The 72089-nt window shown below is 45.2% G+C and overlaps 1 protein-coding gene across 1 annotated transcript; it reads left to right on the top strand.

Annotated features, from left to right (window-relative positions):
- The first annotated feature begins 18897 nt into the window (after positions 1-18897).
- On the top strand, positions 18898-70102 carry LOC115459998 (reversion-inducing cysteine-rich protein with Kazal motifs-like). Its single transcript, XM_030189863.1, has 4 exons — positions 18898-19041; positions 39478-39633; positions 69153-69285; positions 70023-70102. The coding sequence occupies exons 1-4, from the start codon at positions 18994-18996 to the stop codon at positions 70100-70102; spliced, it is 417 nt and encodes a 138-aa protein (XP_030045723.1). The 5' UTR covers positions 18898-18993.
- Positions 70103-72089: the final 1987 nt, after the last annotated feature.

Genomic DNA, 72089 nt, shown 5'->3' with positions numbered 1-72089 from the left:
TTCCAACAGAAGTGGCCTTTCATAACCTCCGACTGTTGGGTGTTACAAACCATTCAGCACAATTACACTTTGCATTGGCAAAGACCTCTCATCCATCAACCAAGAGAATCTCGTTTCATCTCCCTCCAAATGAAATTACTTCAAGAGGAGCTCTTGGCCCACCCCTGGCAGAATGCAATGGAGCCAGTTCCTCTGCCAGACAGGAGTCGAGGGTTCTGTTCCAGATATTTTCTCATAGCAAAAAAAGACAGGGTGAGTACATCTAATTTTCAATTTGCAAGACTTAAACAAGTTTCTACTCAAAGAAAGATTTTGCATGGCATCCCTGGGGTCACTACTTCCCATAATATAACTCAATGATTGGCTTTGCTCTCTAGATCTCAAGGAGGCATACATGCACATACGTAGTCTCCCTACACACAAGAAGTTCCTCCGCTTTCGTTGTGGAACTCTGCACTGTCAATACAAGGTATTACTGTTTAGTTTGGCCTTGGCTCCTTGAGTCTTCACGAAATGTCTGATAGTAGTACCTGCATGTGGGTCATACTTGTCTTCCCCCTACCTGGATGACTGATTCATCAAGGCAGCCTCCCAAGAATTGGTGAACACCTCCATTTAGTCTGCCATAAGGCTCCTAGAACTCCTCGGATTTGTAATCAATTACCTCAAATCACATCTTCAACCAGTTCAGATCTTAGAGTTTATAGGGGCTTTCCTCGATACTACTTATGGATGAGCCTTCCTTCTTCAACCGAGGTCAAACAACATACCACATCTCGCTACTTAGATGTTCAAGTTCACCCAAGTATCTGCTCCATCATATGCTCCATCTGCGTCTGTAGTTCATCAAATATGCCAACAGCGGGGGACCCTAGTGATAGCTGTCTTCGCTTCTCCTCAGAACAAGCTTCCTCACTTTTGTTCCCAAATATACAGTGGTGGAAATAAGTATTTGATCCCTTGCTGATTTTGTAAGTTTGCCCACTGACAAAGACATGAGCAGCCCATAATTGAAGGGTAGGTTATTGGTAACAGTGAGAGATAGCACATCACAAATTAAATCCGGAAAATCACATTGTGGAAAGTATATGAATTTATTTGCATTCTGCAGAGGGAAATAAGTATTTGATCCCCCACCAACCAGTAAGAGATCTGGCCCCTACAGACCAGGTAGATGCTCCAAATCAACTCGTTACCTGCATGACAGACAGCTGTCGGCAATGGTCACCTGTATGAAAGACACCTGTCCACAGACTCAATGAATCAGTCAGACTCTAACCTCTACAAAATGGCCAAGAGCAAGGAGCTGTCTAAGGATGTCAGGGACAAGATCATACACCTGCACAAGGCTGGAATGGGCTACAAAACCATCAGTAAGACGCTGGGCGAGAAGGAGACAACTGTTGGTGCCATAGTAAGAAAATGGAAGAAGTACAAAATGACTGTCAATCGACAAAGATCTGGGGCTCCACGCAAAATCTCACCTCGTGGGGTATCCTTGATCATGAGGAAGGTTAGAAATCAGCCTACAACTACAAGGGGGGAACTTGTCAATGATCTCAAGGCAGCTGGGACCACTGTCACCACGAAAACCATTGGTAACACATTACGACATAACGGATTGCAATCCTGCAGTGCCCGCAAGGTCCCCCTGCTCCGGAAGGCACATGTGACGGCCCGTCTGAAGTTTGCCAGTGAACACCTGGATGATGCCGAGAGTGATTGGGAGAAGGTGCTGTGGTCAGATGAGACAAAAATTGAGCTCTTTGGCATGAACTCAACTCGCCGTGTTTGGAGGAAGAGAAATGCTGCCTATGACCCAAAGAACACCGTCCCCACTGTCAAGCATGGAGGTGGAAATGTTATGTTTTGGGGGTGTTTCTCTGCTAAGGGCACAGGACTACTTCACCGCATCAATGGGAGAATGGATGGGGCCATGTACCGTACAATTCTGAGTGACAACCTCCTTCCCTCCGCCAGGGCCTTAAAAATGGGTCGTGGCTGGGTCTTCCAGCACGACAATGACCCAAAACATACAGCCAAGGCAACAAAGGAGTGGCTCAGGAAGAAGCACATTAGGGTCATGGAGTGGCCTAGCCAGTCACCAGACCTTAATCCCATTGAAAACTTATGGAGGGAGCTGAAGCTGCGAGTTGCCAAGCGACAGCCCAGAACTCTTAATGATTTAGAGATGATCTGCAAAGAGGAGTGGACCAAAATTCCTCCTGACATGTGTGCAAACCTCATCATCAACTACAGAAGACGTCTGACCGCTGTGCTTGCCAACAAGGGTTTTGCCACCAAGTATTAGGTCTTGTTTGCCAGAGGGATTAAATACTTATTTCCCTCTGCAGAATCCAAATAAATTCATATACTTTCCACAATGTGATTTTCCGGATTTAATTTGTGATGTGCTATCTCTCACTGTTACCAATAACCTACCCTTCAATTATGGGCTGCTCATGTCTTTGTCAGTGGGCAAACTTACAAAATCAGCAAGGGATCAAATACTTATTTCCACCACTGTATTCTCCCAGCTGTACAGCCCCAGATGACACTTTACTCCACTGGGGAACGAACCTTCTATATGCTTTTCCCCCACTACCACTCATAGGGAAAACTCTTCTCAAACTGCGTTGAGACCAGGGGACCACGATTCTAATAACTCCCTACTGGCCATGTCAATTCTAGCTTCTCCTTCTCCTGCAGTTATTGTCTGGGGAACCATTAAAGACAGAGCCTTTTCCAACCCTAATAACACAGAACAAGAGGCCACTCCTTCAGACCCTTGCTCTCTGGCTCTGACAGCTTGGTTCTTGACGACATAGATTTACGTTTCTTAAACCTTCCTGGCTCAGTCTCTAGGATACTCCTAGCCTTAAGGAAACCTTCTGCACAAAAATATTGCCATTTAAAATTGAAAAGATTTTCACTCTGGTGTGCTGCCAGAGCACTCAATCCTAGTATGAGCTCTCTGCCTACCTTGATGGAGTACCTCCTCCACTTTTTGGATTCTGGCCTCAAAACTAACTTAGTCAGAGTACATTTGAGTGCTATTAGTGCTTTTCATTCTAAAGTTGACAATAACAGGCTTATTTAGGAAAGAGAAGGGCGCCCATCCTCCGACTCAAATCGGGAGACGGGCATCCTTCTCTCAGGGTCGCCCAAATCGGCATAATCGAAAGCCGATTTTGGGTGCCTTCAACTGCTTTCCGCCCCTTTCGATTATGCCCCTCCATTTATACTTGTTTATGGCACAACGCCAATTATCTTTATCCGCTTCTGAGAGGATTCTGTGCTATAATCTTTCTAAACACCTACATTTTCTTTTAAGACTGAGTAATTCTTCTGTATACCAGCAGGTTGTCAAATTCAATGGCTATTTCTTTAAAGTCGGCAATTTCTTCTAAAATCTGGAAACTAATCTGATTCCAGTCCAATAAAGTTAGCTCTCCACTACCTTCTGATCTATTAAAATAGCGTCAGCTTTAGTCCAAAAATCTTTTTCGTTAATTATTTTTTATTTTATTTTTATTTATTTATTGCATTTGTATCCCACATTATCCCACCTCTTTGCAGGTTCAATGTGGCTTACAATATATCATGGATAGTGGAAATGAGAAGAGGGTAAACATTTAGTATTACAGAGAGATTTTGGGTTAAATGGTAAAGGAATAAATGATAATGCTAAAACAAGGCATTATTAACATTTCTAGATATATGTGGGAGATTCACATGTTTTGGTCTTTGTGGTATATCTTGTCGAAGAGATGGGTCTTTAGTAGTTTACGAAAGCTAGTCAGTTCATAGGTCACTTTTAGGTTACGTGGCAGTGCGTTCGAAAATTGCGTGCTCATGTAGGAAAAAGGTGACGCGTGCATTAATTTGTATTTTAGACCTTTACAGTTGTGGAAATGAAGATTAAGGAATGTGCGAGAGGATTTTTTAGCATTCCTGGATGGTAGGTCTATCAGGTCTGACATGTAGGTTGTTCCCTATGGTAAGCAAGAACAACAGCAGAGAATGGAAAAGCAGCAATGCTGTTCTCTCCTGAAAAGCATCTTCAGCTACAAACATGCTTCCAATGGTAAGCAGGGGTTAAATGCAAATGACAGTTCAGACCCTTTAAATAGTGACAGCATCTGACTTCAGGAGGGGGCGTTATTTTTGTGTAAAGCTGTTAAATCTATTTATTCTTATTCGTGTTTTATTCATGATTGGTTGATTATAGGTGAAAGTGAGGGCCTGTTATCTGTTAGTGCTTTCATTAAGTATATTACCTTCTCAGAATTAGTGAGTGTGTCTTTTTTTTTCTCTTTTTATATGTGATGATATGGGTTGTCATATGTAATTATTTTTTATATGTGGTGTGTTATTAATAATATTGATTTCTATTATGTTTTAGTTATGTAACAAGTTTTATTTACATATTTTTGTTTATATCAATACATTTATGGTGTGTTCTGATTTTTTTCATGTAATGGATTGTGATATATACCTCTGTGTGTGTCATATTTGATTTGTATGTTTTTATATATTACGGTTATACCCGTGAAAGATATTTTGAAACATTGCCATATTGGGTATTAATTCCCCCCCCCCCCCCCCACCTTATTGTTTTAAACAAATTTATGAACATGGGCTGTCGTTAAGAAGTGTTATTTTGCTGTTAACCCCAGTTGTTAGTAACTAGATCTCACTGGATAAAATAGTACAAGATAGTGGTAAAATAATATGTCTTAACAGTAGCTCATGTTTACAACTCCTACAGCGTTTGCCCTTTTCAGTATCCTTTGGTTGCCTACTGTTGAATATGTGCATATTGTATGTAGCATTTACTTGACAGCTAAGCAGGATCTAGATAGAGCATGGTGAGACTCACTTGTGTAACTTAAATAATAGTTTCAAGTTTATTAGATGTGATGTACCGCCTATAAAAGTGACATCTAATCAGTGTACAATATTCTTAAAATATAATAAAATAAGTATAAGAACAGGGGGGAAAAGAGGAAATTAAAAAAAAAGTAGTTGAAAAAGAATTGTATAATATAGGAAAGGTAAGGGACAGATTTAAAATATAAAACATGCTGAGTCAGGTTGTGCACATCTGCTCTAAGTATTAGATTAGAGGTCTGCTATTTACAAAAATCACTGAAGGCATTTTTATTTCATAAGTGTTAATTGTTGGTAGAATTATATATTTTGTCAGTCACTAGATATGGCTAGCACTCTTTTATTGTTATCCACACAGAGCCTCGTGGTTTGTCGTGGAATACAAGTATTTTATTGTATCATAAATTTTGTGGGAGATGATTTTACAGTAGAATTTAAAAGACATAGTGTAAGCACTTAGGATTTCCAATGCTGAAGACAGGTAGGAAAATTCAAAAATAGTTGTATATGTGGTGGTGATCTGGGTAGTAAATTGTACTTGCTACATAGATCTTAGGATCCTTATCATATTTGTTGATGAAACAATGGCATGTTTTACTAAGAATTTTGTCCTGTTCTGTTTACATTTTAGTCCTTCTGTAAAATGGTACAGCCAGTATGTGGGCGCAATGGTGAAACCTACTGTAACGTCTGTTCTGCATATTCTGACCGTGTAGCAGTGGATTATTATGGACAGTGTCAAGCTGTTGGAGTTCTTTCAGACTATAGTTTTAATACAGAATGTACATCTGTTAAATGCCCTCCTCTTGTAGCAAAAGGTTGCAAACCAGTTATATCTCCAGGTAAGTTAATGAATTCTTCAGTAATATTTTATCCAGGTTTGAATAAGTCTTGAGAGTCTGAGGCTTCCTGCATTCCTGTTGATATTACTAAATAGTCAAAAGAAGGTTCATGGAGCACTAATAATGTAGAAATACACAATCAAAATAAATTCTCGATGCTTATACTTGTAGAAGTTTTTCATATAAGTTTTACTGTGAAAATGTACATTCCATTAAAATGGGACGAAAAAAGCCTCAAACAGCTCCATTCAAAGCAGAAATCAGAGAGCTTAAAATTCTATCATCGCCAGAAAAAAAAACTTTCCATCAAAATTCTTATTGCCCTATTATACTATAGCATTTAAATACACTGAGAACGTTTTCTTCACTAGTTCATGGTTCCCTAAAGCAGCTAAGTGAAATACTGGCCATTGTTGGACATTGTAGTTTTCAGCTAAACCCTTGACTTTTCAAGAAAAGTAAAAAAAAAAAAAAAAGTTATATCTAAAGGACAATAAGATTATCCAGATTCCACTTTATCTAGGGCCCTATTTACTAAGGTGCACTAGTATTTTTTAGCATGCCCTAGAGACACCCATATATTTCTATGGGTGTCTCTAGCGTTAGTGTGCACTAAAAACGCTAGCATGCCTATAGCATGGCTTAGTAAACAGGGCCTCTAATCTTTGCATACATCTTTCTTCTTTTTAATACTGCAGTGGTAATACATTGAAACCCTCTGCTCGGTATGCAGCGGTGGTTAAGAAAGCAAATAGAATGTTATGAATTATTAAAGTGGTGTGGTAGCCATATTAGTCCACTTTTAAAGGTAATAAATAGAAATAAATGAAAACAGAGAAAATAAAATAAGATACCTTTTTTATTGGCTAACAATACATTTTTCAGTTAGCTTTTGAAGGTAATCCTTCAGACCAGACCAGGGGCGTATCTGCGTGGGGCCACAGGGGCCTGGGCCCCCGCAGATTTCGCCCTGGCCCCCCTCCCCGCCGTCAACCCTCCCCCGCTGCTTACTTTTGCTGGCGCCGAGGTCCGACCCGCAATCTCCGTTTTTCGTCTTCCTCCGTGGCCATGCTTCCAGGAAGTAACGCTGCAGTGCTGATTCGTTGAATCCAGTTCGGCGTCTGACGTCAGACGTCGAACTGGAGTCAACGAATCAGCACTGCAGCGTTACTTCCTGGAAGCATGGCCACGGAGGAAGACGAAAAACGGAGATTGCGGGTCGGGACCTCGGCGCCAGCAAAAGTAAGCAGCGGGGGAGGGTTGACGGCGGGGAGGGGGTGGAGAGAGGCGGCGGCGGCGGCGGCGGGGGGGGGGGAGGGAGGCAAAAATGTGCCCCCCCTCTCTGGCTCTGGCCCCCCCTACCGCCGGATTCCAGATACGCCCCTGGACCAGACATGAGAAAATGTTGACAAATATCGAAATGTATAAGAGAAACACAAAAGCATTCCAGTGACAGTCTCACAGGAAGAGGGTGGAGTGGGTTAGGTGAGAAACAGGGTGAGCTGGGTGAGTGAGAAACAGGTAGAGATGGATGGCTGATAAGAGAGTGACAAAACAGTATAATTGTATAGTTTATAGTGGGATAGAAAGCCCAGATCTTTAAGTCCTGTCTGGTGGGTGTCAAAATATTTTATTGTTCTCACCATAAGATCATTGATACAGTGTATTGGTTTTATAAAATGCTGGCCCACAGAGGTGACATCGTGGTTGGAATGGGAATGTTAATATTTTGTCTATGTAAATTGAGTCTCGTCTTTAGCATCTGGCTTGTTTCTGCAGTATAGCACCCTTCTTCACACTTTTTGCACTGAATGATATATACCACATTTGAAGATGAGCATGTGACTGATCCCCTTATGCTGAATGTTTTTCTCATGTGATTGACTGTGGGATCCTTTGAGATGTGTTGGCGTAGTTTACAGCTAGGTATATTGCAGGAACATATGCCATTTTTGTTTTTTGAGTTTGATAAAGATGGGACGACTTTCTTATGAGGAAAAGCTAAAGAGGCTACAGCTCTTCAGCTTGGAGAAGAGACAGCTGAGGGGGAGATATGATAGAGGTCTATAAAATACTGAGGGCAGTGGAACAGGTAGACGTAAATCACTTTTTACTCTTTTTAAAAGTACAAGGACTAGGAGGCATGCAGTGCAGCTACAAAGTAGTAAATTTAAAACAAACTGGAGAAAATATTTCTTCATTCAATGTGTAATTAAATTCTGGAATTCATTGCCAGGGAATGTTGTAAAAGCAGTTAGCCTAGCATGGTTTAAAAAAAAGGTTCGAACAAGTTCCTAAAAGAAAAGTCCATAAACCATTGTTAAGATAGACTTGGGAAAATTTACTGTTTATTTCTGCATAATGTCATTTACTATTATGCTTTTAACAGAATTATACGTTTTATGTTAAACTGTACCTGCTGTACACCGTCTTGGGTGAATCTCTTCATAAAGGCGGTTAATAAATACCAATAAATAAAATAATGTCTGTAGCTCTAGTAGATATGAGCTGTATAGATACACGTAAGAGAAAGTCTGTACTCTTAAGCTTATAGTCTATTTAAGATAAATATACAGGAGAAATAAGCGACCTTGGTATTCCATTTATTACAAAAAATGGTTAAAGCCAACAGCCAGGAGAACCAGGGGTTAAAATTTAAAACCAGCTTTGAAAAGGTTAATTTTTTGTTAGATTTCAGTAAAGCCAGAAAAAGGAGCATGACTCAGGAAGACTATGAAATGGGGAGTTATTTTGATCTTCAAAGGGTTATAATGTCATCCAGTCTACTCAGGTTTGCTATTTTTTTTTTCATTCCTTATATTATTTCTGAATCTCTTATTAACACCACTTTGGATGAATCTCTTCATAAAGGAGGATAAAATAAGGGGCCCTTGTATTAAGCAGCGCTAAAAAGTGGCTTGCACCACTTTTAGCATGTGGGTTTCCCATGTGTTGAGGCCACTTTTAGCACAGCAGTAAAATGGCCGCAATTTCTTTTTTCTCCTTAACGGCCATGCACTAATTTCCTAATTAGCGTGTGAGCCATTACCACCACCTATTTACTAAGTGGTAAGGGCTGCCATGCTAACACTGCACTAATAGGGCAGCGAGCGTTGATTTACCTGCGCAGGGCATGCCTAGTCTCCGCCTCCAAACACACCCCCGCGCTAAAAATATTTCATATTTTTTTGCATGGGATTGGCGCATGCCAATCTCAGACCTACTGTGGGACGCCTGAGCACGTCCCACGGTAGTGGCTTTTTAGCATGTGGTAAGCACACAATGTTTACTGTCACATTGTAAATTGGTCCTTACATTTTTGTAATCAATTTTATATTTTTACTGTGCTGTCTAGTGATACGTATGTGTTATCTAGCTGATTTTTATCTTAACCATATTTTAGTTCTAGAAAGCTGGTATGTGCAGCAAAATTCTATTACCCTTTCTCTGCTGGTTTTTGTTTACTTAATTCAAGTGGTGATCTTTCTTCATCTTCCACAATGGTCCCTCTGGGTGTCTTCCATGTATATTTGAAGTCTGCCATTGTTTTGTTCTATAAATTCCACTGGAAGTCTATTCCAGGCATCCACGTAACTTCTCATCTTTCAGCTTCATATTATGACCCCTTGTTCTTTGATCTTTTTCATTTCATGGAAAGTAATTTGTTCTGATTCTGTATTGAATGTGCTAGGTATGTGAACATTTGTATCATATCTCACTGACTCTCTATTTTAGAAAATACGTATTTAACTTTCTCATTTTCTGTGCATGGTTTATAGTGCCTTTCATATAACATTTTTATGGTCTTTCTTTAAATGTACCTTGTCATTAACCTGACAGAGGAAAGATAATCAGTATGATCCAAGTACATAAAGAAAACCACTTCTGTGAAACACTTGGAGGAAAATGCAACTGTTTGTATCTACAGTAGAATGTTTTACTACAAGGAAGTGTACTATCACCACACCTTTTTAATATGTATATAAACATCAAACAACTTACCTGAGCACATACAACTAAATTTATGTTAATTACCTAACAGTAATGGCACAAAAAGGAAACTCCATCCAGATCATACACTTTGACAGCTGCAGTAGCCAGACTGTCTACTATGTTATCAGTCCAGGACAGCTTAATCCAACTGTGCAGTTGTGATAGGAATTAAACATTGACTGGAACAGTATATACCTGAATAGCTGCAAAATGTTTCTGTACCTTGGCATGAGCATAAACCACAGACACTCCTTAAAGATCCATATACAAAGAGAAACAAGGTCACCACCCAAAACAACATCCTTAAGCTTGCAGACTTCTGGTTTGGACCCTGACCAGCATAGCTGCCTTGAATCTCTGCTTCCTCAGCTGCCTTCAGAGTCTTCACTTTAGTGCTGATAAATGCCTTCTTTTTCCTGTTTTATTCAAAATTGAATAATTAGTGTTATGTCTGGACCAAAATCTAACAATATTGACATGTTTTTTGCCATCAGGGAGCTACTACAACTCACGGACTGTCTTGAGAGCAACAGATTAATTTTAAACCATTTGAAATCTACAGTACTCCTTTTTACAAATCATCCCACCAAAACCTTACGTCAGCTAATCATGTTATGTAACAGTCAAGTACCTTTAGTTGATACTACCCTTATACTTGGGGTTGTGCTAGATACTGCTCTTTCCTTCCATCAGTAAATTGGTCAGGTTGTTCATCTTATTCACCATCCCTTTCCTAATAATTCCTGGCAGCTGGGGGAATACCCGAGGAAGGAGCTGATGGGCTGGGAGGACATACGAGAAGTGGAAGGACAGTGGTCCAGGCTGAAAGAAGCTATAAATATGGCCACAAACCTTTATGTAAGGAGAGTAAATAAAAGCAAGAGAAAAAGGGAACCGATATGGTTCTCCAAGCAAGTGGCTGAGAAAATAAAGGCTAAAGAGTTGGCGTTCCTGAAATACAGAAAAACTCAAGAAGAGGAACACGGAGAAGAATACCGGATGAAACTGAAAGAAGCCAAGAGAGAGATACGTCTGATGAAAGTGCAAGTGGAAGAACAAGTGGCTAGAAAGGTAAGGAGGGGTGACAAAATTTTCTTCAGGTATATTAGTGAAAGGAGAATGACTAAAAAGGGAATTGTGAGACTGAAAGATGCTGTGAACCGCTACGTAGAAAATGATGAAGAAAAAGCAAATTTGCTAAATAGATACTTCTGTTCTGTTTTCACAGAAGAAAATCCTGGAGAAAGACCACGATTGACTGGCAAAAGTACATATGATATGGAGTGGCTATAGCACCGTTCACGGAAGAGAGTATGTATGAACAACTTGAAAATCTAAAGGTGGACAATGCCATGGGACCAGATGGGATCCACCCCAGGATATTGAGGGAGCTCAGAGAGGTTCTGGCTGGTCCTCTTAAAGATTTGTTTAATAAATCCTGGGAGACGGGAGAGGTTCCGTGGGATTGGAGAACAGCGGATGTGGTCCCTCTTCACAAAAGTGGTGATAGGGAAGAAGCTAGAAACTACAGGCCGGTGAGCCTCACTTCGGATATTGGAAAAGTAATGGAAGCGATGCTGAAGGAAAGGATAGTGAATTTCCTGGAAGCCAATAAGTTGCAAGATCCGAGACAACATGGTTATACCAAAGGTAAATCGTGCCAAACGAATCTCATTGAATTCTTTGACTGGGTGACCGGAGAACTGAATCATGGACGTGCTATAGACGTAATCTACTTAGATTTCAGCAAAGCTTTTGACACGGTTGCCCACAGGAGGCTCTTGAATAAACTTGACAGGCTGAAGATAGGACCCGACATGGTGAACTGGATTAGGAACTGGTTGACGGACAGATGCCAGAGGGTGGTAGTTAATGGAATTCACTCGGATGAGGGAAAGGTGAGTAGTGGAGTGCCTCAGGGATCGGTGCTGGGGCCGATTCTGTTCAATATACTTGTGAGTGACATTGCCGAAGGGTTAGAAGGTAGTTTGCCTTTCTGCGGATGATATTAAGATTTGTAACAGAGTGGACACCAGGAGGGAGTGGAAAACATGAAAAAGGATCTGCAGAAGCTAGAAGAATGGTCTAAGGTTTGGCAATTAAAATTCAATGTGAAGAAATGCAAAGTGATGCACTTAGGGAGTAGAAATCCACGGGAGACGTGTTAGGCGGTGAGAGTCTGATATGTACAGACGGGGAGAGGGATCTTGGGGTGATAGTATCTGAGGATCTGAAGGCAACGAAACAGTGTGACAAGGCGGTGACTGTAGCTAGAAGGTTGTTAGGCTGTATAGAGAGAGGTGTGACCAGCAGAAGAAAGGAGGTGTTCATGTCCCTGTATAAGTCATTGGTGAGGCCCACCTGGAGTATTGTGTTCAGTTTTGCAGGCCGTATCTTGCTAAGGATGTAGAAAGAATTGAAGCGGTGCAAAGAAAAGCTACAAAAATGGTATGGGATTTGCGTTACAAGACATATGAGGAGAGACTTGCTGACCTGAACATGTATACTCTGGAGGAAAGGAGAAACAGGGGTGATATGATACAGACGTTCAAATATTTGAAACGAACCTTTTCCGTAGATGGGAAAGCGGTAGAACTAGAGGACATGAAATGAGATTGAAGGGGGGCAGTTTTAAGAAAAATGCCAGGAAGTATTTTTTCAAGAAGAGAGTGGTGGATGCTTGGAATGCCCTCCCGCGGGAAGTGGTGGAGATGAAAACGGTAGCAGAATTAAAAAATACGTGGGATAAACATAAAGGAATCCTGTTCAGAAGGAATGGATCCTCAGAAGCTTAGCGGAGATTGGGAGGCGGGCTAGTGGTGGGCAGACTTCTATGGTCTGCACCCTGAAAATGGCAGATACAAATCAAGATCAGGTATACACATAAAGTAGCACATATTGTGAGAAAGGGGGTGGCAAACCGGAGGGGTGGGGGAGGAAAGGGCTTCCCGTGCCCGCCAGGGATCAAAAGAAGAAAGAGTGGGGCTATAAGAACTACAAGTCCCAGAAGCCCGAGCTGAGCAGGAAGCAGGAGTGGGAGGAGAAGTCCTCTCAGAGGGGAAAGGGGGAGGAGGTTGATTGGGAGATGAAGTCAGAGGAAGGGGATGAGGCACACCTGTGGGAGAAGGGAGGGGTGGAACAGATGGATTGGCAAGGGGGGGAAGGGGGAGGGGAATCAGAAGAAATGGATATCTCAGCCTTTGCTCAGGGCCAGCAGAGGAGGAGAAAGAGTGCTGTGTGTACTGGATAACAAAAGGTATGAATTCCTTAACCCAGTGGGTGGTTGTTAGGAGTTAGTGCTGACAAATGAGGGAGGTGGGTCTCTAGGTGTAGCCAGTAGGAAGTGCTAAACCTAGAGGAATTCATACCATAGGGTAAACTTTGGAACTTTATAGTGTTGCTTGAGAAAAGCTGAACTGTGTGATAAGCATTTGATTCTGAATAGAGGCTCTAAAGAAAGGGGCCTGTGCCAGGAACAGGTCCCGGTCCAGAGGCCTGGTTGGGGACTTAATAGCCGGACTGGAAAGAATCTAGGCGGCTAGGCTACAAGGAGGGGGACTCCACCCGGAGACGTATACTTGCCAGTAGCCGGTAGGGGTTGAACTAGGGGGTGGGCTACTGGCTGGAGAGAACGCAACTGAGTAAACCTGAGGGAGGTGTGCATAACTTACAAGGATTGCAGACAGCACGGAGAGGTGCAACTAGAGCGCAGACAGCTTGGAGGGGAGCGGAAGTCTGACATTGGTGCGGCTGGGTTGCAGACAGCACGGAGAGGTGCGGCTGGATTGCAGACAGCACGGAGAGGTGCAACTAGAGCGCAGACAGCCCGGAGAGGAGCAGAAGTCTGACAATATGAGTTTATCTTGTTGGGCAGACTGGATGGACCGTAAAAGTCTTTCTCTGCCGTCATCTACTATGTTACTATGGAAGTAATGACTGACTAGATCAATCAATACATTTCAATATATTTGTTACTCCAACCATCAGCTTTGAATATTCTCATTCATTCTCTTGTGATCTTATAGCTAGACTACTGCAGTTCATTATATAAAGGTATCAGGGCCAAAGATCTTAGACCTCTCCAACTAATTCAGAATACTGCTCTTAGACTTGTATGCAACTTAGGCAAATTTGACCACATCACACCTCATATGAAAACTGTTCATTGACTACCCATCCAGCAGCGGATTCTGATTTGGACATCAGCACAGCATCAAATCTTTGCTGATAACCTTGACCGTCAAAGTCAGAGATTATTTGTATAGGAGTAAGCAGATACTCTTACTCCAGTATGACATCTCAGCTGCATTTGACTCTCAGCTGCATTTGACTCTTTGGATCATTTCAGCTGCATTTGACTCTTTGGAGACTGATTTGGGGTTTATGTAATGGTGTAGTCCAGTTGAGAAACCTCTCAGGCTTCTGGGAGTATTGTGGATTAGAGGCACCCAGGCACAAAAAGAGTTAAGCCTTGAGTTGCATTTGTGCATTGATATGTTTTTCTGTGATGCTGTGTCATAATGCAGGTTTATGCTGTTTTGCAATGCAGACGGTGCTCTATGTTGCTTCGGTACAGCACTGCTCGGGGTGCTCCTGTAGTGTACTGCTCTTTGACACTGCTTTATGATGTGCTGCTTTAGGTTATGGCTATGGCGTACTGCCCTAGATTACTCTTCTGCAGAAGATGCATGACTCTATAGTGTTGTGTCTGAAAGCTCCTTTGTTGTGGCTTCTTGCCTCTGATTTATTATTCCTTATGGCATTGTCGTAATGCTTATTTCTCACTTCGGGAGATTATAGGGCAGTTCACCTTGGCGTTGACCATCCTGTGACATCACCATCTATATTTCTATATTTATTTTTTAAGGGATGGTATTTGAGGGAAATTGGTCTTTTTTGCGCTTCAAAATTGTGCTAACTTAATGGTTAGTTTGTGTGTTCTGCCCTTTAGGGCTGTCTTATACAGCTATAGTTAACTCTTCTATCCCAGTTATAATACCAAGTTATTGATGCTCTAGATGCTAGATTTTATACTCTTTCAAAACGTATGAAAACTAGAGAACACTCAATGAAGTTAAGTGGAAATATTTTTAAACAACTAGGAGGAAATATTTTTTTCACTCAATGAATAATTAAGCTCTGGACTCTTTGCCGGAGGATATGGTAATAGCAGTTAATGTATCTGGTTTTTTTTATTTTTTTTTTAATCTTTTATTTATGAATTTTTACATCAATTACAAGCATTTCAACTTGTTCAAGAAAAACAGAAGAAAATTAAATACAAATTTGGAAATTGAAAATTCCATTTCAATAAAGAAAAATATCATTCTTAGACCACAAATAATTTAATGGGGGGAAAGAAAAACATAGGAGAGAATCATCTAAGTAACTTAAATATAAGAATATGGCCTAGATTACATCACGTATATATTACTGTGAATTACATGATCTATATTTCACACTGGATCTATTTGTGCAATTTTTTTAAATCTGTAAAAGATTTCAAATGTTCAGGTTCAAGAAAAATATACTTATTATCAAGATATCTTATTTGGCATTTACAAGGGTATGCCAATAGAAAAGTACCACCTAGCCCTTTAACTTCGTCTCTCAGTGCCAAGAAAGCACGTCGTCTTTCCTGAGTAACCTTCATAACGTCTGGAAATATCCAGAGTTTCTCACCATAGAATGGTTTAGCAAGATTTTTAAAGAACAATTTCTTTATCATATTTAGGTCCTGTTCAAAGACCAGTGAAACAAGAATAGTTCGCCTTTCAAAAATCCCATCATTAGAATGTATCTGGGTTTTTAAAAAAAATGTTTGGACAAGTTCCTGGAGCAAAAGTCCATAGTTTGCTATTGAGAAAGGCATGGGGAAGCCACTGCTTGCCCTGGGGTTGGTAACATGGAATGTTGCTACTATTTGGGTTTATGCTAGGTACTTATGACCTGGATTGGCCACTGTTCAAAAACAGGATACTAGTCTAGATGGACCATCGGTCTGACCCAATATGGCTACTCTTATGTTCTAGTTAGTCTTCTGGTATTGTCACATCATTTTTTAGTGGATTGTGGTTTTTACTTATCCAGGTCTATTGAAACAATTTTTGGGCAGGCTTGTGCATATGGTAGGACAGGGGAAATGATATCATAAACCTTTAGATAGAAATATTGGGGCCCCGGTTCCATGTACAACTGTCCCTATCCCATGCTTCAGCACAATTCACTGGTCAGTTTATAACAAAGCATTACTTATTAAGGAATGGATAAAGGAGTCAGTGCCAGGTCTTGAGGATCTGCCTTCTCCCCACCCACTCCACATGCAGCCCTTTTCATGGTGCTCAGTGACATATCCCCACCCCCAAACTCCACCTCTTTGATGACATCACCAGAAGTGATGCCACGGCCCCACATCCCAAATCCAACCACTTTTGATGATGCCACAGGAAGAGTTGGCATAACTAAGCTCAGGCCACATCCCTTTTTCAAGTTGGCAGCAACTTTAGGGGCAGTTCCTGTTTTACCATCTTGGATGAGTCATATGATAGGATGTGATGTCACTCATTAGACTACACCCCCTACAGCCTCGAGGAAACGTGTGCAGTTTGTGCAGGCAAGACAGGCAGTGCGCATGTGCACTGGAGTTTCTTTTAATTTTCACAGAATGTAAGCTTTTTTTCTCTCGGGAACGAAAAACTGCATTTTTTTTTTTTTAGCCTTCAGACTACCGGTTTTGGTTTTTTGTTTGTTTTCTTTGAGCATGCACACTGGAGTTCCTTTTATTTTTTCACAGCCCTTAAACATTTTTCTCTCAGGAATGAAAAAAGGTTTGAGTTTTTTTTGTTTGTTTTTTTAGCCTTTAGACTACCTCTTTCGTTTTATTTTTTTCTTTTAAAACATCTCCCTGTGCAAAAGTCTGAATTTATTGCTTCTTACCAGCACACAGAGATACTTTGAGGTTTAAACCACAGCTCTAAGAGAAAACCACACCCCTCTCACCCAGCTCTCAGCTTTAAGAGGCAGATGCAGCAACCAAACGTAAAAAAATCTAAATCGTTAAAGTCCCTAACGATTTTAAAATAACGAAAAATGCACCAAAAAAAAAAGTCACACATGCTGAGATCGGTAGTGAAACGTACAATGTATCAAAGAATCACAATACACATCGTTAATCGGCCCCCAAATCATGCGCAGAGCAGCCAAGCGTTATGTTAGCTGCTCTGCGCATGCCACAAACAGTCAAAACACAGTCAAATCGCAAGCACATGGCTCCCAAATAAAAACAAAAATAAAAAAAAAGGGTCGGGAGGGGGCAAGGGCGCTCATCAGGAGCGTCCTGTACAGACGGCCTTGCCCCCCCCCCCGCTGCTCCCCACTTTCCGCCGCTCCCCCCACCCCGAAAAAGCAAAATTCTAGCAGCCCCTGCCCCCTCCCCACTTTCCGCCGCTCCCCCCACCCCGAAAAAGCAAACTTCTAGAAGCCCCTGCCCCCCTCCCTTCCTCACTACTCTCTCACCTCAGCTCCGCCTCCCGACATCCTCCGTCCGTGCCCCGCCCCCTTTTGGGGGGGGTAGTGCATCTACCTCTAAGTCTTAAAGTATGTTTGTTTACAGTGGACCCAGACCAATCTGTCTGCTTTTAAGAACGGCATGCACTGACCTCTACATCTCTTTATTAAACAGGGAAAACCCAGCCCCCCTGCTGTTTGAGAACACTTTTGCTGAATAATTTCAGAGATGAACAGTTTTCGTGTATTATGTTTTATTTATTTATTTAGTGGGATTTATTAATCATCTTTATGAAGAGACTCACCTACTGTAAGGTGGTGTACAGCAGGTACAATCTAAAATAAAATTTACAGTTTTGTTAACAGAACAATAGTAAATTATTAAACATGAATACAATAAATAAAATAAACTTGGAAACAGCTAATTTAAACCTAATAACATGAAACCGTATCAAAAATATACACATTTAACAGCACTGCAGAACAACCATTTAACAGAAATATGATAAATATCAGTACAATATAAACAATACTGTAATAGCATGCAAGAACATTCAAATAACATAGGTATAATACGATGTCAGCATAATACCAATGAAACATCTAATAAGCACATACTAGAACAGTCAAATAACATAGATATGATGCTAATGTTTTTTTTTTCTACAATAGTGCTTACTATGTAGCCGAGTGGCCAAGTGCAGATATGTAGATAGGATCAGGATGGATAGAGCAGAGTTAGTTGGAATAAATAGATGGGTGGCTAAACATATGTATTAAAGGCTTGAGAGAAGATCCAGGCTTTCACCTGCTTCCTGAAGTAGAGGTAGTCTCGCGTTAGATGTAGCCCCTCTGGGAGTAAGTTCCAGAACATGAGGGCTATTCCTGAGATGGCTCACTGGTGGGTATCACATCACATGTTATCAAAATGCAGGTTTTCCTCTCGGCTCCAGACAGAAGTCTCATCAGTGTAGGGTCTGCTGCAGCCACTGTTGCCCTGCTAAAATCTGCATTGCTTGTTACCATCTACAAATCAGCAACATGGTCCTTGATCCATACATTTACTTCTCATTGCCTGGACCAAGCTTCAAGAACAGACAATGCCTTCAGTCAAGCTGTTCTAGCTAATCTGTCCCTTTTGAAATAGCGACTCTCGCATTCTATTAGTGCAGACTATTGAAATTGCAAAAATTACAAGGAATTTGGATAACCCTAAGCTTGGGGGTCGTCCTCTTATGTGCCTGACTCAGTCCTGCTTGTCGACAGATGTTTTCTGGATTGATCAGGCCCACAAACCCTCATCTCCCCAAGAGTTGCCTAATTATTTTAGCTTTGCTGCATGTAGGAAGGGCCACAAATGGTCGGAACTCTGAACTGAAGTTCTGAGCTATGGAAGAGCACTTCTGTCCCTGTTCCATTTTATTTTATTTATTTGTTACGTTTGTATCCCACATTTTCCCACCTAAATTCAGGCTCAATGTGGCTTACATAATACCGGAGAGGCGTTTGCAGACTCCGGTGTGAACAAATACAAAGTTATGTTATGGTAAGATAAAGTTCATGTGGCACAGCCACATTTGGGAGTCGTTCAACAGTAGAGTTGTGTTATGTCCGTCACATTGAATGTCATCTCCCACTTGTGTGCCTGATCAATCCTGCTTTCTTAGAAAATGCCTATTACAAGGGAGCAACATTGCTTTTCATTGTAATTCTACCTTTTTTTTTTAATACAGGTTCCTGTTGCCCACTTTGTGCTGGAATGCTGAAAATTTTATTTGATAAGGACAAACTAGACACCTTTGCAAAGGTAAAATGTGAAAATGAAAAAAATTATTAAAGCTTTTTATGCAATGAAATTAATACAGCAGAATTAACATATATTCTTTTAGGAAATTCAAACTTGGCCTTTGTTTACTAGATTAAGTTTATGGTGTGTTTGTGCATCAGTTGAAAAGACGTAGTCTGCAGTCATAGGCGTCGCTACGGGGGTGCAAGGGATGGGCAAATGCCCCCCCAGTGGTCCATTCCCTTCTCTCAAACTTGCTCTCCTCCCACAGTTTGTTCCTGCTCCAGGACTGCCAGCATTGTGGAAAAAAAATTGCAAGCAAAGGGCAGCTGACACAGAGCCTCGGGCTGAAGCTCCCATTCAGGCTCTGGCAGACCTGCCCCTTCTGACACACAGTTCCTGTTGCTGAGGGGGCGGGACCAGCAGGGCCTGCCTGAGAGTTGTAGCATGAGGCTCTGTGCCAGCTACCCTTTCCTTTATTTTTTTTCACAGTGTGAACTTGGATATTCTAATTATCATTACACAACCTATACTATAAGGTCAGCAGTAATTTATTGATTGATATTATTTGTAATCTTTATTTCATCATTCTGCATTATTTGTATGTTTGCTTCATGTTCTCTACAGTTGATGTACTGTCTATTATTTAAACACCATTTGTACCATTATTCATTTTTATTCCTTATTAATTATTTTTATTTTATTTTAGATTATAAAATTGATATGATTTATATGTTTATACTATCATTATATGTTTTATAGACTCCTGAGGCAGGCACTTTTGACACCAAAACACGGCAGCTGTGTTGGGTTGTTTGAGTCATTTGATGATTTTTAATAAAGAACATTCTGTAGAGAGCTTCTACATAAACTCTAGTAATTAGGAACATGAGGACAGTGTCAGGCAGACTTTTACAGTGTGTGTCCTGCAAATGACGAGATGGATTTGGATAGGCTAGACTGGGTTTTGACAGCAACTCCAGTAGTTGGAATATAAGGACAGAGCCAGGCGAATTTCTATGGCCTATGTCCCAGAAACACCAAAGAAAGACCATGATCAAGTATATAATATTGCATTCATTGTTGATTTAATATTGAATTGATAATGAATGTGACTGTTGGGCAGACTGGATGGACCATTCAGGTCTTTATCTGCTTTCACTTACTATTTTTTTATTTATTTTATTTAGTTGCATTTATATCCCACATTTTCCCACCTATTTGCGGGCTCAGTGTGGCTTACAATACATTGTAAATAATAAATAATGGAAATACAGTTACGATTATGGTTACATTGTGAATAGTTAAGGAAGACAGAGTTGTATCGGTCACCTTTGGGGCGTAGAAACTATAGGATATGACGTTGGGGAATTACTACGGTGATCGAATAATAGCAAGAGAGTGATGGGTAGACAGTTTTTATCTGTGGGTAGATTGTTGAGTGGGAGAGAGTACGGGGAAGTGGAGTACGTGAGGTAATGTCTTGATGCATTATTATGATGTATATGGGATTTATATGTTTTAATCCTTGCGGTATGTTTTTTCAAAGAGATAGGTCTTTAATCGTTTGCGGAAGTCTGTCAGCTCATAGATCGCTCTCAGGCCGCGTGGCAGTGCGTTCCAGAGTTTCGTGCTCTTGTAGGTGAAGGTTGATGCATGTAGTGCTTTATACTTTATGCCTTTGCACTTTGGGAAGTGGAGGTTGAGGAAGGTTCTGGATGATTTATTGGCGTTTCTGGGTGGCAAGTCTACCAAGTCAGACATGTATGCAGGGGCTTCACCGTGAATGATTTTGTGCACTAACGTGCATACTTTAAAGGTGACACGTTCCCTGAGTGGGAGCCAGTGTAGTTTCTCGCGTAATGGTGCTGCGCTTTCGTATTTTGGTTTTCCGAAGATGAGTCTGGCTGCTGTATTCTGGGCTGTCTGAAGTTTTCTCCTTATTTGTTCTTTGCAGCCTGCGTATAATGAGTTGCAGTAATCCAGATGGCTTAATACGAGTGATTGTACCAGGTTGCGGAAGACAGATCTTGGAAAGAATGGTTTTATTCTTTTCAGCTTCCACATGGAGAAGAACATCTTTTTTGTTGTGTTGTTTGCGTGAGTCTCAAGTGTAAGGTGGCGGTCGATTGTGACTCCAAGGATTTTTAAATTTTCAGAAATTGGCAAGTTTAGTTTAGGTGTATTGATGGCGGTAAATTTTGTTGTGTTGTATTGGGAGGTTAATATGAGGCATTGAGTTTTTTTCTGCGTTCAATTTCAGTCGGAAATCATCTGCCCAGGTATTCATGATGTGTAGACTTTGGTTGATTTCGTTTGAGATTTCGTTGATGTTTTGTTTAAAAGGAATATATATCGTTACATCATCGGCATATATGTAAGGGTTAAGGTTATGGTTTGATAGAAGTTTTGCTAGTGGGGTCATCAGTAGGTTGAAAATTGTTGGTGAAAGGGGAGATCCTTGCGGTACTCCGCACTCAGGTGTCCATGCAGCAGATGTGGTTGAATTTGATGTGACTTGGTAAGAGCGTGAGGTTAAGAACCCCTTGAACCAATTTAGGACATTGCCTCCGATGCCGAAATATTCAAGAATGTGTAATAGAATTCCGTGGTCAACCATGTCAAAGGCACTTGACATGTCAAATTGTAGGAGGAGTATATTAGAGCCTGTTGAGATCCGTTGCTTAAATTTGGTCAGTAGGGTAGTTAGTACTGTCTCTGTGCTGTGATTCGAACGGAATCCTGATTGGGCGTCATGCAGTATTGAGAACTTGTCGAGATAACTTGTGAGTTGTTTGGTTACCACTCCTTCTGTTATTTTGGTTATTAGTGGTATGGATGCAACTGGTCTGTAGTTAGTTATTTCACTAGCGTTTTTCTTTGTATCTTTGGGTATTGGGGTGAGTAAGATTTTTCCTTTTCCTTTGGGAAAAGTCCGTTTTGTAGCATGAAATTCAGGTGGTTCGTTAAGTCTAGTATGAATTGTTGAGGAGCTGATTTCATGAGGTTGCTTGGGCAGATGTCTAGTTTGCATTGGGATTTGGCGAATCTATTAAGCGTTTTAAGGATAAGGTCTTCTGACAGTACTTCGAATTCAGTCCAGATCCTGTCTGCTGGGTATGTTCCGTCTTCAGGGTCTAGGTAGTCCAGGAATGTGGTGTATTCGGTAGGGCTGGTAGGTATTCTAAGTCGTAGTTGTATGATTTTCTCTTTGAAGTATTTCGCGAGGTCGTCGACCCCTGGTCTTTCTTTGTTATTGTTTGTAACAGGTGTAGTGTCTAGCAGCTTATTTACAAGGTGGAAGAGTTTGTGCGTGTCTTTGTAGTTTGGTCCAATCATAGTTTTATAGTGTAGTCTTTTCGTCTGTTTTATGGTGTATTTGTATTTCCTCCGAAGTGATTTCCATGCATTCAGTGTGGGTTCATCTTTCTTTTTGTTCCAAGCGCGTTCTAGTTTTCTGACTTGCGTTTTGAGTTCTTTCAGCTCTTCGGTGAACCATGGATTTGATTTTTTCCTGTGGGATGTTCTGGTTTGGATTGGGGCAATTGTGTCTAATATTGTTTTACATATGTTATCCCATTCTTGGAGGAATTGTACGGTGTCTGTGTTTGCTGGCCATTCATTTTGGTAGACCTGTTGCCAGAATGTTGTAGGGTCTATTTTTCCTCTCGTAGTGTATGTTGTTCGTTCGTTTTTGTTGACTGCGTTTCTGTGTGTTTTTCGCCAGAGGAGGGAGACATGTGCTTTATAGTGGTCTGTCCATGGTGTGGGTGTCCATCTTGTGTCTGTAAGTAGGATAGTTGAGTCTAGGTCGAATTTGTGTGTGATGATGTCTAGTGTGTGTCCTTTTTCATGTGTTGGTTGGGTGTTTGGAGCGTGTAAGTCCCAGAGTTTCAGGAATTCTTTACATTCTAGTGTGTGTTTTGAAGTGTCGTCTTCAAGATGTAGGTTGATGTCTCCTATAATGAAGATATTGGAGGCCGAGATACATGTGTTCGAGATGAAGTCCATGAGTTGTGATTGGGAGTCTTTCCATTTTCCTGGTGGTCTGTAGAATAAAATTGTGTTGAGGTGTCCTTGTAGGTTCGGGTGATTGATTCTTATCTTACTATGCTAGGACTAAGGGTTGAGGAGAGAGAAGGGTCTTTTGTTGGGTCTGGGAGAAGGGGGCTGAACTGTGAAGAAGAGTTTGATGCTGGGGCCGGGTGAAGGAAGCTGAGGGCTGACACATGGGCTGGGGATTGAATTGAGAGAAGGGGGAAGATGATGGCAGTGAGAAGAGGGGGTTGGTGCTGGGGGAGTGAGAAAGAAGAGGAGGGCAGACAGTGTGGCAGTGATGAAACAAGGTTATATGCAGCAGAAGGTGGAGATGGATAGAGGGATGTAGAAGGATAAGGGATAGATGCTGGGGTAATAGATAATGCAGGGTAATTCTTTGCTTTGGTCTTCACCGAGGATAATTTGGGAAAAATACCAGTACCAAAAATGGTATTCAAAGCTGACGAGTCAGAGAAGCTGAATGAAATCTCTATAAACCTGGGAGATTTAATGGCACAATTTGACAAATTGAAGATTTGCAAATCACCTGGACTGGATGGTATTCATCCCAGAGTACTGATAGAAATGAAAAATGAACTTGCAGAACTGTTGTTAGTAATATATAATTTTTCTTTAAAATCAAAAATGGGACTGGAAGATTGGAGGGTGGCCAATGTAATGCCAATTTAAAAAAAAAAGTTTCCAGATTTGATGCGGGCAGTCATAGACCAGTGAGCCTGATGTTGGTGCAGGACAAAATGGTAGAGATTATTATAAAGAACAAAATTACATAGCATATTCAAAAGCATGGATTAATGAGACAAAGCCAACATTGATTTAGTGAAGGGAAGTCTTGCCTTACCAATCTACTGCATTTCTTTGAAGAGGTGAACAAACATGTGGCTAAAGGTGAGCCGGTTGATATTGTGTATCTGGATTTTCAAAAGGCATTTGACAGAGTACTTCAAGTTAAAAGATAGAAAACAGAGTAGGGTTAAATGGTCAGTATTCTCAATGGAGAAGGGTAGATAGTGGGGTTCCCCAGGGGTCTGTGCTGGGACTGCTGCATTTTAACATATTTATAAATGATGTAGAGATGGGAATAACTAGTGAGGTAATTAAATTTGCTGACAACACAGTTATTCAAAGTTGTTAAATCACAAGAGAAAAAATTACAAGAGGACCTTATGAGACTGGGCAAACAAATGGCAGATGACATTTGATGTGAGCAAGTGCAAAGTGGTGCATGTGGGAAAGAGGAACTTGAACTATAGTTACGTGATGCAAGGTTCCACATTAGGAGTCACCAACCAGGAGAGGGGTCTAGGCGTCATCGTTGATGATTCGTTGAAACCCTTCGCTCATTGTGTGGAGCAAATAGAATGCTAGGTAAGGAATGGAAAACAAAAATGAGGATGTTATAATGCTTTTGTATTGCTCCTTAGTGCGATCACACCTTGAATAGTGTTCAATTCTGGTCACCGCATCTCAAAAAAGATTAGAAAAGGTACAGAGAAGGGTGATGAAAATGATAAAGGGGATGGGACGACTTCCCTATGAGGAAAGGCTAAAGTGGCTAGGATTCTTCAGCTTGGAAAAAAGATGACTGAGAGGAGATATGATAGAGGTATATAAAATTATAAGTCGAGTAGAATGGGTAGATTTGAATCGCTTGTTTACTCTTTCCAAAAATGCTAGGACTAGGGGGCATGCAGTGAAGCTACAAAGTAGTAAATTTAAAACAAATCTGAGAAAATATTTCTTTACTCAACATGTAATTAAATTCTGGAATTTGTTGCCAGAGAATGTGGTAAAAGCAGTTAGCTTAGTGGAATTTGGCATGGATATCTTCCTAAAAGAAAAGTCCATAAGCCATTATTAAGATGAACTTGAGGAAAATTCACTGCTTATTTCTAGGATACCGAATGTTTATTGTGATGTATAGCTAAAAGGCTGATAGAGGCGTCTCATATCTATATGGAAGCTTCTAAATCTTCTGAATCTTATGCTTCCAAAAGGTTATTCAAACCAAAAGAAGATTATAATCATTGATCACCTCCAGCCCACCAATCAGTGCCTGGCGTTGCTAATGTTCAGCAAACTAAGTATTCAGAAAACCTTTTCCAAATTATTTATCGTAACTCCAATGCAAATACTTAGATAAAAAGAAAATATATGTAAATGCAGGCACTGTTGGTTACAAAATAAACATTATCGTAAGATTGACATATAATGCACCGAATTAACTTATCTTAATGGTTCTGAATTATACAGCCATCTGAAAGGGCCAGAACTCATTCAATCGTATCAACGAACTGGGACCTCCGGTCACATTGTCAGCCCGACAGGACCCTGTTTCGCGGTCTACTGCTTCTTCAAGGGCAAACAAATCTAGCTTACATCGTCGACGATGTAAGCTAGATTTGTTTGCCCTTGAAGAAGCAGTAGACCGCGAAACAGGGTCCTGTCGGGCTGACAATGTGACCGGAGGTCCCAGTTCGTTGATACGATTGAATGAGTTCTGGCCCTTTCAGATGGCTGTATAATTCAGAACCATTAAGATAAGTTAATTCGGTGCATTATATGTCAATCTTACGATAAAGCGAATGCTACATACCTGTAGAAGGTATTCTCCGAGGACAGCAGGCTGATTGTTCTCACTGATGGGTGACGTCCACGGCAGCCCCTCCAATCGGAAACTTCACTAGCAAAGTCCTTTGCTAGCCCTCGCGCGCCCGCGCGCACCGCGCATGCGCGGCCGTCTTCCCGCCCGAAACCGGCTCGAGCCGGCCAGTCCAGTATGTAGCAAGACAATACACTTCAAGGGAAGACACAACTCCAAAGGGGAGGCGGGCGGGTTTGTGAGAACAATCAGCCTGCTGTCCTCGGAGAATACCTTCTACAGGTATGTAGCATTCGCTTTCTCCGAGGACAAGCAGGCTGCTTGTTCTCACTGATGGGGTATCCCTAGCCCCCAGGCTCACTCAAAACAACAACATTGGTCAATTGGGCCTCGCAACGGCGAGGACATAACTGAGATTGACCTAAAAAATTTACCAACTAACTGAGAGTGTAGCCTGGAACAGAACAAACAGGGCCCTCGGGGGGTGGAGTTGGATCCTAAAGCCCAAACAGGTTCTGAAGAACTGACTGCCCGAACCGACTGTCACGTCGGGTATCCTGCTGCAGGCAGTAATGAGATGTGAATGTGTGGACAGATGACCACGTCGCAGCTTTGCAAATTTCCTCCATGGTGGCTGACTTCAAGTGGGCTACCGACGCTGCCATGGCTCTAACATTATGAGCCGTGACATGACCCTCAAGAGCCAGCCCAGCCTGGGCGTAAGTGAAGGAAATGCAATCTGCTAGCCAATTGGATATGGTGCGTTTCCCTACAGCCACTCCCCTCTTGTTGGGATCAAAAGAAACAAACAATTGGGCGGACTGTCTGTGGGGCTGTGTCCGCTCCAGATAGAAGGCCAATGCTCTCTTGCAGTCCAATGTGTGCAGCTGACGTTCAGCAGGGCAGGAATGAGGACGGGGAAAGAATGTTGGCAAGACAATTGACTGGTTCAGATGGAACTCCGACACAACCTTTGGCAGAAACTTAGGGTGAGTGCGGAGGACTACTCTGTTGTGATGAAATTTGGTGTAAGGGGCCTGGGCTACCAGGGCCTGAAGCTCACTGACTCTACGAGCCGAGGTAACTGCCACCAAGAAAATGACCTTCCAGGTCAAGTACTTCGGATGGCAGGAATTCAGTGGCTCGAAAGGAGGTTTCATCAGCTGGGTGAGAACGACATTGAGATCCCATGACACTGTAGGAGGCTTGACAGGGGGCTTTGACAAAAGCAAACCTCTCATGAAGCGAACAACTAAAGGCTGTCCTGAGATCGGCTTACCTTCCACTTGGTAATGGTATGCACTGATTGCACTAAGGTGAACCCTTACGGAGTTGGTCTTCAGACCAGACTCAGACAAGTGGAGAAGGTATTCAAGCAGGGTCTGTGTAGGACAAGAGCGAGGATCTAGGGCCTTGCTGTCACACCAGACGGCAAACCTCCTCCAATGAAAGAAGTAACTTCTCTTAGTGGAGTCTTTCCTGGAAGCAAGCAAGATGCGGGAGACACCCTCTGGCAGACCCAAAGAGGCAAAGTCTACGCCCTCAACATCCAGGCCGTGAGAGCCAGGGACTGGAGGTTGGGATGCAGAAGAGCCCCTTCGTCCTGCGTGATGAGGGTCGGAAAACACTCCAATCTCCACGGTTCTTCGGAGGATAACTCCAGAAGAAGAGGGAACCAGATCTGACGCGGCCAAAAGGGAGCAATCAGAATCATGGTGCCTCGGTCTTGCTTGAGTTTCAACAAAGTCTTCCCCACCAGAGGAATGGGAGGATAAGCATACAGCAGACCTTCCCCCCAATCCAGGAGGAAGGCATCCGACGCCAGTCTGCCGTGGGCCTGAAGCCTGGAACAGAACTGAGGGACCTTGTGGTTCACTTGAGATGCGAAGAGATCCACCAGGGGGGTGCCCCACGCCTGGAAGATCTGTCGCACCACACGGGAATTGAGCGACCACTCGTGAGGTTGCATAATCCTGCTCAACCTGTCGGCCAGACTGTTGTTTACGCCTGCCAGATATGTGGCTTGGAGCACCATGCCTTGACGGCGAGCCCAGAGCCACATGCTGACGGCTTCCTGACACAGGGGGCGAGATCCGGTGCCCCCCTGCTTGTTGACATAGTACATGGCAACCTGATTGTCTGTCTGAATTTGGATAATTTGGTGGGACAGCCGATCTCTGAAAGCCTTCAGAGCGTTCCAGATCGCTCGCAACTCCAGAAGATTGATCTGTAGATCGCTTTCTTGGAGGGACCACCTTCCTTGGGTGTGAAGCCCATCGACATGAGCTCCCCATCCCAGGAGAGACGCATCCGTGGTCAGCACTTTTTGAGGCTGAGGAATTTGGAAGGGACGTCCCAGAGTCAAATTGGAGCAAATCGTCCACCAATACAGGGATTCGAGAAAACTCGTGGACAGGTGGATCACGTCCTCTAGACCCCCGGCGGCCTGATACCACTGGGAGGCTAGGGTCCATTGAGCAGATCTCATGTGAAGGCGGGCCATGGGAGTCACATGAACTGTGGAAGCCATGTGGCCCAGCAATCTCAACATCTGCCGAGCTGTGATCTGCTGGGACGCTCGCACCCGCGAGACGAGGGACAACAAGTTGTTGGCCCTCGCCTCTGGGAGATAGGCGCGAGCCGTCCGAGAATCCAGCAGGGCTCCGATGAATTCGAGTTTCTGCACTGGGAGAAGATGGGACTTTGGGTAATTTATCACAAACCCCAGTAGCTCCAGGAGGCGAATAGTCATCTGCATGGACTGCAGGGCTCCTGCCTCGGATGTGTTCTTCACCAGCCAATCGTCGAGATATGGGAACACGTGCACCCCCAGCCTGCGAAGCGCCGCTGCTACCACAGCTAGGCACTTTGTGAACACCCTGGGCGCAGAGGCGAGCCCAAAGGGTAGCACACAGTACTGGAAGTGGCGTGCGCCCAGCTGAAATCGCAGATACTGTCTGTGAGCTGGCAGTATCGGGATGTGTGTGTAGGCATCCTTCAAGTCCAGAGAGCATAGCCAATCGTTTTGCTGAATCATGGGGAGAAGGGTGCCCAGGGAAAGCATCCTGAACTTTTCTTTTACGAGATATTTGTTCAGGGCCCTTAGGTCTAGGATGGGACGCATCCCCCCTGTTTTCTTTTCCACAAGGAAGTACCTGGAATAGAACCCCAGCCCTTCTTGCCCGGATGGCACGGGCTCGACCGCATTGGCGCTGAGAAGGGCGGAGAGTTCCTCTGCAAGTACCTGCTTGTGCTGGAAGCTGTAGGACTGAGCTCCCGGTGGACAATTTGGAGGTTGAGAGGCCAAATTGAGGTGTATCCTTGCCGGACTATTTGGAGAACCCACTGATCGGAGGTTATAAGAGGCCACCTTTGGTGAAAAGCTTTCAACCTCCCTCCGACAGGCAGGTCGCCCGGCACTGACACTTGGATGTCGGCTATGCTCTGCTGGAGCCAGTCAAAAGCTCGCCCCTTGCTTTTGCTGGGGAGCCGCGGGGCCTTGCTGATTCGCACGCTGCTGACGAGAGCGAGCGCGCTGGGGCTTAGCCTGGGCCGCAGGCTGTCGGGAAGGAGGATTGTACCTACGCTTGCCAGAAGTATAGGGAACAGTCTTCCTTCCCCCGAAAAATCGTCTACCTGTAGAGGTAGAAGCTGAAGGCTGCCGGCGGGCGAACTTGTCGAATGCGGTGTCCCGCTGGTGGAGAGACTCTACCACCTGCTCGACTTTTTCGCCAAAAATGTTATCCGCACGGCAAGGCAAGTCCGTAATCCGCTGCTGGACTCTATTCTCCAGGTCGGCGGCACGCAGCCATGAGAGCCTGCGCATCACCACACCTTGAGCAGCGGCCCTGGACGCAACATCAAAAGTGTCATAAACTCCTCTGGCCAGGAATTTTCTGCACGCCTTCAGCTGCCTGACCACCTCCTGAAAAGGCTTGGCTTGCTCAGGGGGAAGAGCATCAACCAAGCCCGCCAACTGCCGCACATTATTCCGCATGTGTATGCTCGTGTAGAGCTGGTAAGACTGGATCTTGGACACGAGCATAGAGGAATGGTAGGCCTTCCTCCCAAAGGAGTCTAAGGTTCTAGCGTCCTTGCCCGGGGGCGCCGAAGCATGTTCCCTAGAACTCTTAGCCTTCTTTAGGGCCAAATCCACAACTCCAGAGTCATGAGGCAACTGAGTGCGCATCAGCTCTGGGTCCCCATGGATCCGGTACTGGGACTCGATCTTCTTGGGAATGTGGGGATTAGTTAATGGTTTGGTCCAGTTCGCAAGCAATGTCTTCTTCAGGACATGGTGCAAGGGAACAGTGGACGCTTCCTTAGGTGGAGAAGGATAGTCCAGGAGCTCAAACATTTCAGCCCTGGGCTCGTCCTCCACAACCACCGGGAAGGGGATGGCCGTAGACATCTCCCGGACAAAGGAGGCAAAAGACAGACTCTCGGGAGGAGAAAGCTGTCTCTCAGGAGAGGGAGTGGGATCAGACGGAAGACCCCCAGACTCCTCGTCAGAGAAATATCTGGGATCTTCCTCTTCCTCCCACGAGGCCTCACCCTCGGTGTCAGACACAAGTTCACGGACCTGTGTCTGCAACCTCGCCCTGCTCGACTCCGTGGAACCCTGTCCACGATGGGGGCGTCGAGAGGTAGACTCCCTCGCCCGCATCGGCGAAGCTCCCTCCGCCGACGTAGTCGGGGAGCCTTCCTGGGAGGTGGCCGCGGTCGGCACCGCACGCGGTACCGACGTCGGGGACCTCAACCTGGGCGATGGGCCAGCCGGCGCCACGCTCGACGGTACCGGTGGCGCAAGCACCGCCGGTACCGGAGGGGTAGGGCGCAACAGCTCTCCCAGAATCTCTGGGAGAACGGCCCGGAGGCTCTCGTTTAGAGCGGCTGCAGAGAAAGGCTGAGAGGTCGATGCAGGCGTCGACGTCAGTACCTGTTCCGGGCGTGGAGGCTGTTCCGGGCTGTCCAGAGCGGAGCGCATCGACACCTCCTGAACAGAGGGTGAGCGGTCCTCTCGGTGCCGATGCCTGCTGGGTGCCGAATCCCTCGGCGACCCAGAGCTCTCGGTGCCGACACGGGGAGGAGACCGGTGTCGATGCTTCTTCGATTTCTTCCGAAGCATGTCACCGGAGCTCCCCCGGCACCGACGAGGAGGACGTCGAATCCACCCGTCGCTTCCTCGGGGCCGAGACTGAAGAAGGTCGATCTCGGGGGGGCTGTACCGCAGGAGCCCTCAGGGTAGGCGGAGACCCACCCGAGGGCTCACCGCCACCAGCAGGGGAATGGACAGCCCTCACCTGCACTCCACCCGATGCACCACCGTCCGACGACATCAGCAGACGAGGTCCTGGTACCACCGACGTCGATGCAGCTATCCGATGTCTCGGCGCCGATGCAGAGGCCCGATGCCTCGATGCACTCGATGCAGGGGCGGCCGAGGAAGATGGTCTGGACGCTGACGACGTCGATGCACTCGAAGATCCCGGTGCCGATGCCGACGAAGAGCCCGAGAACAACACGTTCCACTGGGCTAGTCTCGCTACCTGAGTCCGCCTTTGAAGCAGGGAACACAGACTGCAGTTCTGAGGGCGGTGCTCGGCCCCCAGACACTGAAGACACGACGAGTGTCGATCAGTGAGCGAGATAACCCGGGCGCACTGGGTGCACTTCTTGAAGCCGCTGGAAGGCTTCGATGTCATGGGCGGAAAAATCACGCCGGCGAAATCAAAAGCCGAAATGGCGAAATTCGAAGCACCAAATTTAGAGGGAGAAAAAATCTCGACCGAGGCCGAAAAAAGGCCTACCCCGACGACGAAAGAAAACTTACCGGGGCAAAAAAGCTGGAAGTACGGGGAGGATTTACACGAAACCCGGCGGGGGGTTTCCGGAGCACTTCCCGACTAGGACAAAGCTTTCCCGAAGGAAAAAAACACGTTCAAACAAATTGGACGCGCGAGGTCGACTTTCCGGGGCTCGACACGGCGAAAACACGACCGTACCGAGTGCGGACAAAAGAAGACTGGCCGGCTCGAGCCGGTTTCGGGCGGGAAGACGGCCGCGCATGCGCGGTGCGCGCGGGCGCGCGAGGGCTAGCAAAGGACTTTGCTAGTGAAGTTTCCGATTGGAGGGGCTGCCGTGGACGTCACCCATCAGTGAGAACAAGCAGCCTGCTTGTCCTCGGAGAATGTTTATTTTGTAACCAACAGTGCCTGCATTTACATATATTTTCTTTTTATCTAAGTATTTGCATTGGAGTTACGATAAATAATTTGGAAAAGGTTTTCTGAATACTTAGTTTGCTGAACATTAGCAACGCCAGGCACTGATTGGTGGGCTGGAGGTGATCAATGATTATAATCTTCTTTTGGTTTGAATAACCTTTTGGAAGCATAAGATTCAGAAGATTTAGAAGCTTCCATATAGATATGAGACGCCTCTATCAGCCTTTTAGCTATACATCACAATAAACATTCGGTGTCTGATTAAAATTTGTGTATGTTTACAACACTGATTACAGACACGTTCAAGCCATTTTTTTGTTTTTTGAGTATTTCTAGGATAAGCAGCATAAATTTTGGGATATTGCCAGGTACTTGTAACCTGAATTGGCCACTGTTGGAAACAGGATGCTGGGCTTGATGGCAACACTTATGTACTTATATAATTAATATTGGAGGAGGAGGCAGGTGAGCAGATGTTGGGGAAAGAGGTGGGAGAATGAATGCTAGAGATGGGAGAGAGGTGGGGCAATGGATGTTGAAGAAAAAAGAATAAAGAGGCAGAGGGCTATGAAGAGGGTGAGATACAAAGGAAAGGGGCAAGTGTTGGATGGAAGTGAGAGAAGATGGAAATGGGGAAGTAAAATGGGGAATGAAAGCCAGTTTTAGGAGATGAGTGACAGGGAAGGAATGGGGTTGGTGAGGTGATGAGAGGTGGAGGTAGATGAGACTGAGTAGACTGTGAGTACAGAATGGAAATGAGGAACTAGGTGGTTGAAAGACAGGAATCAGAGACAAGTGGAAATACTAGAGAAGTAATATAGAGGGAAAAGGAGAAATAAAGTCTAGCTAAAAGAAGATAAAAAGACAAGAGAAATGGCAGGAAAAAGTTGAAAGAAGGGGGTAAGTAGAGGAGGAGTGGAAAACAACAATAGGAGAGAAGAAATGAAAAGGAGACCCCAGTGGCATTCCGAGGGGCGCTGACACCCGAGGCGGATCGCCGAAGTGCCCCCCCCCCGGGTGCAGCGCCTCCCCCCCCATCCAGTGCGACCTCCCCACGGCGAAGGGACACCCCCCACCCCGGCGAAAGAACCCCCCCCCCGGGTGCACGCCGCGTGCCGGTCAGCGTCATTGGTTTCCATGCTCCCTCTGCCCCGCAACAGGTTACTTCCTGTTCCGGGGCAGAGGAAGCATGGAAACCAACAACGCTGACCGACGCGCGGCACCCGGCACCCCCCCCCCCCCCCAGCGGTGTGCACCTGGGGCGGACCGCCCCCACCGCCCCCCCTTGGTACGCCACTGGGAGACCATGAAAAACAACCTAGAAGGTGGAGAAGAAAAATGGAAAACAGAGAAATAAGATGACGAGACAACAAAGGTAGAAAATAAAAACATTTTTACATTTTTAGGGACTGTCAGCTTGGGATTTGTGGCAATCTGTTTTTTATGTGTTTGCAAAATACAAGATGAAATGCACTTCAGTTTTTCTTTTTCCAGTACTACAATTCAGTCTAGCTTTTTGAGGCATTTCTATTTAAGTTTTTGTTTGCATTTTCTGTTTCTAATTTGTGATCTCTTATTCTCTATTAGAAGAGGGTGGAATCGTATTCTACATGTGTGCCTGAGATGAAAGGTTCAGCTCATGTGTAGTTCCTGTGTAGGGATATCTAGTGGTGTGATTTGTTGAGTTTCCCCAGTAGGAGGTGTGTTGATTTTTCTGAGGACTGGTGCAATACTTGTAGTGTTGCCTTTTCACAGGTAGGGATATTGCAGTTTGAGTCGTGCGAGTTAGTACTATTTTCGCATTGTGTTTGCTTGGTTCTGTTAATATGGACTATACAGTTCTGAGAGCGTCATTATTGGGGAATGTGGAGTGGTTTACAGAATTGGGAGTGACAGGTTTTATACTGAGTACTTCTCAACCCAGTCCTCGAGGCACATCCAGCTAGTCAGATTTTCAATATATCCTCAATGAATGTGCATTACAATAAAACATAATCATGATAACTTTTATTAAATATATCTTTTAACATTATGCCAAATAGATATTACCCAATACTAAGCCCACCCTTTGTCTTCACAAGCAAAATACATCAGCGCAGAGAATAAATGACCTCTGTTATTCTGATATTCAACTAAAGAATTACTTTGATAATCCAAAAGAGTTGAATGATTAATAAAACTCAGAGGAAAGGGAAAGGAGCATTCTCAAACTGGTTTTACCACTGAAAGCTTTATCACTAAATTTCCATGATATCACTATTATTCAGTACAACTGTATTCAATGTCATTATCCAATTGCTTGTCTTTTTATTGATACATACTCGTGTATAGTTCATACTTGGCTTTTACTTTAATCCATGCTTCATATGCAAATCAATTAATTCCAGGATTGGCAAGGCATTCAAAAACATTACGATTCCACATGCATCGGAATTCAAATGTTCACAGATTATAATTAAAATCCAACAAACATCAGGACTCCGCATAGCACGATGTTTCACCTAAATCTGTGTCATCAGGAGTCAAGACTGAAATTAAAATTACAAACATTGAAAAATCCATGATACATTTCCAGACCATACAAACATTTATACAAAATAACCTGTTATTCCTACGTGATACACATATTGTTAAAGACTCGGATCACCTCAAGATGAAACGTATCCAGTCAGACGCTTTCCCAACCAGAGTGTTACCGACCAGGTTTCTGGACTACTGCCGGATATGACACACTTTTAAACTCCTTAATTGAAATTCATAAATATGACCACTCTACTTCCTTATTTAATCTTACTGGTTCTATTGTGTTCCAGCTGTAAATCATGTTTGCTCCTTCCACAATAAGCTAATAAAAATATCTCCCCCTCTCTACAAGACTACCTATAACAGCACAATAAATCGTAAATCTGAGAGTTGATGATGAAATTGATTCCAATGTTTTACCAAGGGTGCTTCCAAGTGATTAAATCGCAGATTACTTAAATACTGTGCTATTCTGTGTTTAATTGGTCTGATGGTTTGACCAATATACCATTTCTGGCACAGGCATTTAATTCAATAAATCCTTGTTAAGAATTACAGTCTGTGCATGAACGCAATTTAAATTCTTTCTGAGTATTAGGAATCTGAGCCCTATTTTCTTCAGTGCTATACTGACAATACACACAATGTTCACATTCAAAGTGACCTACTATATTCGATTCTTGTATTTGTGTGTACCTACTCTGACTCGACAATTCACTTAGGGCCTCTTTTACAAAGCCGTGCTACCGATTCTCGGTGCGGCAAATTAGTGGAAGCCCATTCAGTTCTTATAGGCTTCCTCTCATTTGCTGTTTGGGAAACACTAGCGTGGCTTTGTAAAAGAAGCCTTAGGGCCCTGTTTAATAAAGTTTTCTAGCGTTTTTAGCACATGCTAAAAGTTAGCACGCTAACGCTAGAGACACCCATAATTGTTAGCATGCGCTAGAACAGCTTAGTAAACAGGGCCCTTAAGTTACTACTTTTATATGCAAATCTGGGCCGTTCAATAAACTGTTCATGTAATTTTTATCTTTATTTAATACTTTATATACCACACACCTTTTCAGATCTGAGCTGTTTACACACAAATTCAAATATTCAATTAAAATTAAAAATAACATTCTCTTGGACTTTTTGTTGTTGAGATGACTTTATTATCTGTATTTTCAGATTCCTTAAGAATTCCTTTTTTTCTGTAAAAAAAAAAAAAGGAACTCCGTTGTTACAGGAAAGACCTGACACAAGTACACTGAAGAATCATTCATTTTATCACACACGATCGTTATACTACTACTAACATAATATTGTACAGTCGGTGCAAGCTAGATCTCCTATCTTCTGGGACTTCAAACTGAAAGCCAGCTTTAAAAAGTGTGTTTTTAATAAAACTTTAAATTTTTTATAGACAGGTTGTGCCCGAATCTCCTTGGGCAGACTATTCCAAAGAACTGGCGCCTGCCAGAAAAAAAGCATTTTCCTGCGTAACCACCTAGCATATCCTTACCAGAGCAGGTACCTATAATTTATTTAATCCAATGTACTTGGTCAAAGTAAGGAAGAACACACATTATTCTACAGTCTCGAGACATATCAGGTTTATTGAACAAACATTGTCTATATATTAAACGCCTGCTTTAAGGCTTTGTGTACTGTTCGCTTAGGGTACCCTCTTTGAAGAAACCTTTGCTTCATGAGTAGTGTCTATTAACAAAAGTGTGTTGTTTTATGCTTAGTTGTTTAAGTCGCAAAAATTGCCCTGTAAGAATACGTTCTTTCAACTGCCTTGGATGAAAACTATGAAAATGTAATAATGTATTTCAATCGGTCACTTTACGATAATGTTTTAAAGTTTCCCAAATGGTGTTGAATATTAATGTCCAAAAAATGAATGGTTTCTCCCCTATCACTGAGGTAAAGACAATATTAGGATCACATTGATTAAGAGATCTTATTTATTTATTAGGAATTAATTACCGCCTTTTTGAAGGAATTCACTCAAGGCAGTGTACTGATTGAACTCCTCACCCCCTCCTGACCATTCCAATAGCACAACCAAGCAAAAATTAGTTTGAATTTCAACAAAAAAAAAAAAAAGTTTTCTACAAATTAAAGGAGTAGCTATGGGGGCCACTGTGGCCCCCAATATAGCTTGCCTTTAAATGGCATTATTTGAAAGAAAATATGTTGATAATTCATTGTTTAAAAAGCATATGATGCTCTGGAGATTTTTTATAGATGATGTGCTATTGGTATGGTCAGGAAGGGATGAGGATTTAGGCGAAACATGATGCCATGTAGGGTCCTGACGTATGTTGGATTTAAATTATAATCTGTGGACGTTTGAATCCAGATGCATGTGGGATTTTAAATGTTTTTGAATGCCTTGCCAACCCTGGTATTTTAAACAATTTGCATATGAAACATGGATTAAGTAAAAGCCAAGTTGGATAGAACAGTAGTGATTTAGTGGTAAAGCCTTCAGTGGTAAAACCAGTTTGAATGGTTTGAGAATGCTCTGAGTTTTATTAGTCATTCAACTCTTTTGGACTATCAGAGTAATTCTTTAGTTGAATATTCATTCATTCGTTTCAGTATTTGTATAACGCTTTTGACCTAAGTGGTTTACAGCTTCATTTTGCAGGTACTGAGTCTGTCCCTAGTGGGCTCACAGTCTGAGTAGTACATTGTATTACTATTGTACCTGGGGCAATAGAGGGTTAAGTGACTTGCCCAGGGTCACAGAGACTTGCAGAGGGAATTGAATCTGATTCCCTAGGATCTCAACCCACTGCCGACCATCAGGCAGCAGCAGGAATCAAACCCAGTTCCCCATGTCCACAACCTGCTGCACTAACAATTAGTCCACTCCTCCACAGTAGTTACTTATTCTATGTGCTGATGTTTTTTGCTCATGAGGGCAAAGGATGGGCTTAGTGTTGGGTAATATTTATTTGGCATAATGTTATAAGATTTATTTAATAAAGTTATTGTGATGTAGGTGGTCTTTTTTGATATATTGCGTAAGTAATACCACTTTACCACTGAACCTGGTTTAGTTGATTCAATTAATATGCATGAGATAGATTTGCATACATTGCCCCCTTGTTATGAAAATCAGTCTCATGCATATTCATTGTGAATATCCTGAAAACCAGACTGGGTTGAGAACAACTGTTCTGTATCTCCAGACTTCATTCCCATATGAAAGAATTAATTGAATGGTGCTATGAAATAATACTTGTTCTCTGTGGGACTGAAACTGGATAAAGCACTTTTCAAATGTGTTTGTTATAGTTATTGGTATTTATCCTTTTTTTGTGTGTAGTTTTGATTGTGATTCATGATGCAGGTGGTTGCATCTGCCACACGGCTCGTGTCAGGTCCACATTCTGGTGCTTTTATATAGGACTAGCCGTTGAGCCCGTTAAAACGGGCTATTCGGTCGACGCTGCCGGTACACCCCCCTCCCCGAGTCGCTGCCGACACCGGCCCGTCTCTTTGCTATTCAACTTACATCAACGGAGCAGGCTGATCAGCTGAGCTCCCGTCGGCCTTCCTTCTCTGCCTGTGTCCCGCCCTCGTGTGACGTAATGTCGGCGAGGGCGGGACACAGGCAGGAAAGGAAGGCCAACGGCAACTCAGCTGATCTGCCTGCTCCGGAGATGTAAGTTGAATAGCGAAGACACGGGCCGGGTGGAGGGGTGGCGGCGGCAGCAACTCCAGGGGGGGGTGTACCAGTGGCGGCGACCTTGGGGGGGGGGAGCAGTGGCGACATTGGCGGTTCCCTCCCCTTCGCGCAGTTTCCCACTCTGTCCCGCCCCCCCGTCATCACGTATTGACGCGGGGGCGGGACAAAGAGGGAAGTCTACTGCGCATTTGCGAGTGAGTACGGTCTCTCGCCGTTTATATGTTTGATTTACTTAGAGGTTCCTGTTTGTGTTTTAAAGAATAATAACCACATAATATTTAATTGATGAATATAGACAAAATGTAGTGTTATGTATCTGCTTTCTTTTAAAGATTTTTAAAATTCATAATTCCCCTTGAACTAGCACATTTATGTAATTTAGACCCAATATAACCTGGCTTGATATAAAGGGGGATTGCTCATACTGTGGTTAAGATTTAGACCCTGTTTTTGTTTGTTACCTTTTACTCTGTAGCCTTGACATTATGTGGATTCACTTGGAATGTGGTAAAATATAAATATCTTGGACTCCGATATCTGTGCTATATAGGGTCCACAGTGTGCTATAGTTACAGATACGTGTCATTTTGAGAGGGATTAGGGGTAACCATGGCATACATACATAAGACTGAAACTGATGATACATGATTTTTCTTGGTATGCGCAATGAAAACTATATTATTTTTGCTTTCTATTGTATTGTATTGTAGAAAATCACAAATTTCTTTGGCATGGAGTTTACAGCAAAGGGATTAAATAATTTCAAAAATGATCTTTTACTAACAAAAAATAAAACTCAGATACCCATGGCAGTGCATGGATTGTACACAATTTTATTTGTATATTTTTTAAGAACATAGATTTGTTGACATACTCTTGTCTCTTGTGTGGTAGGAGTTTGCACTGGTTTTTTTTAATTGGATTGCTATTTAGGAGCAGAGGAGTAGCCTAATGGATAGTGCAGTAGACTGAGAATGTATGTATGTATGTGTGTGTATGTATGTATTGCAAAGGACGTTTTTATTTATTATTTTCTTGTCCCTTATTGTACCCATTTACCCCTACCTTACCTGACCCTTTTTCTAATTGTATTTGTTTAATACCTATCGTACTTGGCGTTCACCATTACGGTATTTTGTAAGCCACATTGAGCCTGCTAATATGTGGGGAAATGTGGGATACAAATGTTATGAATAAATAAATAAATATACACACTTGCGTCATAGAACTGTTTCTCAAGGGCTATGGTTTTATTGGACATATGTATAGAAGGCAATCTAATATCAATTAAGTGTCATGCTACATATCATGTACCTTAGTAAATTGTATCTATAATAAAGTTCTCAATCTTCTTCTAGGTAACAAATAAAAAGCCAATCACCATCCTTGACATACTTGAAAAAATCCGTCTACATATTTCAGTTCCACAGTGTGATGTATTTGGTTATTTAAGCATAGAAAATGAAATTGTGGTTCTAATTATACCTGTTGATAAGCATCCAAAAGCACTACAGGTAAGAGTTGTTTGTTTTTGCTTATCATTGTGATTAAAATGTAATGTTTGGGAGGCTGAAAACTGACTAAGGAAAAGTTACTGAGGGGTTCTATTACTAAGGTTTGCTAAAAAATGGCTTACGCTGTTGTAGACGTATGTATTGGACACGCGCAGGTCCATTTTTCAGCGCACCTTCAAAAATGGCCTTTTTTTTTTAACCGAAAATGGATGCAGCAAAATGAAAATTGTCGTGCATCTATTTTGGGCCTAAGACCTTACCGCCACCCATTGACCTAGCGGTAAGGTCTCGTGCGTTAACCGGGCAGTAATCGTCAGCGCACGTACAATTCCGGTTACTACCCGGTTAGCTCTGTGCGTCGGAAATTTTCCAGGGTGCTTAGTGGGTGCGCGTAAAAAATGAAATTACCGCCCGGGCCACAAGGTAGCCTGGTGGTAGTTCCGAATTATTGCGCATTGGGCCCCTGAATACAGAACATGATGGCTAACATATTTGTGCCAAGTTTTGCTGTTTGATTTTATTTTATGAATTTTATGGAAACTGTATTATTACCATTTTAATACACTACTGTAACTATGTAAATTATAGACATTAATCATAATATAAGTTTAAATGTATATTTTTTTCATTTTGACCAAATGTACAAGTGGGTTACATTGGTAGTAATACAGTTTCCATAAAATTCCACTGGTCTAGTGGCTTAGCCATCTCTAGTTATTAATACAACTGATTTTGCTGAGTGATATTTTATATTACCCTATCTGTTAATAGTCACATGATAATGGAATTAACCACTTTCCTCTTTAAAAGTCTCTTGATTAGTTTGTTGTAAAGCCCCTTCCACTGGCTTACCATCTAAGATGCCAATATAATAAAACAAGGGGGTCTTAGCGCACAGTTGGATGTGGATTTTTCACTATGTACTCGAGTTTAGCAAACAAGAAAACTGTATGCAAACAATTGTGAAAACAGCTCATTCTTCTAGAAAGTGGAGGAGCTAAACGGAAGCAGGTGAGTTCAAGAAGTCACCCCCACTGAAACCAAAAGCAAAAGAGTGAGAGTCTAAAAATCTAAATCCAAAGGAAAGCGGGAAAAATCCCTATGGCATTCCAAGGAGCACCAAAGCAGAAGAGGAGGACACATGACTCTCAAGCCGGGAGTTGCAGACAGAAAATATTTATTGAGGCACCAAAGGAAGACCCGACATGGGTCCGTGTTTCGACAGGCAAGCCGCCTGTTTCAGGGGTCACAAACAAACTCACAAGAAGACACTTCTCTGTAATGGCACCTGATATTATGCATATAAATGGCAACAAAAGCTCTGCCAGCAGAAGACAGAGAACACAATTGGAGCTCAGATCAAAACACCATCGTAATCAGGTGCTGATTACGATGGTGTTTTGATCCAAGCTTTTCAATCAGTTGATGTCTACAGTTTCTTCGTTCTGTTATTTGGGAGTAATCATTGACTGAACTTTCTTTTAAAAAATCAGATAGTTGAGAGGTTTGGGGTTTTTTTGCTCCGCCGTCTCCATTCCATTAGTAAATATCTTGATTTTACATCATTGCATACTTTGTTTCATGCTTTCATTATCTCATGGTTGGACTATTGTAATACTGTTTCTCCGAGGACAAGCAGGCTGCTTGTTCTCACGACTGGGTGACGTCCGCGGCAGCCCCCACCAACCGGAAGAAGCTTCGCGGGCGGTCCGCATGCAGGGCACGCCCACCGCGCATGCGCGGCCGTCTTTCCGCCAGTGCGCGACTGTTCCCGCCAGTCTTGTTTTTTCCGTGCTGGAGAGAGTCGTGCGTCGCCGCTCTCTCTTGTTCAGCCCCGAAAAACCGTTGCGTTTTCGCGAATTTTCTTAGTTTTTTGTTTGTTTCTGGGCGTGTTCCGGACCCTTTTTCTTTTCTTCAAAAAAAAAGAAAAAAAAAAGTGTGAACACACTTGTTTTCCCTCGTTTTCTAGCGGGGGCGTCGTGTTGCGGCCTTGTGGCCGCGCGGTCGATTTATTTTTCGAGGTGTGATTTACCGCCACCATCGACGGCTTTAATTTCGCCGACGCGATTTTTCCGTCGATGTCCTCGAAGGTCCCGAGTGGATTTAAGAAGTGTGGTCGGTGCGGCCGGCCTATCTCGCAGACCGACACCCACGCTTGGTGCCTCCAGTGCCTCGGGCCGGAGCACAATATCAAGTCGTGTTCTTTGTGTCTTGGTCTCCGGAAACGGACTCAGGTTGCGAGGCAAGTTCTACGGGACCGTCTTTTCGGAACTTGCGCCGGCCCCTCGACGTCGACCTCAACGGCATCGGTATCGACGGCCGGTTCTTCGGTACCGGTATCGATGCCCGCGAAATCGGCACCGATGGCATCGACCCCAGGAGCACAGGTCCCGTCGGCCCGCCGGTCCTCCGGTGAGGGTAGGGATGAGAGGCCGCGTGGGCAATCGGCCCCGGTCACTCCCTCGGCCCATGGCCCTCGGGACCGAACCCTATCTGACCCGGTTCCTCGAGACTGAGGGGGATCGACCTCCTCCTCCTTCATTCCACCTGGCACCGATGACGGGCACCGCAAGAAATCTAAGAAGCACCGTCATCGGTCGCCTTCGATGCATCCGGCTCTCGGTACCGGCGACGAGTCGACGCCGAAGCGTCCGCGTCGAGAGGAGAGATCCCCTTCGGTAGTGGAGGTACCGACGCGTCAGGGTCCCAGCACTTCGGTGCAGTCTCCTGGACCCGAGCAGCTTCCGGCACCGACACCTCTACCGGCCCCCCCGTCTTTCCCGACAGCGGGCCTGGACGAGTGCCTCCGAGCCATCCTTCTGGGGATCCTGGAAGGGCTGATGCGCCAGGCTGTGCCGGCGCCGGGGGTGCTTGCGCCCTCGGCGCCGTTGACTGTGGCGCCGGCGAGCTCTAGCCCGGTGCCGAGGCTGTTGACACTGCCGCCGCTTGCGGTGCCGGTCTCGACCGCCACGCAGGTGGAGTCCCCGTCGACGTCGATGGAGGGAGCTTCGTCCCCGCCGGCGCGGGAGTCCACCGCTCGACGACACCGAGGCCTCGGTGCCTCGACGTCGAGTCGGGCCCGGTTAAGGACTCAGCTACATGAGCTTATGTCCGATACCGAGGAAGAGGCCTCGTGGGGGGAAGAGGAAGACCCCAGATATTTCTCCTCAGAGGAGTCTGCGGGTCTTCCCTCGGACCCCACGCCTTCACCAGAGAGAAAGCTCTCGCCTCCTGAGAGCCTCTCCTTTGCCTCCTTTGTAAGGGACATGTCTATTTGCATTCCCTTCCCTGTGGTCTCTGTGGATGAGCCGAGGGCTGAGATGCTCGAGGTCCTCGACTATCCATCACCACCTAGAGAGTCCTCCACGGTGCCGTTGCACAATGTCCTCAAAGAGACACTGCTTCGGAACTGGATGAGACCATTATCTAATCCCACCATTCCCAAGAAAGCAGAGTCCCAGTACAGAATCCACTCAGACCCAGAGTTAATGCGGCCCCAATTGCCCCATGACTCGGCGGTCGTGGATTCTGCTCTCAAGAGGGCACGGAGTTCGAGGGATACCGCCTCGGCGCCCCCGGGGCGAGAGTCTCGTGCACTGGACTCGTTTGGGAGGAAGGCCTACCAATCCTCCATGCTCGTGACCCGCATCCAGTCGTACCAGCTCTACACGAGCATCCACATGCGGAACAATGTGAAGCAACTGGCGGACCTGGTCGATAAGCTCCCGCCGGAGCAGTCCAGGCCTTATCAGGAGGTGGTCAGGCAGCTGAAGGCGTGCAGAAAGTTCCTGTCCAGGGGTATTTATGACACCTGTGACGTGGCATCTCGTGCTGCGGCCCAAGGTATAGTGATGCGCAGGCTCTCATGGCTGCGTGCCTCTGACCTGGACAACCGCACCCAGCAGAGACTGGCCGACATCCCTTGCCGGGGGGATAATATTTTTGGTGAGAAGGTCGAGCAGCTGGTGGACCAACTGCATCAGCGGGAAACCGCCCTCGACAAGCTCTCCCACCGGGCACCTTCAGCACCCACCTCAGCAGGTGGACGTTTTTCCCGGGCCCGGCAGGCTGTGCCCTATTCTTTTGCAAAGCGTAGGTACACCCAGCCGGCCCGAAGGCCTCGTCAGGCACAGGGACAGCCCCAGCGTGCTCGTTCTCGTCAACAGCGTGCGCCTAAGCAGCCCCCTGCGCCTCCACAGCAAAAGCCGGGGACGGGCTTTTGACTGGATCCACGGGAACATAGCCGCCCTCAAAGTGTCCGTACCGGACGATCTGCCGGTCGGAGGGAGGTTAAAATTTTTTCACCAAAGGTGGCCTCTCATAACCTCCGACCAGTGGGTTCTCCAAATAGTGCGGTGCGGATACGCCCTGAATTTGGCCTCCCTGCCTCCAAATTGTCCTCTGGGAGCTCAATCCTTCAGCTCCCATCACAAGCAGGTACTTGCAGAGGAACTCTCCGCCCTTCTCAGCGCCAATGCGGTCGAGCCCGTACCACCCGGGCAGGAAGGGCAGGGATTCTATTCCAGGTACTTCCTTGTGGAAAAGAAAACAGGGGGGATGCGTCCCATCCTAGACCTGAGAGGCCTGAACAAATACCTGGTCAAAGAAAAGTTCAGGATGCTTTCCTTGGGCACCCTTCTGCCAATGATTCAGAAAAACGATTGGCTATGTTCCCTGGATTTAAAGGACGCATACACTCACATCCCGATACTGCCAGCTCACAGACAGTATCTCAGATTCCGCCTGGGCGCACGGCACTTTCAGTATTGTGTGCTGCCCTTTGGGCTCGCCTCTGCCCCACGAGTGTTTACAAAGTGCCTCGTGGTGGTAGCGGCATACCTACGCAAGCTGGGAGTGCACGTGTTCCCATATCTCGACGATTGGCTGGTCAAGAACACCTCGGAGGCGGGAGCCCTCCGGTCTATGCAGTGCACTATTCAACTTCTGGAGCTGCTGGGGTTTGTGATAAATTACCCAAAGTCCCATCTCCAGCCAACACAGTCTCTGGAATTCATAGGAGCTCTGCTGAATACCCAGACGGCTCAGGCCTTCCTTCCCGAAGCGAGGGCCCACAACCTCCTGTCCCTCGCTTCGCAGACCAGAGCGTCTCAGCAGGTCACAGCTCGGCAGATGTTGAGACTTCTGGGTCATATGGCCTCCACAGTTCATGTGACTCCCATGGCCCGTCTTCACATGAGATCTGCTCAATGGACCCTAGCTTCCTAGTGGTTTCAAGCCACCGGGAATCTAGAAGATGTCATCCGCCTCTCCACCAGTTGCCGCACTTCACTGCTCTGGTGGACCATCCGGACCAATTTGACCCTGGGACGTCCATTCCAAATTCCGCAGCCCACGAAAGTGCTGACGACGGATGCATCTCGCCTGGGGTGGGGAGCTCATGTCGATGGGCTTCACACCCAGGGTCTGTGGTCCCTCCAGGAAAAGGATCTGCAGATCAACCTCCTGGAGCTCCGAGCGATCTGGAACGCACTGAAGGCTTTCAGAGATCGGCTGTCCTACCAAATTATCCAAATTCGGACAGACAATCAGGTTGCAATGTATTACACCAACAAGCAGGGGGGCACCGGATCTCGCCCCTTGTGTCAGGAAGCCGTCGGGATGTGGCGTTGGGCTTGCCAGTTCGGCATGCTCCTCCAAGCCACATACCTGGCAGGTGTAAACAACAGTCTGGCCGACAGACTGAGCAGAGTCATGCAACCGCACGAGTGGTCGCTTCATTCCAGAGTGGTACGCAAGATCTTCCGAGAGTGGGGCACCCCCTCGGTGGACCTTTTCGCCTCTCAGACCAACCACAAGCTGCCTCTGTTCTGTTCCAGACTACAGGCACACGGCAGGCTAGCGTCGGATGCCTTTCTCCTCCATTGGGGGACCGGCCTCCTGTATGCTTATCCTCCCATACCTTTGGTGGGGAAGACCTTACTGAAGCTCAAGCAAGACCACGGCACCATGATTCTGATAGCGCCCTTTTGGCCCCGTCAGATCTGGTTCCCTCTTCTTCTGGAGTTGTCCTCAGAAGAACCGTGGAGATTGGAGTGTTTTCCCGACTCTCATTTCGCAGAACGACGGAGCGTTGCTGCACCCCAACCTTCAGTCCCTGGCTCTCACGACCTGGATGTTGAGGGCGTAGACTTCACTGCGTTGGGTCTGTCTGAGGGTGTCTCCCGTGTCTTGCTTGCCTCTAGGAAGGATTCCACTAAAAAGAGTTACTTTTTCAAGTGGAGGAGGTTTGTCGTTTGGTGTGAGAGCAAGGCCCTAGAACCTCGTTCTTGCCCTGCACAGAACCTGCTTGAATACCTTCTGCACTTATCAGAGTCTGGCCTAAAGACCAACTCAGTAAGGAATCACCTTAGTGCGATTAGTGCTTACCATTATCGTGTGGAAGGTAAAGCCATCTCTGGAGAGCCTTTAGTCGTTCGATTCATGAGAGGCTTGCTTTTGTCAAAGCCCCCTATCAAGCCTCCCGCAGTGTGATGGGATCTCAACGTCGTCCTCACCCAGCTGATGAAACCTCCTTTTGAGCCACTGAATACCTGCCATCTGAAGTACTTGACCTGGAAGGTCATTTTCTTGGTGGCAGTTACTTCAGCTCGTAGGGTCAGTGAGCTTCAAGCCCTAGTAGCTCATGCTCCATATACCAAATTTCATCACAACAGAGTAGTGCTCCGCACCCACCCAACGTTCTTGCCGAAGGTGGTGTCGGAGTTCCATCTTAACCAGTCAATTGTCTTGCCAACATTCTTCCCCAGGCCGCATACCCGCCCTGCTGAACGTCAGTTGCACACATTGGACTGCAAGAGAGCATTGGCCTTCTACTTGGAGTGGACACAGCCCCACAGACAGTCCGCCCAATTGTTTGTTTCTTTCGACCCTAACAGGCTAGGGGTCGCTGTCGGGAAACGCACCATCTCCAATTGGCTAGCAGATTGCATTTCCTTCACTTACGCCCAGGCTGGGCTGGCTCTTGAGGGTCATGTCACGGCTCATAGTGTTAGAGCCATGGCAGCGTCAGTGGCCCACTTGAAGTCAGCCACTATTGAAGAGATCTGCAAGGCAGCGACGTGGTCATCTGTCCACACATTCACATCACATTACTGCCTCCAGCAGGATACCCGACGCGACAGTCGGTTCGGGCAGTCGGTGCTGCAGAATCTGTTTGGGGTTTAAATCCAACTCCACCCTCCAGGACCCAAATTTATTCTGGTCATGCTGCACTCTCAGTTAGTTGTTCTTCGTAGGTCAATTTCTGTTATACCCTCGCCGTTGCAAGGTTCCATTGACCTGGGTTCTTGTTTTGAGTGAGCCTGAGAGCTAGGGATACCCCAGTCGTGAGAACAAGCAGCCTGCTTGTCCTCGGAGAAAGTGAATGATACATACCTGTAGCAGGTGTTCTCCGAGGACAGCAGGCTGATTGTTCTCACCTACCCTCCCTCCTCCCCTTTGGAGTTGCGTTTTCATCTTTTGCTTGTCATTCAACTGGCGGGAACGGTCGCGCACGGGCGGAAGACGGCCGCGCATGCGCGGTAGGCGTGCCCTGCGTGCGGACCGCCCGCGAAGCTTCTTCCGGTTGGTGGGGGCTGCCGCGGACGTCACCCAGTCGTGAGAACAATCAGCCTGCTGTCCTCGGAGAACACCTGCTACAGGTATGTATCATTCACTTTATGCTGGCATGTCACAGTCACAACAATGTTGCTTACAAATTCTTCAGAATTCAGCAGTTTGTTTTTCTTTTTTTTTAAAGCAAATAGATAATGTTCATGTTATTCTTCTATTTATGCAATGACACTGGCTTCCAATAAAGTTTCCAATCTTGTTCAAAATACTTGTCCTTACTCATAAGATTTTACATTCAGGCTGTCCTGCCTATCTTTCTTCATACTAGATGTCAAAAATAAGGAAATAGGTAGCACCGCAAACAGTATTCCCTAACAAATCTGCAACACCAATTCTATATCGCAAAGTAGGAGAACATCAGTTATACATTTGTAAGGTACCGGACCTCTCACAGTGCCCAGCTGTCCCAAGTCCTAGCCTTGTGCGAATCACCACATCATCTGTCACTCCAACCTGTATAAATATTTCTGATTAAAGAATTCTAAAAATCTTTTATTGAAAAGCACATTCACAAAGAGCATAAACAAAATAAATAAAAGAGTGGTCAGCTTCAATTCTGAAAGTGCAGCACTGACTCCAAATCACACACCCAATGCCCACAAACTAACAATGGTGTTTCGGCGGTTCAGCCTGCTTCCAGGGATGATGAAGGAATTCAAGCTGCTCATAATTACATAAAGAACAGACAGAACATTAATTAATTCTAAAATATCCATGAAAGCCTGTTGCCTATGAAATACTCAATTATATAAATAACATATAAACATACCTATAAAGGGCAAGACACCATCTTGGTAACAACTCACATCATCAAACTGGCACAAAGGAAATGGCATTTAAAGATTCACATCAAAAGACAAAGCCAGTAGGGTCAAAGAAATACAGCTGACATCATAAATGACAACTCCAAATTCCAAACAACAAATATTAAAGCAGCCCACTATCAATACACACAGAAGGTGTCACTTGCTAAAAATAAAACACCGCCGAAAACACCACCAAGTGTCAAAAGTACAGCTATATACAAGTAAGACCATTCTAACTGTACACTGCTCACCAGTCGATAGACTTATTTAAACCAAGAGGTTCTATACTAGATAATCTAAAAACCCACCGGCATTTGCATTGCAGCAAGCCAGTGTTAATATCACATCCCTGAACAGAAGTAAGTATGACTTCTATGGCAACAAAATATAGCTCATTAAAAGAATGGGGGGGCGTTCCAAGATGGCAGCACGCAGTTGAGCGAGCTCTGACTTCTCTGAAATCGACGAGCTGTAAAAAAAAACAATTTTTCCTACCTATGCCGCATACCAAAAGGAAAGGTACGGTCCGGGGTGAAGCTTCGACACCCTGGACCTCATCCCCGCATCAGCTGTCGATTGAGCGGTTTACCTTGCGAATTTATCTCCAAAACGCCGAGAGTGTTCCCGTTGTCCTCCAGCGTGGGGAAACTCTGGGGGACATGGGCCTGGATGTTACGCTTTCTCCTCTGACGATAGACCCACCGCCCCACCCTGAAGGACGCCAAATCCAGAGAGGTTCCCTCGAGACCGAAGAGGTTGTCGTTGTTGAGCCCCTAATTGAAGGTGCTGGAATGGCGGGGCCAGACAGGTTGCAAAGGCCAATAGGCCCAAGCATTGATTGGAAGCATTTAAAATCAGCTCCTGGGTCGGTGTCGTTGGAGAACATATGGACTGTTCTCCAACAATTGGCTGGGAACGTGGAAAAATCCACGAAAGAACTTTCTTCATTAGTAAGTACAATGAATACTTTTTCTGAATCTCTGACTGGTATTAAGAAGGAATTTACTACTCAAACTACAAAGCTCAAACAAGATGTGAAAAAGTTACAGGACTTATCTTCAGAAATGATAAAAGACAAAATCATAATAACAAGAAAGATTGATCAAGTTGAGAATTATAATCAAAGATTAAATTTAAGGATATTGAACTTTCCAAGAGAGATAGGAGTCTCACCATTAGATGCCTTTAAAAAATATTTAATTGAAATTTTGCAATATACCTCAGAAACCTTGCCTCCAGTAAATAAAATTTACTATATAAGAAATAAAATCTCCTTGTAAGGTGTATCTTCAACTGGTAAACCTATAAGTGAAGTAGAGAAAACAACATTAAACGTATCTGAACTGTTGGAAGCTACTATATCAGATCAATCAGAAAGAATGACACTAATGGTTCAATTAGTTTTTCAGCAAGATGTTGAAGCTATAAAAAGATTGTATTTTCATCGAATGAATGATTTGTTCTATGGTAAAACAATACATATATTTCAGGATGTTACGAAGCAAACACAAGACATTAGGAAGACTTTTTTTTGAGCATGAGAAAAGAGACCCAGGAATTGGGTGCCTCTTTCTTCTTGAACTATCCAAGTAAATGTGTTGTGAAGTATGAAGGTTTAAAATATATATTTTTTCAGCCAGAACAGTTAAGAGTATTTATTGATTCAAGGACGTTATAAATTTCCATGCTCTAGCCAATGGTGTAAGTTATAAGAATTTAAGGAAGAAAATGCATGCAAAGTCTGTACCTTAATATTTAGTTCAATTTATATTTTCCCCATTATTCTTAATAATGCCCCCCTTTCATTTTGTGATATAAAAAAGACATTAATGTGTCCTCTTAAGAATGTATTTATGGGATGATGTAATTCCATTACTGTTTTCTGTCTGATTTTCTGAAGCAAGATTGTCTTGTATTGTAAAGTTTTTGAAATTATAATTAAAAAAAAAAAAAAAAAAAAAAAAAAGAATGAGGATGAGCTATGCAATGCTGAACCAGGGGAGCATTCAGATCCTGACATTGCAACCTGCTCTGGTATTGTCATGTTTCAGAGCTGGAACTGGGTTTGTGAGCCCTTGGGCTACTGCAGAGGAGTGGCAGTGGCAGGCAAAACCACCCTACATCAGAGAATAGGCAGAACAGGACTGGAACTCCGGACTGGAGTTGCAGCAGAGGCAAACAGGCAGGACTTAAGCAGAGCAGGTACCCTTAAACTTCACCTGCACTTGGCCACTTTTCACCGGGAGTTGAGCTCCTGGCTGCAGGTGGCCAGCAGGACTTACTGGGCAAGGCAGGACTGGATACCCACTAGGCTGAACCAGCACAGAGGGTTAGAGAGGAAAGGAATAAACATGGGCAGCAAGGCAGGAAACTGGGCTAGGACTCACAGAAAGACAACACAACACAAGGCAGGGAATTGACAAGCTAGGGGACAGAAACTGGAAGCTGCAAGCTGCAAGCAGCCACAAAAGCAGGAAACAAACACTGACAATCAAGGGAAAGAACTAAAAGCTGCAAGCAGCCACTGAAGACAGACAACACAGAAGCCTAAGCACTACACAAAGAACTACAAACAAGGAGCAAGACTAAGAAACAAGCAAACCCTAAACAAAACATAGACTAATTAGGAACAAGCAAGAACTTCAGGCAAGAAACTAGAACAAGGAAACAAACTCAGGCTGAAGTGCAACAAGCACCAACATACCAGAGCCTTAGACGATGCAAAGGCAGAGAGATTCCAAATGGCTAATAAGCCCAGCAGCAACTGAGGCTCAGCTGCAGCAATCACCAGGCCACTACGGGAGCTGTGCAGGGTCAAACAAGACAGACAAATCCAGCAGCCTGGAAGATCTGGACTGGACTGAGCCAAATTCTGGAACAGGTGATAGTCCATAGCAGCCACCGGTTCTGGCCACCAGAGGGCGAGGTGAGCACTGACGTAACAGTATCTCCCTCTCAAGGCCCCCCCGACCTCCATGGGGAGTTCAGGTCTCCACAGGTAACAATGGTGATATCTATGGAGGAGCCTCAAAACATGACCAGGGGTAGCTTAGCTGGAGCTTGAACAAGGCTCAAGACTGGAACCCGGACTGGCATCAAGACTGGACTTCGCCTCTTGGCCGGAACTGGAACTCGGCTTGGACTCAACATCTTGGCTGGAACTGGAACTCAGCGTGGGCTCAGCAGCTTGGCTGGAACTGGAACTCGGCCTGGACTGAGCCGCTTGACTGGGGCTGGAACTTGGCTTAGGCTCAGCCTCTAGGCTAGAACTGTGGCTGTCTGGACTCAGCAGCGTGACTGGAGCTGGAACTCGGCCTGGACTCAGCAGCGTGACTGGAGCTGGAACTTGGCCTGGACTCAGCAGCGTGACTGGAGCTGGAACTCGGCCTGGACTCAGCAGCGTGACTGGAGCTGGAACTGGGCTCGGACTCCGCATCACGGCTAGAGCTGGAACTCGGCTCGGATTCCACATCTCGGCTAGAGCTGGAACTCGGCTCGGACTCCGCATCTCGGCTGGAGCTCAAACTCAGAGTGGACTCAGCATCATCTTGGCTGGCACTCAAACTCGGCAAAGGCTCAGCTAGGAGTGCCACTTGAACAGGAATCGAAGGCTCAGTTAGAAGCGCCACTCGAACTGGACTCAGAGGCTTGACTGGAAGCGTCACTTGGAATGGCATTGGAGGCTTGGTTCGAAGTGCGACTCGGACTGGACTCCGAGGCTTAAGTGGGAGCGTCACTTGACGAGGATGGGAGGCTCAGTTCGAAGCGCCACCCAAAACTGGAATTGGAAGCTCGGTTAGCAGCGTCACTCGGACTGGACTCCGAGGCTTGAGTGGAAGCACCACTTGAACTGGGATTGGAGGCTCGGTTAGAAGCGTCCTGTGGACTGGACTCCGAGGCTTGAGTGGGAGCGCCACTTGAACAGGACTCAGGGCTTGACTGGAACTGGAACTCAGCATGGACTCAGCGGCTTGGCCGGAGCTGGAACTCGGCTTGGACTCCTGAGCAATTTGGCTGAGAGCATCCCTCAGGATGGACTGATGGTACGCCTGGACCTCGGGATTCGCAGTACGCTTTCTTTCGATGGTAGTTTCCCGAGTATCCCCCAGAGCAGGGTCTGAGACAAGTAGGTGGCGATACTCCCACAGCAGGGTCCTAGGATCAGTGACCGAAACTGGGTTTTCCACGAGCCCAAGCTGCCTGACACGCTTCCTCTCTGCTGAAGCTTCAGGCAGCCCCTTCAAGAGTGGATCAGACAAAAGTTTTCCACGATACTCCTCCAGGGTCATGAGAAGATCAGGAACAATAATAACGCCAGACCCGAACTTCACAAGGGAAACGAGAGCAGAGGTTCTAGGCCTTAGGCCCAGCAGGAAGGGTGATCTTGCCGAGCTCATGGCCTTTGCATTCTGTCACGTTTTCAGAGCTGGAACTGGGTTTGTGAGCCCTTGGGCTGCTGCCGAGGAGCGGCAGTGGCAGGCAAAACCACCCTACACCGGAGACTAGACAGAACAGGACTGGAACTCCAGACTGGAGTTGCTGCAGAGACAAACAGGCAGGACTTAAGCAGAGCAGGTACCCTTAAACTTCACCTGCACTTGGCCACTTTTCACCAGGAGTTGAGCTCCTGGCTGCAGGTGGCTGGCAGGACTTATTGGGCAAGGCAAGACTGGATACCCACTAGGCTGAACCAGGACAGAGGGTCAGAGAGGAAATGAATAAACATGGGCAGCAAGGCAGGAAACTGGGCTAGGACTCACAGAAAGACAACACAAGGCAGGGAATGGACAAGCTAGGGGACATAAACTGGAAGCTGCAAGCAGCCACAAAAGCAGGAAACAAACCCTAAACTAAACATAGACTAACTAGAAACAGGCAAGAACATCAGGCAAGAAACTAGAACAAGGAAACAAACTCAGGCTGAAGTGCAACAAGCACCAACATACCAGGTGTCTGTCTTGTTTGACCCTGCACAGCTTCCATAGTGGCCTGGTGATTGCTGCAGCTGAGCCTCAGTTGCTGCTGGGTTTATTAGCCATTTGGAATCTTAGATGATGCAAAGGCAGAGAGATGGGGCTCAGCTGCAGCAATCACCAAGCCACTACGGGAGCTGTGCAGGGTCAAACAAGACAGACAAATCCGGCAGCCTGGAAGATCCGGACTGGACTGGGCCAAAGTCTGGGACGGGTGATAGTCCATATCAGCCACCGGTTCTGGCCACCAGAGGGCGAGGTGAGCACAGACATAACAGGTATTCAATAGTGCGATTCTTAAGGGGATGAATTGTTTTCCCTACATACAAGAGGTCACAGGGACACCAAATCACATATACTACTTGGGAGGTCTGACAAGATGATACAAAACGTAGGGAATATGAAAAATCCCCTAATATCAGATGTGACCTAGAAAACAATAAACTGCAAACACTGCATTGACCACATGGATAGTGACTTAAATGTTGCTCAACATGAACACTATCCAGAGGCAGCAAATACGAGGGCACCAAAAAGTCACTCAAATTTCTACCCTGTTTAAAGGCAAAAAGGAGACGAGCTTGAAAGCAATGATGTAACCGAAGTGCATGCTAGTGCTGTAAAATGGCAGACTGAACTTTATGTGCCAAAGGAGAATAGGGTAAAACACACTTTACTCTGCCGGTACATTCTCCTTTCACAGGTAATAATAAATAAGACCTCTCAGCCTAACAGGCCTGCTTATAAGCCTTCTTTAAGATGGAAAAAGGGTACCCCCATCCAAAAAATGCTGAGAAAGGTCAGCTGCTTGATGTTTAAATTCTGAAACAGTAGAACAAATATATCTTAATCTCAAAAATAGGCCATAAGGGGTCCCCCCTCCTGTAATTTATGGGAATGACAGAAAAATGTAACAGTGTGTTTGTCGGTGGGCTTGTGGAAAATAGCATATGCAAAGGCTTTAGGAATGTGATGAACCATGAAATCTCAAAAATGCACGTAAGAAGTGTCAAAAGAAGTATTCATCCATTCAAAAAATGAATAAAGCTGAGATACAGTTCCTAACCATAACAGAAAGACATAGTCAATAAAACATCTCCAAAATACAATGCCTGATGTGTGATTTGGAGTCGACACTGCACTTTCAGAATTAAAGTTAAGTGACTGCTCATTTGTTTGTTTTTTATTTTGCTTATGCTGTTTGTGAATGTGCTTTTCATTAAAGGTTTTTTTAGAATTTTTAATCAGAAATATTTAAGCAGGGTGGAGGTTGGAGTGACATATGATATGATTCGTACAAGGCTAGGACTTGGGACAGCTGGGCGCTGTGAGAGGTCCAGTACCTTACATTTGAATAACTAATGTCTTCCTACTGTGCATTATAGAATTGGTGTTGTGGATTTGTTAGGGAGTACTATTTGCTGTGCTACCTATTTCCTTATTTTTGACATTTTGATGTGTTATTGAAGAATAGGTCTTTTTCCCTTCGTGTGTGTTATGTCTTTCTTCATACGTCATCCCCTACTCATCTATTCATACCTTCTGCGCTTTAGGTTTTCATCAGTTAGTTATACCTTCTCCTAAATTTGCCCACTATGAGTCGACCATATCATCAGCATTTTTTTTCCTGGCTCTGAGTCTCTGGAATAATTTACCATCTAACATCAGAGCAGAATTGTCCCTTACTAAATTTCAGTTTTCTGAAGACTCATTTTTTTCAACTTGCTTGTAATGTGTCTGTGCCCTGAGTGCAGAATATTGGGCCTGTTAAAGCATCCTTAAGACACCGTTGTCTGTCCTGTGTTTTAGATTTCTGTAGACTTATGTTTTATATTATATATTTTTAATTGATTGGTGTATGAGTGATTGCTTTCCTATTACACAGTGGATTTCCTTTCTTGATTTTAATATTTGCTAATTAATTTTACTTGTTAACCTCCGTGACCTTTTATTAGAAAAGGTGGTATATCAAAATTTAAATAAACATAAAATATTAAAATAAACCATCTTGGCAACTCGCATATGAGCAACAAGGTAGATGGGGAGACTAGACAGAAAGATAGAAGATGAGAAAGACAATATATAACTGGAAAGCAATGAGCACAAATGCTGGTGGTCTATGCAGTAAAGTTTGTGATCTGCAAGCCCTGATGTTACAGGCAGTCTTAGATACTGTTTCTATCACGGAGACATGGTTCAAGGACTCCCATAAATAGAATGCAAAAATACCAGGCTATAATCTATTTAGGAAAGATAGAGATGGTTGAAACGGTGGAGAAGTAACTGTATGTGAAAAACAGTATTAAAGCAGCTGAAATGCAGAGGATCTGGGGAGAGGAAGAAGCAGTAAGAATCATCCAATCAGTGAATCCATGGAAGTCCAGGAGTATCCCAGAACAGAGGAGGTTCAAGACTGTGAGGAAGATGTACCAGATGCCCAAAGCCCAGAGGAGAAGATGGAAGTTCAATATATTTAACTTCGGGTCTATTTTGTGTGGCAAGGTCTCCAGAAGAAGCCGTCTGTGAAACAGGTCCCCGTTGGGACCTCAGCTGACCTTCAAGAAGGAATTGTAATGCTGCACAATTTTTTTTGTTACATTTGTACCCCGCACTTTCCCACTCATGACAGGCTCAATGCGGCTTACATGGGGCAATGGAGGGTTAAGTGACTTGCCCAGAGTCACAAGGAGCTGCCTGTGCCTGAAGTGGGAATCAAACTCAGTTCCTCAGTTCCCCAGGACCAAAGTCCACCACCCTAACCACTAGGCCACTCCTCCACTCTCATGATGACTACAATGGACATGATTGTTTGAAGACTCGGCAGTGCTAACAACTCTAAACAGAGCACAAATCAGTGCCCAAAGTTAAGTGCGATTTTGTTATTTTTGCTATTTTGGATTTTTGCTACATTATATGTTTGATAGTTTATATAGTTGCAGATTAAAGTTTGGATGTTTTTGAAGCTATCAAACATTTTTGGAGGTTTTTAGACCTATGATGACATTTTGACTGAGCACAGTGTTAGCTGGCTACATTTGAACTAGAGCCTCAGTATCGTTGACAACGGTCTTTATGAGGTCTTTTCCTCCTTATTTTTGAAAGAAAAGATTTTAAAAAAAGATTTAAAAAGTGTATTTAAGTTTCATGTATTTAATATTTCCTGTATTTTTTTCACCAATACACCAGTGTTCACTTAAGATATTCTTTATTCTTATTTGTGTAATAGATCTTTTTTTTTTGGTTGTTGTAACTGTATGTTTATTCAGCCTAAAGTAGGCTTCTAGTTCAGCCCATTATCCTAACCCCCGAGCAGCAACAACAGCAACTATACAACCTGGGCAGAGATGTGACACAGCGTCTAGCTGGTGTCAAAGTGTTCCTCAGGCACGTGAGTCAAACAGGCAGAGCTGGGACAGCACTTCAGATCAGATTGAAGCAAAAACAGCAATCAACCTTTTCCTCCAACATGAGCTGCTTTTAGGCAGAAATTGCAGGCTGGGTTGGTGATGTGTATTCTTGGCCTTGCTGTCGATGCACAACAACTTTGTCTCAGAAGTTGAGGCTTGAGGGTCCACAATATTGTCTCACTGGCACCACGTTGAAGGGCACTTTAACCCTAAAGTAATCATTCAAGTAAACCAGTAAATTTCTTGGGTGAGGACGAGCCTCAAAGTCTGCAACACAAGCTTGTAAATTCCCCTTGTGATGATGTAATGTGGTTATTCTCCTCATCCACCAGCAGCCTTAGTAATGTTTTGCAATGTTCTTGCAGATTACACACCAGTCTGAGGTTTAACAAGCAACAGGCCTTGGCAGTGAAAGATGAAGTTAGCCAAAGTCTGTATTTTAGTATCAGGTTGGTAATGCTGGAAGGTGCCATGTATTAATTCTATATAACATTGTTATATAGTAGTATGTAGTGCTGCATATAGTGCATTTTACTCCTACATGCATGGAACGGGAGCATTTCTGAAAACGCTACCCTGGAGGTTCTTGATTTGAGCTTTCTACCTCTGAGCCTAAATTTGGTTTCCAGAACCTCCCACATTTTCCTATGCTATTGATTCCCAGATGTACCAGGCTCCTGCCCAGTACTGTCTAAAATCTTATCTAAGTGATGTGTGAGATCCACCACCTTTGCACCAGGCAGGCAAGTGATCAAGTGATCCTCATGTCTACTAGTTACACAACTATCTGTATGCCTAATGATCAAATCTCCAACTAAAATGACCGTAGAAGCCACTAGAGACACATCCTCAGTGTGAGAAGATATTGCATCCCCTGGAGGGAAGGTCCTGGCAACAGGATCACTTCCTCTCTCACTTCAGTTGACCTTTCTCTTTAATGGCAGCACATAGGTTTCCAGACTGGAGGTGAGACTTCTCTACTATGTCCCTATAGGCCTCCTCTATAAACCTCTTTGCCTCAGCTCCGCTACTCTAGCCTCCAGAGATCAGACCCATTCTTTGAGTGCTAGGAGCTCTTTACAACTAAGAAGTAATGAAATATGTGACACTCGGTGCAAACAACTAGATAGGCCCCATCTCACTGCTGGACTGCATCTTATTATTGGTGATTTCTTAAGTTTCTAATGGAGTAGGAATATGTAAACTAAGTCCCCTATAAACTAAAGGCCTCTAAGATTGCTAGTTATATGCTAGGCTATGCTAAAGTCTAAACTGAGGTTTCCTGTGATTAACTGTGCTTTATACTGATATTATGTTAATTTTAAAATAGCCCCTTTAAATACTAGCCTATGGAACTGTAACAGAGACTTTAAGCCTGTGAAACGCCTAATATAGTGAGTTTGTAAACTATTGTATTTGAGTCCAGGATCAACAGCAGGGTTAGAGAGAAATTAATAAAGTGATCAGACCATATCAGAACTACTGAGAGACGAAGTAGTGAACTAGAATGTGTCATGGCCAAGTCTAGTGTGTGCCCAACTTGCAATATTAATAAACAGAGTTGTGGTAAGTACAGTACGTTTTGTTTAGTATTTTAAACAGTAGCAAAGCAGGATTTCCAAATCTCATGGTTCACTTTACCTGTGGGTAGTTAACTGTTTGGCTCCCAATCTCTGTGTGTTAAAAGATCTTGTATTACAGTTCATGCTACAGTAGTATGTTTTCATTGTAGTACTGGGCAGGATACCTGAGCCTGGCTGGGTAGTTGTTGATGAAGCCAACATACTGGAAAATGTATTGCTGAGGTCCTGTCACTAAACAAATATTTAAAAGATATTTTTGAATGGGGGTGCCTGATCAAAATTTCCATATACCAAATGTTTATTCATATAGGTTAATATCCTTTGACTTTGAGTATGATGCTCTTATAATCACAATATAGTGGATATATTTTATAAATGAGAGATGGTATATAGGGCTGCCCAAAAACTTGAACTCCAGACTTTTGATTGGGATAGTCATGAAGAATCGAAGGCAAGGGGGAAATAAAAGTATGGAACTTCTTCTTTGTTCTTTAGCTGGAGAATTAATGTTTTCTTTGGCAGGGGAAATGTAATCCTATATATATCAAATTATTGGTAAAAAGGAATGTGTTTTTTAGGGGTGACTGATAGAAACTTAAGGAACAATATTCAGCTATATTATACCATCAGAAAATTCAAATCGCCGTACTGGATCCAACCAATGGTCCATTTAGCTCAGTATCCTGTTAATAACAGTGACCAATCCAGGTCATAAGTGGAATCCCAAAAAGTAGCAAGAATCAATGCTAATAACCCCCAAGGATAAGCTGTGACTTATTAAAACTAGCCAGATATTTGGTTATTTCTAACCAGATATTTGAAAAGTTATTAGAATAAGTGAATACCCCTGAATATAGTTGCAAAAAGATACTCAAGTGTCTTTATCCAGCTATCTTAAGCCTACTATACCTAGCTGGGTAGCGACTGAATATTGAAGTTACTGTCCAGCTGAATTTTAAACCTTCCCTACAACACCTCCAATTCATCCTAATTTTAAATAGGTAACTTTTGACTGGATACCAAAATATCTTGCTATACATTATCCATTTAGCAGCCCAGCAAGTTTAAAAACGAAACAGTTGTTGTTTAGTTCCTGAAGCTAACCAGATACATATTTTTCAGTATTAACCCCATAAAATAATCAAGGATCAGTATTCAAAAGGATATAACTGAGCAAGAGAGGCTCTTACCCATTTAAACCCACTGAACTGGCTAGCTGGCAATATTCAGCAGCACTTAAACAGGTACTGCAGGCAAATATTGCTTGTGATCACTCAGGTACTGCCCTGTTAGTGCCAGGGCAGTCCATGGACAGAGCTGGTTAACATCAATTTTCCGTCTGCTTACTGGTTAAGTAAGCAAATAAAGTTAGGACAACAAAAAGTCTGTCCTAACTTTATCCACCAAGCTAACCATGCATTGATCTGAATAGTAACCAGTATGTGTTTAGCTTCCATGACCCAATACTGAATATCCAGGTTCAGTTCAGCACACAGCTATACGCAGCTTAAAAAACACCGACTACTGTGGGCTGAATATTAATCCCTCATTATTTGTCAGTCAATAGTTTATAGCACTGTAATGCATTTGAGGGTAGTTTGTTGAGGTGCATTAGAACAATAATGCATTATATTACCATAACCCAAACTGCTGATGAACCCCTCCCCTCCTCCCCCCACAACTTCTTTCCAATGCAAATTCAATCAAAACCCCCTCCCAATAACTCCCCAGTCACAGCCCCCTCCCCAATCAATTATCCCCTTGCCCCACCCACCTCCCCTTCCCCAAAACCCCCACTGTCCCATAGACACCCCCCAAAGGCTTACTTACCTTGCAAAATACCTGGTGTCAAGTTGAGGGCACAATAGGAGAATCCTAGGTTGCTCCTGTCTCTGCTGGTGCTGGGTTCAAAATGGTGCCAGCAACCCCTAGCAGCAGTCGCACAGTACTACCACTAGGGGGCAATCTTCCATAAAAGGTACTTTGAGCAAAATGCTCTTATATGACATTTTGACCCCCTAGCAGTAGTACCATGAGACTACCCCTAGAAGCAATAGGGGATTGCTCCTGCCCAACCCCATTAGACACCAACGATTTTGCAAGGTAAGTGGGCGTGGGTGGGGGCTATGGGAGGGAGGAAGGGATAATTGTTTGGGGGCTACTCAGTTGTAATTGGGTGTCATCAGGAGAAGGGAAATTGTTTAGAGGCATCAGGAGTGGGGGTCAGCACAGCTTAGTAGCTTGATTTTCCCAAGTAATGTGAATAAAGCGAATGCTACATACCTGTAGAAGGTATTCTCCGAGGACAGCAGGCTGATTGTTCTCACTGATGGGGTGACGTCCACGGCAGCCCCTCCAATCGGAATCTTCACTAGCAAAGTCCTTTGCTAGCCCTCGCGCGCACCGCGCATGCGCGGCCGTCTTCCCGCCCGAAACCGGCTCGAGCCGGCCAGTCTCATATGTAGCAAGACAAGAGAAGGGAAGACACAACTCCAAAGGGGAGGCGGGCGGGTTTGTGAGAACAATCAGCCTGCTGTCCTCGGAGAATACCTTCTACAGGTATGTAGCATTCGCTTTCTCCGAGGACAAGCAGGCTGCTTGTTCTCACTGATGGGGTATCCCTAGCCCCCGGGCTCACTCAAAACAACAACCATGGTCAATTGGGCCTCGCAACGGCGAGGACATAACTGAGATTGACCTAAAAAATTTACCAACTAACTGAGAGTGCAGCCTGGAACAGAACAAAACAGGGCCCTCGGGGGGTGGAGTTGGATCCTAAAGCCCAAACAGGTTCTGAAGAACTGACTGCCCGAACCGACTGTCGCGTCGGGTATCCTGCTGTAGGCAGTAATGAGATGTGAATGTGTGGACAGATGACCACGTCGCAGCTTTGCAAATTTCTTCAATAGAGGCTGACTTCAAGTGGGCTACCGACGCAGCCATGGCTCTATCATTATGAGCCGTGACATGACCCTCAAGAGCCAGCCCCACCTGGGCGTAAGTGAAGGAAATGCAATCTGCTAGCCAAATGGATATGGTGCGTTTCCCCACAGCCACTCCCCTCCTATTGGGATCAAAAGAAACAAACAATTGGGCGGACTGTCTGTTGGGCTGTGTCCGCTCCAGGTAGAAGGCCAATGCTCTCTTGCAGTCCAATGTGTGCAGCTGACGTTCAGCAGGGCAGGAATGAGGACGGGGAAAGAATGTTGGCAAGACAATTGACTGGTTCAGATGGAACTCCGACACGACCTTTGGCAAGAACTTAGGGTGAGTGCGGAGGACTACTCTGTTATGATGAAATTTGGTGTAAGGGGCCTGGGCTAACAGGGCCTGAAGCTCACTGACTCTACGAGCTGAAGTAACTGCCACCAAGAAAATGACCTTCCAGGTAAAGTACTTCAGATGGCAGGAGTTCAGTGGCTCAAAAGGAGGTTTCATCAGCTGGGTGAGAACGACACTGAGATCCCATGACACTGTAGGAGGCTTGACAGGGGGCTTTGACAAAAGCAAGCCTCTCATGAAGCGAACAACTAAAGGCTGTCCTGAGATCGGCTTACCTTCCACATGGTAATGGTATGCACTGATTGCACTAAGGTGAACCCTTACAGAGTTGGTCTTGAGACCAGACTCAGACAAGTGCAGAAAGTATTCAAGCAGGGTCTGTGTAGGACAAGAGCGAGGATCTAGGGCCTTGCTGTCACACCAGACGGCAAACCTCCTCCATAGAAAGAAGTAACTCCTCTTAGTGGAATCTTTCCTGGAAGCAAGCAAGATGCGGGAGACACCCTCTGACAGACCCAAAGAGGCAAAGTCTACGCTCTCAACATCCAGGCCGTGAGAGCCAGGGACCGGAGGCTGGGATGCAGAAGAGCCCCTTCGTCCTGCGTGATGAGGGTCGGAAAACACTCCAATCTCCACGGTTCTTCGGAGGATAACTCCAGAAGAAGAGGGAACCAGATCTGACGTGGCCAAAAAGGAGCAATCAGAATCATGGTGCCTCGGTCTTGCTTGAGTTTCAACAAAGGCTTCCCCAACAGAGGAATGGGAGGATAAGCATACAGCAGGCCCTCCCCCCAATCCAGGAGGAAGGCATCCGATGCCAGTCTGCCGTGGGCCTGAAGCCTGGAACAGAACTGAGGGACTTTGTGGTTTGCTCGAGATGCGAAGAGATCCACCAAGGGGGTGCCCCACACTTGGAAGATCTGGCGCACCACTCGGGAGTTGAGCGACCACTCGTGAGGTTGCATAATCCTGCTCAGTCTGTCGGCCAGACTGTTGTTTATGCCTGCCAGATATGTGGCTTGGAGCACCATGCCGTGACGGCGAGCCCAGAGCCACATGCTGACGGCTTCCTGACACAGGGGGCGAGATCCGGTGCCCCCCTGCTTGTTGACGTAGTACATGGCAACCTGGTTGTCTGTCTGAATTTGGATAATTTGGTGGGACAGCCGATCTCTGAAAGCCTTCAGGGCGTTCCAGATCGCTCGCAACTCCAGGAGATTGATCTGTAGATCGCGTTCCTGGAGGGACCAGCTTCCTTGGGTGTGAAGCCCATCGACATGAGCTCCCCATCCCAGGAGAGACGCATCCGTGGTCAGCACTTTTTGTGGCTGAGGAATTTGGAAAGGACGTCCCAGAGTCAAATTGGACCACATCGTCCACCAATACAGGGATTCGAGAAAACTCGTGGACAGGTGGATCACGTCTTCTAGATCCCCAGCAGCCTGAAACTACTGGGAAGCTAGGGTCCATTGAGCAGATCTCATGTGAAGGCGGGCCATGGGAGTCACATGAACTGTGGAGGACATGTGGCCCAGCAATCTCAACATCTGCCGAGCTGTGATCTGCTGGGACGCTCGCACCCGCGAGACGAGAGACAACAAGTTGTTGGCTCTCGCTTCTGGGAGATAGGCGCGAGCCGTCCGAGAATCCAGCAGAGCTCCTATGAATTCGAGTCTCTGCGCCGGGAGAAGGTGGGACTTTGGGTAATTTATCACAAACCCCAGTAACTCCAGGAGGCGAATAGTCATAAGTACATAAGTACATAAGTAGTGCCATACTGGGAAAGACCAAAGGTCCATCTAGCCCAGCATCCTGTCACCGACAGTGGCCAATCCAGGTCAAGGGCACCTGGCACGCTCCCCAAACGTAAAAACATTCCAGACAAGTTATACCTAAAAATGCGGAATTTTTCCAAGTCCATTTAATAGCGGTCTATGGACTTGTCCTTTAGGAATCTATCTAACCCCTTTTTAAACTCCGTCAAGCTAACCGCCCGTACCACGTTCTCCGGCAACGAATTCCAGAGTCTAATTACACGTTGGGTGAAGAAAAATTTTCTCCGATTCGTTTTAAATTTACCACACTGTAGCTTCAACTCATGCCCTCTAGTCCTAGTATTTTTGGATAGCGTGAACAGTCGCTTCACATCCACCCGATCCATTCCACTCATTATTTTATACACTTCTATCATATCTCCCCTCAGCCGTCTCTTCTCCAAGCTGAAAAGCCCTAGCCTTCTCAGCCTCTCTTCATAGGAAAGTCGTCCCATCCCCACTATCATTTTCGTCGCCCTTCGCTGTACCTTTTCCAATTCTACTATATCTTTTTTGAGATACGGAGACCAGTACTGAACACAATACTCCAGGTGCGGTCGCACCATGGAGCGATACAACGGCATTATAACATCCGCACACCTGGACTCCATACCCTTCCTAATAACACCCAACATTCTATTCGCTTTCCTAGCCGCAGCAGCACACTGAGCAGAAGGTTTCAGCGTATCATCGACGACGACACCCAGATCCCTTTCTTGATCCGTAACTCCTAACGCGGAACCTTGCAAGACGTAGCTATAATTCGGGTTCCTCTTACCCACATGCATCACTTTGCACTTGTCAACATTGAACTTCATCTGCCACTTGCACGCCCATTCTCCCAGTCTCGCAAGGTCCTCCTGTAATCGTTCACATTCCTCCTGCGACTTGACGACCCTGAATAATTTTGTGTCATCGGCGAATTTAATTACCTCACTAGTTATTCCCATCTCTAGGTCATTTATAAATACATTAAAAAGCAACGGACCCAGCACAGACCCCTGCGGGACCCCACTAACTACCCTCCTCCACTGAGAATACTGGCCACGCAATCCTACTCTCTGCTTCCTATCTTTCAACCAGTTCTTAATCCATAATAATACCCTACCTCCGATTCCATGACTCTGCAATTTCTTCAGGAGTCTTTCGTGCGGCACTTTGTCAAACGCCTTCTGAAAATCCAGATATACAATATCAACCGGCTCCCCATTGTCCACATGTTTGCTTACCCCCTCAAAAAAATGCATTAGATTGGTGAGGCAAGACTTCCCTTCACTAAATCCGTGCTGACTTTGTCTCATCAGTCCATGTTTTTGTATATGCTCTGCAATTTTATTCTTAATAATAGCCTCCACCATCTTGCCCGGCACCGATGTCAGACTCACCGGTCTATAATTTCCCGGATCTCCTCTGGAACCCTTCTTAAAAATCGGAGTAACATTGGCTACCCTCCAGTCTTCCGGTACTACACTCGATTTTAGGGACAGATTGCATATTTCTAACAGTAGCTCCGCAAGTTCATTTTTTAGTTCTATTAATACTCTGGGATGAATACCATCAGGTCCCGGTGATTTACTACTCTTCAGCTTGCTGAACTGACACATTACATCCTCCAAGGTTACAGAGAATTTGTTTAGTTTCTCCGACTCCCCCGCTTCAAATATTCTTTCCGGCACCGGTGTCCCCCCCAAATCCTCCTCGGTGAAAACCGAAGCAAAGAATTCATTTAATTTCTCCGCTACGGCTTTGTCCTCCTTGATCGCCCCTTTAACACCATTTTCGTCCAGCGGCCCAACCGACTCTTTGGCCGGTTTCCTGCTTTTAATGTATCTAAAAAAATTTTTACTATGTATTTTTGCTTCCAACGCTAATTTCTTCTCAAAGTCCTTTTTTGCCCTCCTTATCTCCGCTTTGCATTTGGCTTGGCATTCCTTATGATCTATCCTGTTACTTTCAGTTGGTTCTCTTCTCCACTTTCTGAAGGATTGTTTTTGGCTCTAATGATTTCCTTTATCTTACTGTTTAGCCACGCCGGCTGACGTTTAGTCTTTTTTCCCTTTTTTCTAATACGTGGAATATATTTGTCCTGAACCTCCAGGATGGTGTTTTTAAACAGCATCCACGCCTGATGCAAGTTTTTTACTCTGCGAGCTGCTCCTTTCAGTCTTTTTTTCACCATTTTTCTCATTTTGTCGTAATCACCTTTTCTATAGTTATACGCTAGCGTACTTGATTTCCTAGTTTCACTTCCTTCAATGCCAATATCAAAACCGATCATATTATGATCACTGTTATCAAGCGGCCCTCGTATCGTTACCCCCTGCACTAGATCATGAGCACCACTAAGGACTAAGTCATCTGCATGGACTGCAGGGCTCCTGCCTCGGACGTGTTCTTCACCAGCCAATCGTCGAGATATGGGAACACGTGCACCCCCAGCCTGCGAAGTGCTGCTGCTACTACAGCCAAGCACTTTGTGAACACCCTGGGCGCAGAGGCGAGCCCAAAGGGTAGCACACAGTACTGGAAGTGACGTGTGCCCAGCTGAAATCGCAGATACTGTCTGTGAGCTGGCAGTATCGGATGTGTGTGTAGGCATCCTTCAAGTCCAGAGAGCATAGCCAATCGTTTTCCTGAATCATGGGAAGTAGGGTGCCCAGGGAAAGCATCCTGAACTTTTCTTTGACCAGATATTTGTTCAGGGCCCTTAGGTCTAGGATGGGACGCATCCCCCCTGTTTTCTTTTCCACAAGGAAGTACCTGGAATAGAATCCCAGCCCTTCTTGCCCGGATGGCACGGGCTCGACCGCATTGGCGCTGAGAAGGGCGGAGAGTTCCTCTGCAAGTACCTGCTTGTGCTGGAAGCTGTAAGACTGAGCTCCCGGTGGACAATTTGGAGGTTTTGAGGCCAAATTGAGGGTGTATCCTTGCCGGACTATTTGGAGAACCCACTGATCGGAGGTTATGAGAGGCCACCTTTGGTGAAAAGCTTTCAACCTCCCTCCGACTGGCAGGTCGCCCGGCACTGACACTTGGATGTCGGCTATGCTCTGCTGGAGCCAGTCAAAAGCTCGTCCCTTGCTTTTGCTGGGGAGCCGAGGGGCCTTGCTGAGTCGCACGCTGCTGACGAGAGTGAGCGCGCTGGGGCTTAACCTGGGCCGCAGGCTGTCGAGAAGGAGGATTGTACCTACGCTTGCCAGAAGAGTAGGGAACAGTCTTCCTTCCCCCGAAAAATCGTCTACCTGTAGAGGTAGAAGCTGAAGGCTGCCGGCGGGAGAACTTGTCGAATGCGGTGTCCCGCTGGTGGAGCTGCTCTACCACCTGTTCGACTTTCTCTCCAAAAATATTATCCGCACGGCAAGGCGAGTCCGCAATCCGCTGCTGGATTCTATTCTCCAGGTCGGAGGCACGCAGCCATGAGAGCCTGCGCATCACCACACCTTGAGCAGCGGCCCTGGACGCAACATCAAAGGTGTCATACACCCCTCTGGCCAGGAATTTTCTGCACGCCTTCAGCTGCCTGACCACCTCCTGAAAAGGCTTGGCTTGCTCAGGGGGGAGAGCATCAACCAAGCCCGCCAACTGCCGCACATTGTTCCGCATGTGTATGCTCGTGTAGAGCTGGTAAGACTGAATTTTGGCCACGAGCATAGAAGAATGTTAGGCCTTCCTCCCAAAGGAGTCTAAGGTTCTAGAGTCCTTGCCCGGGGGCGCCGAAGCATCCTCCCTAGAACTCTTAGCCTTCTTTAGGGCCAGATCCACAACTCCAGAATCATGAGGCAACTGAGTGCGCATCAGATCTGGGTCCCCATGGATCCGGTACTGGGACTCGATCTTCTTGGGGATGTGGGGATTAGTTAAGGGTTTTGTCCAGTTCGCAAGCAATGTCTTTTTTAGGACATGGTGCAAGGGAACAGTGGACGCTTCCTTAGGTGGAGAAGGATAGTCCAGGAGCTCAAACATTTCAGCCCTGGGCTCGTCCTCCACAACCACCGGGAAGGGGATGGCCGTAGACATCTCCCGGACAAAGGAAGCGAAAGACAGACTCTCAGGAGGAGACAGCTGTCTTTCAGGAGAGGGAGTGGGATCGGAAGGAAGAACCTCAGACTCCTCGTCGGAGAAATATCTGGGGTCTTCTTCCTCTTCCCACGAGGCCTCACCCTCGGTGTCAGACACAAGTTCACGGACCTGTGTCTGCAACCATGCCCAACTCGACTCCGTGGAGCCACGTCCACGATGGGGGCGTCGAGAGGTAGACTCCCTCGCCCGCATCGGCGAAGCTCCCTCCGCCGACGTAGTCGGGGAGCCTTCCTGGGAGGCGACGGCAGCCGGCACCGCACGCGGTACCGACGCCGGAGACCTCACCTCGGGCGATGGGCCAGCCGGCGCCATGCTCGACGGTACCGGTGGCGCAAGCACCGCCGGTACCGGAGGGGTAGGGCGCAACAGCTCTCCCAGGATCTCTGGGAGAACGGCCCGGAGGCTCTCGTTCAGAGCGGCTGCAGAGAAAGGCATGGAAGTCGATGCAGGCGTCGACATCAGAACCTGTTCCGGGCGAGGAGGCTGTTCCGGGCTGTCCAGAGTGGAGCGCATCGACACCTCCTGAACAGAGGGTGAGCGGTCCTCTCGGTGCCGATGCCTGCTGGGTGCCGACTCCCTCGGCGACCCAGAGCTCTCGGTACCGACCCGGGAAGGGGACCGGTGACGATGCTTCTTCGACTTCTTGGAACGAAGCATGTCACCGGAGCTTCCCGGTACCGATGAGGAGGACGTAGAATCCAGCCGTCGCTTCCTCGGGGCCGAGGCCGAAGGAGGTCGGTCTCGGGGGGCTGTACCGCAGGAGCCCTCAGGGTAGGGGGAGACCCACCCGAAGGCTCACCGCCACCAGCAGGGGAATGGACAGCCCTCACCTGCACTCCCGACGATGCACCACCGTCCGACGACATCAGCAGACGAGGTCCCGGTACCACCGACGTCGAAGCAGCTATCCGATGTCTCGGCGCCGATGCAGAGGGCCGATGCCTCGATGCACTCGATGCACTGGCGGCCGAGGATGAAGCTCTGGACGCTGAAGACGTCGATGCACACGATACCCCCGGTGCCGATGCCGACGAAGAGCCCGAGAACAAAACGTTCCACTGGGCCAATCTCGCTACCTGAGTCCGCCTTTGCAAAAGGGAACACAGACTACAGGCCTGAGGGCGGTGCTCGGCCCCCAGACACTGAAGACACGACGCGTGCCTGTCAGTGAGCGAGATTACCCGGGCGCACTGGGTGCACTTCTTGAAGCCGCTGGAAGGCTTCGATGTCATGGGCGGAAAAATCACGCCGGCGAAATCAAAATCCGAAATGACGAAAATGAGCACCAAAACTTTGAGGGAGAAAAATCTCGACCGAGGCCGAAAAGAGGCCTACCCCGACGACGAAAGAAAACTTACCGGGGCAAAGTCTGAAAATGCGGGAAGGGCAAAATGAAGCCCGAGGGGGTTTCCGGAGCACTTCCGAACAATTTTTAAAGATTTTCCGAAGAAAAAACAACACGTCGAAGAAAAAGGACGCGCGAGGTCGACTTTCCGGGGCTCGACACGGCGAAAACACGACCGTACCGAGTGCGGACAAAAGAAGACTGGCCGGCTCGAGCCGGTTTCGGGCGGGAAGACGGCCGCGCATGCGCGGTGCGCGCGGGCGCGCGAGGGCTAGCAAAGGACTTTGCTAGTGAAGATTCCGATTGGAGGGGCTGCCGTGGACGTCACCCCATCAGTGAGAACAAGCAGCCTGCTTGTCCTCGGAGAACACTGCTTACAAGGTTGATTACAAGCGGTGTTATCCATCTACAGCACAGTGACTAACCTGCTGTACTGAGCTACCAAAGGTCAGTCACTCCCATGGTAAATTAAGGTACAGTAAAAGCCCAGCTTTCTCCACATCTTAATAACGATCCCTCATGATTTTGTCCAACTGTATTATTTTTAATTTATGCCTTTAAATGTCCTGATAATGTATATATATATTTTTTTTTTAGATTGAAGCCTGCAATAAGGAAGCAGAAAGGATTGATTCACTCATAAACTCTGACAGCCCAACTTTAGCCTCTCATGTTCCTTTGTCAGCACTTGTTATATCCCAGGTTCAAGTCTCACTAAAATTATCTTCAAGTATTAAGATTGTTTCTTTTCCCCATTGTTTTATCTTTTGTCTTGCAATTACTTTGTCAGAAACACTATCCAGTGTATGATTTGTAATGTTATGAAGGAAACATTTTTCTATGCATTTTTGCATTATGAAAGACAGATCAGTTACTGATCTTGAGGTTTGTTCTTTATATTTTAAATTATTATGTGTATTATTTACAGCTGTGCCTAATTGGGGTTCATGGAAGTACTTCATGACTAATTGTGTTCTGCTATAATAGTGTAATCCTAAAGTGAAAGGCATTCCAAATGAACTTAAAGGATGTTCTCCCATGCAGATCTTTTCACAGCTAAACTTACAGCATTGTGGTGATGATTTATCACTTCAGTCCTTGTAAAATTAATTTAAGGACATGTATTGCCTTTCAATCAATGGCTTGATGTCAAACAGATTTTAATCCTTCAGTGAGGTTTGATTTGATATCTATATCACTGTTAAAATTTGGAACTTAAGTGAAATATTCAAATATCACTGATATGCAATTTTTAATTAGGAAAATATGTGAAAATCATTGGAATCAGCAAACTGCATGCTGTTACTTCAGGGCATCCCAACACACTTTCTGAAGGCCTCCATATTGGAGGTTCTTCTACCGGAGAAACTAGCATATCTTATAGCCAGAATCTGATAACTGGTTGCCAGAAAGAAATTTATTGTGTTTAAAATTTTGCATTCTTCAGGATTCTGATTTCTTTTAAAGGTGCAAATTTTACTAGAGAGCAGGAAGGTGCTTGCAATGTGTTCCATTTTGATAAATTGCCTTCATTTGATGAAATTTGAGGACTGTCATAAGGAGAAATTTGTTCTTACCTGCTAATTTCCTTTCCAAGAGTCTCCCATGACCAGTCCAGATGAGTTGATTGTGTCCCCTGTACCAACAGATGGAAGACAGAGAAAAACAGACAATTCAGTGATAACACCAGTATAAGTGGTGGTACAGCCCTGGAACCTAAGGTTCATTATTGTAATGGTAAGCACGGTAATAACCCATTTGGAGAAATTTCTCCCGAGAGAAACAATGCTATAGAATAGAACCATAACTATAATAAAACATAAGTCAACACAGTGAATAAACATAATGCATCAGTTTTAACATCCGCAGAATAACAGAATTACTTTGATACAATTATAATATTCTATAATACAATAAGAGTCATAGGGCCCGATATTCAGCAGCGAGAATTAGGCAGGCTGACTTCCTTGGTCAGCACTGAGCCTCGATAGTCAGTGCCAGTTAGCTATCCGAGCACTTGCACAAAATATCAGCAAGTGCCAGGATAATTTCTGGGTAGCAGCCTGAGATGTTTCTGGTGCCCATTCCCTCTGCTCAGTTCTGATCACCCTTCCATCCCAAAGACAAGAAGAGTCCCCTGACCAGACTCTCCATGTAGGCCCCTTGCAGGGCCTATGTTTGATAACTCTGGTGGTCTGTGGGGTCCTAAGGGCAATGCCCACTTGCTTATGACTCTTGAAGCTCAAGCCCTAAAATGGCCACTTCGACTTCTGTCGGCAGTCTTGCGGTATTGACTAGTACCACGAGGCTGCCGCTAGATGTCATGGCAGCCAATTTGAGGCCAGAGCCACAACAGGCAGGAGTGGGTGGGCATTGCTCCTGCCCTTAACACCTGCTAGACCACAAGGGCTATCAAAAGTAGGCCCAGGGGGTGGGGGAAGGTCTGTTCAGGGGCTCTTCAAAGTGGAAAGGAGGGGGATTGGGATCAGAGAGAAAGGGGTGGTGACACTGCTTCCTCTTTTGCTGATCCTGGTAGATAATCAGCTAGGGCCTGCATTAGTATCTTATGTGCATACCAGCTGAATATCATCCGGGACCTGCATAAGATTTGGTGGCCAGCATATGCTGCATGGTCTCAGATATTGGCTTGGCATTGAATATCTGGGCCTAATTTTGGCCACTGCCATGGACAGCGTTAGGGGTAGGCAAATATGGCAATTACCCTGGGCCCCCATGTCACTGGGGGCCCCAAATTTGCCTGAAATTGAAAGGGGGTAATCTGCAAGCAAGCTTTGGGGCTCCCTCCATAGTGTCTGCTCTGGGCTTCATCATGTCTAGCACTGGCCCTGCCTGCTATGGTCAGCGTTTAAAAAAAAAACGCTGAGTGCCATTGGCTGAATATTGACCAGGATATAGTCAAAACCATTTAGACTGTTTCTCTCAAAAGCGTGAAATACCATATTAAAATTCTCAACTAACTCTGCATTACCCATGTAATAAATTTGAAGCTACGTACCGCCACCATAAATCCAAACAGTATCTCACTCTCACTTTCACAAAATGTAGAGCCACAGCATTCAGAACAACATTTTGATAGCAGTTTTCCCACCGCTCATGACTGATATGGAAAGGTGACCCCTAGTGGTAGTACTGGAAGGCTACTACTAGGAGTCAGAACACTGACCTACATTGATGACCTTATGTAAAACCTGGGAGAGGAAGCTTTGCCTGGAGGGATGAGGTTTTGGATGGGGCACACTTAAATAAGAGTATCAGGGGAGGGGAATCGACCCAGTGACAGAGTCACCTATTGTGAAAGCAGCCACACTAACAGACTTCAGATTTTGTAGCTGCAGTGGCCGCCTCCTCTTTCAGTAGTCATGACTGCTAGCATGCAGTAATGACCCACCTGCTAGCTATGACAGCAGGCCACTCCTCCACTTGCCCATGTCATACCCAGATCCCACCCACTCCTACATTAAGAGGCCCTTTAAGCTGTGGTAAAAGGGGCCCTACACTTGTGGCAGTGGCCTT

The sequence above is a fragment of the Microcaecilia unicolor genome, chromosome 1, assembly GCF_901765095.1.
Source record: "Microcaecilia unicolor chromosome 1, aMicUni1.1, whole genome shotgun sequence".
NCBI lineage: Eukaryota > Metazoa > Chordata > Amphibia > Gymnophiona > Siphonopidae > Microcaecilia > Microcaecilia unicolor.
Note: the sequence above shows the minus strand (reverse complement) of the source record. Positions and strands in the feature narration are given on the sequence as shown.

Bases quoted from the DNA above. Each gene is read 5' to 3' on its own strand.
- LOC115459998 (XM_030189863.1), top strand. From the start codon at position 18,994: ATGCTGAAAATTTTATTTGATAAGGACAAACTAGACACCTTTGCAAAG. The intron at 39,634-69,152 runs GTAAGAGTTGTT...TTTTTTTTTTAG, and splicing joins AGCATCCAAAAGCACTACAG to ATTGAAGCCTGCAATAAGGA. The intron at 69,286-70,022 runs GTATTAAGATTG...TTTCTTTTAAAG, and splicing joins CTCACTAAAATTATCTTCAA to GTGCAAATTTTACTAGAGAG.